At 42.1% G+C, this 70,795-nt stretch overlaps 5 protein-coding genes across 8 annotated transcripts in view; all 5 read left to right on the forward strand.

Moving 5' to 3' along the window:
• Positions 1-11,141: 11,141 nt before the first annotated feature.
• Positions 11,142-18,040, forward strand: capns1a (calpain, small subunit 1 a). Its single transcript, XM_030746061.1, has 11 exons — positions 11,142-11,279; positions 12,064-12,120; positions 12,216-12,252; positions 12,360-12,452; positions 13,126-13,183; positions 13,317-13,381; positions 14,290-14,358; positions 14,755-14,833; positions 15,722-15,838; positions 15,937-15,995; positions 16,116-18,040. The coding sequence occupies exons 2-11, from the start codon at positions 12,074-12,076 to the stop codon at positions 16,140-16,142; spliced, it is 651 nt and encodes a 216-aa protein (XP_030601921.1). The 5' UTR covers positions 11,142-11,279; positions 12,064-12,073; the 3' UTR covers positions 16,143-18,040.
• Positions 18,041-20,623: 2,583 nt separating this feature from the next.
• Positions 20,624-23,768, forward strand: LOC115792161 (nuclear apoptosis-inducing factor 1). Of its 4 annotated transcripts, none has more exons than XM_030746590.1 (5): positions 20,624-20,713; positions 21,540-21,755; positions 22,036-22,473; positions 22,603-22,656; positions 22,739-23,768. In XM_030746590.1, the coding sequence occupies exons 2-5, from the start codon at positions 21,629-21,631 to the stop codon at positions 23,179-23,181; spliced, it is 1,062 nt and encodes a 353-aa protein (XP_030602450.1). In that variant the 5' UTR covers positions 20,624-20,713; positions 21,540-21,628; the 3' UTR covers positions 23,182-23,768. The 4 variants fall into 4 exon arrangements, with proteins under 4 accessions (XP_030602450.1, XP_030602449.1, XP_030602448.1 ...); XM_030746589.1 differs by lacking the exon at positions 20,624-20,713 and adding an exon at positions 20,735-20,956; XM_030746587.1 differs by lacking the exon at positions 20,624-20,713 and adding an exon at positions 20,736-20,904 and having other exon boundaries at positions 22,739-23,767.
• A 12,209-nt stretch (positions 23,769-35,977) lies between these two features.
• dlb (deltaB) lies at positions 35,978-40,958 on the forward strand. The gene is made up of 7 exons (XM_030746431.1): positions 35,978-36,216; positions 36,311-36,550; positions 36,700-36,757; positions 36,846-37,103; positions 38,142-38,503; positions 39,029-39,245; positions 39,461-40,958. The coding sequence occupies exons 1-7, from the start codon at positions 36,166-36,168 to the stop codon at positions 40,159-40,161; spliced, it is 1,887 nt and encodes a 628-aa protein (XP_030602291.1). The 5' UTR covers positions 35,978-36,165; the 3' UTR covers positions 40,162-40,958.
• A 1,800-nt stretch (positions 40,959-42,758) lies between these two features.
• On the forward strand, positions 42,759-49,529 carry ppp1r14aa (protein phosphatase 1, regulatory (inhibitor) subunit 14Aa). The gene is made up of 5 exons (XM_030746067.1): positions 42,759-42,802; positions 43,196-43,516; positions 46,207-46,287; positions 46,523-46,555; positions 49,218-49,529. Exons 2-5 carry the CDS (start codon positions 43,316-43,318, stop codon positions 49,398-49,400), a joined length of 498 nt encoding a protein of 165 aa, XP_030601927.1. The 5' UTR covers positions 42,759-42,802; positions 43,196-43,315; the 3' UTR covers positions 49,401-49,529.
• A 5,753-nt stretch (positions 49,530-55,282) lies between these two features.
• LOC115791549 (tumor necrosis factor alpha-induced protein 2) overlaps positions 55,283-70,795 on the forward strand; it is a 16,216-nt gene continuing 703 nt past the window's right edge. The window contains 14 exon segments of the mRNA XM_075074421.1: positions 55,283-55,439; positions 57,765-58,333; positions 60,508-60,731; positions 61,140-61,887; positions 61,972-62,086; positions 62,168-62,278; positions 62,358-62,445; positions 62,737-62,875; positions 62,967-63,102; positions 64,676-64,697; positions 64,700-64,797; positions 64,895-65,050; positions 67,740-67,861; positions 69,767-70,795. The exon segment at positions 69,767-70,795 is cut by the window's right edge and continues 703 nt beyond it. Coding sequence (XP_074930522.1) covers positions 57,789-58,333; positions 60,508-60,731; positions 61,140-61,887; positions 61,972-62,086; positions 62,168-62,278; positions 62,358-62,445; positions 62,737-62,875; positions 62,967-63,102; positions 64,676-64,697; positions 64,700-64,797; positions 64,895-65,050; positions 67,740-67,861; positions 69,767-70,082 — 2,820 coding nt within the window. The 5' untranslated portion in view covers positions 55,283-55,439; positions 57,765-57,788 and the 3' untranslated portion in view covers positions 70,083-70,795.

A 70,795-nucleotide genomic window follows, 5' to 3' on the forward strand; every position in this document is an offset into this window, starting at 1 on the left:
TCAAGACCATAAAGAAGAGGATGGATTTGGATTCTGCCTCTCTGCACTGACACGACTCAGGACAATATGGAGGATTTACCTTATATACTGAAGTTTTTAAGTGGGATTGTGGGATACATCTGTGCCACTGACACATTAGAGGTATTCTGATCTGATCATACAGTAGACAAAGCTAGATTTCTTAACAAATGAATCATTGTTTTATGTATTTTTAAAGTAATTACACAGAATCCATTCATCAGCACAAGGCAGTTAGCCACACTGGATTCAGGATTCATTGTTATTACGTTGTAATTATATTTTTGTTACAAGAATATATTTTTCTGGTAAGAGTTTGTCACATTTTTGCAGACCCACACTTTATCAAGCAAACCTCTCAAGTAAGCTTGTGCTTGTGTATCTGTTTGCTAGCTGTTAAAGCTGAGCATTAGTGGTAACCACTGGATCCTTTCAGGGGGACAGTGGTGGCGGCAAGGTTAGGGACATCGTGCACTGCCTTTGCCCAGCTGCTTGTAGGTTTACCATCTCAGGGAAAAACCCCCAACCCCCATCGTGGATCTCCTTGCAGACAGTAATGACTACAATGAGGAGGATGTCCTAGCAGCTCCATCGGTGGAGAAACTTAGCCCTGTGCTTCTCCTCACAAGGTTGATCTTCAAGAGATTTATAAGCATGCAGCATCCATTAACTGGCATGCTGTGCAGTATGACAAGGGGGAGGAGAGGATCCACCAAGCAGCTCATGCCTGCTGTCCCAGCATGTACAAAGTAGATGAGGTGTTACTGGGATAAACCCTTTCACCAGAGAGTACCCATCAAGGTTTACTCTGGCCTCGAGGTTGCCAACAATTAGGTTTTGGGCTTGCCAAATCCCCGGTCATACAACACTTGGTGGCCTATCCACCCAAACTGACGTTCCACACTCATGTCCACTAGGCCAGACCTCCTACAATGGAGCCTTTCACAGCCTCCATGTGTCAAAGGGTTTACAAGTTGACACCTCAGTCCATAAAGAACCTTCCTGTGGTCTCCCTGCTCTCAGCATCGTAGGCTGAGCTGTTTCAGGACAGAACGAGCCTGCGTTCCCACCACGTTTCTGTGAACTGCTCCTTTACGTATGAGTGTGGGCGGGTCCTCGTCTGGACACGGAAGCCGAAGCGCACAAACGTGGGAGAACACGCTCCCATTTCTCGTGCAGCAAATATGTTTTAGGGTCCAAACCAAACTACTGCAGCATCTGTGTGCAGCACAGAGGGAAACACAGACAGAGATTAGAGCAAGACGACAAGAACGCACTTTGTGTCCTTTTATCTGTGATATGAACTGATACAAAGCAGCAAGTTCAGCCTTAGAGCCCAACCTAATTCACAGCCGTGAAACTCTCATTGCTTTTCTCATGTAATACACACCATGCAGTGAAGTAGCAGTAGAATACTTTATGTTGAGATGGCAGAGTCACGCCTTTCTGCCACTTTCGTAACTTGTTCTTGGTTCCAGACCAGCTAGCTTGCGGGGCCGGAGTTGAACCCATTTTTCAGCCGAGCACCGAGTGCGTTCGCAGTGGGAAAAACGCTGAATGGTTCAAATACTGGCACTGGCACTCTGTTGGTGGAAAAATGGCCTAAGGGTACAGTGCAGGGCTGTGGCTGCATCATGGGCCCGGCTGTGGCAGTGACTCAGCCTCTCCAGTCTGCTAGACCAGCATAAGTAGGTCATTATGGATTCCCTATACAAGCCATCATGGGCTAGGGCAGGGATCCTCAAATCCAGGTCTCAAGGTCCGGTGTCCTGCAGGTTTTAGATGTGTCCCTGATCCAACACACCTGAATGTAATGGCTGAATTACCTCCTCAGTATGCAGTCAAGTTCTCCAGAGTCCTGCTAATGACTTCTATATTTGAATCAGGTGTTTTGGATCAGGGACACATCTAAAACCTGCAGGACACCGGACCTTGAGGCCTGGATTTGAGGATCCCTGGGCTAAGGGGTTGTTTGGGGACCTCTATACAGGTTAAGGTTTTTGACCTCTGCCTTCCTTGCAAAGTCACGTCATACCAGCCATTGCTGGGCCACCTGGGCTTTGTGGCTATGGTGGCCCACTGGCATGGTCCACAGAAACAAAATAATTAAAAGTCTTTTGCCACTGTTGCTGCTGCCTCTGCTGTTGCATGGAGCCGTGCGGCCTGCCCTCCAGAGGGAAAGAAGCAGAAGTTGAGTTTGGAATTGTGGAGGCTGCCGGAGGCTCAGCACTTGCAGAGAGCCCTACCATGAGCAATTCAGGGACTTAATCAGTGTTCCCTTCCTCCAAGACAGGGAGAGAGGAAGATGTTTCCCTGAATTCCACTCTGAGTTGTGTAATGCAATGTTATCCCCGTTCACAGTCAAGGAGGAGCACAAGTTCCCTCAATGCTCCCCAATTTATGCACCCTCCCTCACCACTTTGTCAGGTCAGTTCAGAGAGAGGAAGGTGTAAGGATTTCATATGGTTTCTCAATAAAAAAGCTAGTGTTGCAGCCGGTTACAGACTACAGTTTACAACAAAGCCTCCCAATTTCAGTGGCATGGTGTCTTCAGTGGCTATGGGGAAGCTGCAAGGGCTTTAGAGAGTGAAATTTATTTTCTCTTAAGATGAGGGGCAAAATGAATTGTACCAGAAGAAGAAATTAATCTAGGCTAGGCTTATTCTAGATAACTCCTCATTCTGGAAAAGGGGGATTGTTACGTTCCATACTGGATTTGCATTCCCTCAGTTCCCTCCTCAGGAAATGCTAATTCAGAATGCGGACACAAAAAGTGCTGTTCTGATCTATTCGACCTGTAGATCCATGCTTATTTCCACATAAGCATTTATCCAGCGCACAGAAAATTTTGCAGGTTTGCTTTTCAGGGCATAGCCTACAAATATCAAACCCCCACATTCAGGCTGGCACCCACCCCAAGGTTTTTCACCAAATGTATCGAAGCAGCCCTGAACCCCTCGAGGGTGGCATTCACATATTTTGATGATTTTTTAATATGTGCTTCCAGCAGACAGAACTAAAAGCACCCAGGTGCTGTTATCCTTCCTGCGTGGCCTGGGTTTTCAGCATCAACCATACCTAGGGTGTGCCATCTCCTACTCAAAATATAGAATATCTGAGCCTCAAAATAAACTCTGTTTCTTTCTGGGATTTTTGTTATGAGGTTACATGGAGAAATTTCTCCAGCACCTTGATCTGTTTCACGAGGTTAACGTGGTCTAATTAAGAGCTCATTTGTGCTTGACAGGGCCAATGGCCTCAGTAATCACTGTCATCTCTCAGGGAGTGTTGAGGATACAGGATTTTCCACACTGGGTGTCCTCTCTGCAGTTGAAGGAAAGATGTCATTTCAGTTGTATGATGAGAATTTCCCCCAAATGTCTGCTGGTTATCCATTACTGGAGAGATCCAAAAGTGTTCACTATCAATGTTTCCTTAGGTTCGGTGGTTATGGGGAAAACTCTGATGACAGATGTTGACAGGGTGGTTGGCTGTTTGAACAAGATAAATCAAGATATTATTTATTCTGCCTTACAGAAACCTGGTTACAGCAGGCTGAATATACTAGTTTACATGAATCAACACCCCAGAGTCACACTGCTACTCCTCCTCAGAGCACAGGCCGAGGACGAGTAGCAGCAAACTTCCACCCCAGCTTATTAATTAATTAATGAACCAAAGACCCAGACAGAGTTTTAATTATTTGAAAGCCTGATTCTCAGCCTTGTCCACCCTAATTAGAAAATTCAAAAACCTGTTTTATTAGTTGCTCTTGTCCCCATGCCCCTTACTCAGAGTTTCTCTCTCATTTCTTAGATTTTTTAACCTGATTTAGTGCTCAGTTCAGATAAAATAATTAATGTGGGTGATTTTAACATCCATGTAGATGCTGAAAACAACAGCCTCAACACTGCATTTAATTTATCATTAGACACAAATGGCTTCTCTCAAAATGTAAGTAAGCCCACTCACCACTTTAACTACAATCTGGATCTTGAGTATTCCTTTAACCTTAACTAGTAATGACTCTGAGACAAGATGTTTCTAATTTTAGAAATACTGAGCAAATGCAAAAAAGCAGCAGGCTGCTAGCCAGCAGTTGATCACCATGCACTGTGCAACAACGCTGGGCTGAGAATTTCACAGGTTTGCTATCAGAACTCTTCACTATCACTGCAATCAGCAAGTGGGCGCACACCCCGCGTGCTCCGCCCCATCGCTGGTACCAGACTGATTTGTTTTCTCTCAGTGCAGGCTAGATACCTGCACTATAATATTATCTCACTGCAGTTTGCATTCTACCACCGGGGACGACCAGGTTCATTCACAATGTGCACGTGTGATCTCACGACAGTCCTGTTCATGCTTGAACCAGCATGAAAGCGAGGGGGAAGAAGTGGAAAAGGGGATTACAAATGACGATATCAAGCTTCCTATTAAACATAAATTCCCAGGAGCTCAGTGTTGCCAATTTAGCAACATAGTTGTTAGATTGAGCAAATTTTCACTTTTAGAAGCAGGACATTAGAGGTCATCCAGGCCTTTATGTCTTTAAGACATTCCTGCAGTTTAACTAATCTCATCTGGCTTCATTGATAGGTAAAGCTGAGTATCATCTGCATAACAATGAAAGTTTATCCAATGCTTTCTAATAATACTGCCTAAGGGAAGCATGTATAATGTAAATAAAATTGGTTCTAGCACAGAACCCTGTAGAACTCCATAATTAAGCTTAGTGTGTGAAGAAGACTCCCCATTTACATGAACAAATTGGAGTCTATGAGATAAATATGACTCAAACCACTGCAGTGCAGTACCTTTAATACCTATAGTATGCTCTAATCTCTGTAATAAAATGTTATGGTCAACAGTATCAAAGCTGCACTGAGGTCCAACAGGACAAGCACAGAGATGAGTCCACTGTCAGAGGCTGTGAGAAGATCATTGGTAACCTTCACTAATGCTGTTTCTGTACTGTGATGAATTCTGAAACCTGACTGAAACTCTTCAAATAAACCGTTCCTCTTTCTCTTTCAAGAAATTTTGAGAGAATTTTTGAGAGAAATGGACTCTGCAGTACGCTAGCTGCAGCATTTTGGATCAATTGAAGGCTTTTCAGGGAGTTTTTAGGGCAACCTAATAATAATGAATTGCAATAGTCCACCCTAGAAGTAATAAATACATGAACTATTTTTTCAGCATCACTCTGAGAAAGGATGTTTCTAATTTTAGAAATATTGCGCAAATGCAAAAAAGTGGTCCTACATATTTGTTTAATATGTGCATTGAAGGACATATCCTGGTCAAAAATGACTCCAAGATTTCTCACAGTGTTACTGGAGGCCAAAGTAATGCCATCCAGAGTAAGTATCTGGTTTGACCCCATGTTTGTGAGATTACAATAACCGAGCACAATAACTTCAGTTTTATTTGAATTTAAAAGCCTAAAATTAGAGGTCATCCAGCCCACATTCCTGCAGTTTAACTAATTAGTGTGTGTCATCTGGTTTCATGGATAGATAAAGCTGGCATAGCTGACAAAGCATGACTTATTTAGCTCCCGATGTGGTTGTTGTAGGTGTCACTGGGGTTATAATAGTTTTGGATTTTACATTATAGTTTAGTTTTAGTTCGTTTTTACTTTTTTTTTCTCTAATTCAGTTAGTTTAAGTTAGTTTTCAGAGTGGTTTTGCTCATTTTTATTAGTTTTTATTTTTGGTTTCTTGCTTAGTTTTAGTTTCAGTATTAGTTTTAGTATTTTCATACTTTATCAGGTGCAAGATTCAAGGTGCAAAAGTGACTATTGTGTAATGAAAACTCGACAAAAGATACCCTTTAAAGAAATATATTCAACAAGCAACTGTTCACAGACAGCAGCACTATGTGCTAAATGTGTGTAATATTAAGGACACACATGAACAACAACAGGGAGAAACAAAGAAAATATGAACTCCAAAACTCAATAAACTCTACAATAAACTCTACAATAAAGTTCAGCATCAGTGCAGCAGATTAACAACACCTACATATGGTGTTTGACAAACTCTTTGAAGGAGTCAAAGGTCAAATCAGCTGCATCCTGATGTTCTCACCACCTGATGCTGCTTGTGTTTTGGAGCTGGTTAGATGCTCTAATTAGACTTGCAGGGTCTTTGTACACAATGAAGTGTCCGACCTCATGTCCACATTTATGCTTGTGTAGCTGGATTGTGTGTGTTAATTACCTTGTGGTCCTGTGCAGGTGTTTTATATGCGATGCCAGCTGGGACTTCTTTTGGTCCTCGGTCTTTGTACTCAGTTTTTTGGCTGCAAACATATTTGTCCCTGTTTTTTCACTTTCTTCATTCCCTCACGTCCGTTCCGATAGTTTCAGCAGCTCCGTCCAGGAATTTGCTGACATTTGTGAGTCCTTATATTGATGCTTGATTATTATTCCTGATTGTTATTCTCTAACTGATAAAGTAGCCAGCGAAAAGTAGCCGGAAACGCACAAGAACTAAACAGGTTAATCACAACCTTGCACGCTGCATGGACTCGACGAGTAGTCACGTTTCACGTTTCTCCAGAGGTGCGGGCCAGGTTACCTCGTAGGATCAGAGCGGTTTCCTTGTGTGCGCTTCTCAGCTGGACGTTGATGTTGGTGGTTTTTTCCTGAGAAATGTTCTGCACATTTTTCATCATCCACAACAAGACACTCGCTTCTATCTGTGCTGTCATGGTCAAAGGAACTCCATATGGGACTCTGCTGCTTTCTCAGCAGACCGCTGCCATTACTTTGAGGATCAACGCGAAAGCACGCAGTTGCCTGATGGCGCTCCCAGCTTAAACTCAGAGATCGGAAAAAATTATTTCATTATCAATCCACAAGTCTTTAAAAAAATGACAAAAAAAAAGAGAAATGTTTATCTATAATTTCAGTTAGTTTTAGTTAGCTTTGTAAACTCACAATTCAGTTTTAGTTAGTTATCATTTTTTCCTTTTAATTATAGTTTTTATTTATTTCAGTTAACGACAATGTTTTTTCAATTTCAGTTTTTGTTATTTCGTTCGTTTTTGTTAACTATAATAACCCTGAAACAAACTTAGGAACACAGCAGAAATACAACAAAAAAACAGAAACTCACAGAAAAAACACAAAACACTGGGCAAATGGCCCAGGACCATGACAGATACATACTCTGGATGGCATTACTTTGGCCTCCAGATTGTTTTTCCTCCACCCTGTGAGGAATCTTGAATTATTTTGACCAGGAATGCATATATTAAACAAATATATGGAACTTCTTTGTTGCATCTGAATAATATTTCTAAAATTAGAACCATCCTGTCTAAAAGTGATGCTGAAAAATCAACCCCTATATTTATTACTTCTAGGCTGGACTATTGTAATTCATTATTATCAGGCTGTCCTAAAAGCTCCCTGAAAAGCCTTCAGCTGATCCAAAATGCTGCAGCTACTGACAGGGCAGGGATTTCAAATTGTTTTGGAGTAGCAGGGGGGGGAATGCCAAAGTAGCAGGTACCTTATGACCAAGACCGAAGCCATGACGGCAACAGATGATATGAATAGTCACATGGCAGTCACATGGCAGTCATGAACCAATCAAATGGCTCAGATTGAAAGGGCGTAAATATTGCCACGTGACCATGGCGCTGGGAATGGAGATGGCAGACAGCGCAAAAATTTTTGTATGGAAAATTAAAAAGTCGCCCAGCGCAGAGTGGTGGAGTAGGTGGAAAATGCGCCTGCCGCTGGCTTAGTTTGAAAGCCTTGACAGGGACTAGAAAGAGAGAGCAGATTTCTCCCATATTGGCTTCTCTTCATTGGCTCCCTGTTAAATTTAGAATAGAATTTAAAATTCTTCTCCTCACCTACAAGGTCTTGAATAATCAGGCACCATCTTATCTCAAAGACCTCATAGTACCATATCACCCCAACAGAGCACTTCGCTGTCAGACTGCTGGCTTACTTGTGGTTCCTAGGATACTTAAGAGTAGAATGGGAGGCAGAGCCGGCCCGAGCCTTGAAGGGGCCCTCAGCAAAATTTGATTTGGGGGGCCCCCCTCATACCACTTCATTGTCTCCTGAGCCTAACTGTTAATAATACGGAAAAGTTGATGTTGAGTATAAATTTTTTGGGATGCATCGCTGTTCCAGTCTCAGCCCATTGAAAAACAATGTATTTCAATATGATACACATTGTAAAACAATGTCCATGACATAGTTGAATGCATTCCATATCCGATCTAGAGGGCATAGAGTTTTTAGGAAATATGTAATTTAGGATGTTTGACCTGCTTTTGGACATGTTGGACATGCTCTTTTCATCCAAAAGATGGATATTTGTGCATAACTGTGCAAATGCACCCAATTACAGACTAGCAAATATGCCATTTGTAATATATAAATAATAATTATACAGCATACAGAATTGCCGAGCATCAATAGAATAATATCAAACACAAGTGGTCAACAATTGGGCCCAGTACTGTAAATGTTATTATGCTGCTATACCACAAAATGGCACAGTGGCACTCCAAGTGCACAAATGGGACATAAAAGTGAGGTCCATTAGTCTATCCATGCAACCTGACCACAGTGTGAGAACAACAAAACGCTGTCACCGCAGGAACAGCGAGTAAACCAGGATAAACCACCACAGCTCACAAATGCAGTTCTGTCTGAACATGCATGAATAAAAACAAGGTATGCAAAGCTAGCATGTCCCATCCACTGAACTTTGTAAATACTGAACAGCCCTGACACATAAGAGTCATGATTCTGCAGTGTGGCAGGATAAGGACCCAAACACAGAACTCAGGAGAAAAAAGTTTGAACTCAGAAATACAAAACTTTGTTTCTGGATGCACATCAGGTACAAGAAAACTAGAAAGCTCACCTGGAGCTAATAGGTCAACAACTAGGAATACTCTGGGACACTGAAACAGGAAACACACTACCTGAGTGAGATGATGTGACAAAGAACAGGAGGACGCAGATGATACACACACGAGGTGATCAGGGAGAGAGGACACAGCATGGAGCAGAACAAGGCAAGGGGAGTAAAACTGAATATGATACAAAGTAAAACAGGAAGTAGACATGGAAATAAATACTGACTTGACACAACACAGAGAAGCAGACACACTGAGGGACTACAACACCTACATTAGAGCAACAAGACCATAACTAGACACAATAGAAAGACTTCAACTACAGCACAAGGAACAGAGACAGGACTAAAATCCACTTAACAGGAGAACAAACCAGAAACAATGAAACACCAAACAAAGCTGAGAACAGGGGAAGGCTGAGAACTGAAACAGGATTAAATAGAAAGTGAACAACAGCCAAGAACAGAACTCAAAAAACAAAGAAGCCTGAGGATAGAAACAATGAAACCAAAGAGGAATTAGCAGAAAAAGACAAAAATTCAAAACTGCAACAACACAAACTAGGAATTACACAGTAATATTAACAATATAAATTGAAAAATGAATGCCCTAAAATTATAAACGATGGGTCATAAACCCACGACCATGATGATAAGATCCAAGCAAAAAGTATATTAACTAGTAACAGAGTAAGGACGGTGACACAGGCTGACAGGATGTGATATAAGTACCATACTTAGCCAGCTAGCGATAGCTAAGTACGTTTGTAGCTGGTTACAAACTAAACTATTGTAACTGCCCATGGAAACATACCTTTGTCTTTTTCTTCCTCCAATCTTTTCCTTTCCCTCCTCTCCCTCAGAGGGACAGCTCCTTTCTGTCACATTTCTGTTTCGTAGCTTCATCCACAAATGACCGAAACTGACGGACCATCGGGTCACCTGGAGCACTGCTGATGCGCATGCCTGCCCAAACTACCTGAGTTCACGCTGACACACGCAGTCAGTCAGCAAGTGTCCTACTCACTAAATTAGTGTTTTTACAATTGTTCAAATATGAGGAGGTGGGATAGTTTTTTCTTTCTTTAGGACGCTGGCATGTAAAAAAAGAATAAAGTTTCATCACAAATGTAGGTGAGCTTGGGGGCCCCCTGGTGGTCAAGGGGCCCTATGCAGCCGCATATGTCGCCTATGCCTTGGGCCGGCTCTTCTCGTTCGCTGCAAAGAATCGGCTTTTAGTGCTGGGTCGTTCACAAACGACACATCACTCTTGCACCAGTACATCTGCACCATGATGTCTCATCAAAGCTTTTTAAACAAAACCTTTAAATGATTAAAATTGATTTTTAAAAGTCTGTAGTGGTTGGTAGCAGTATTCTTTAAATAACTTTAATGGTCACGAGATAATTACAATTAAAATATGCTGTTAAAATGTGTTCACGTGGGAACAATGATTCTGCAAAAATGTTTTCGTAGAGACTTTTAGGTTATTGAATGTAACAATCTCTGAGTGTATAATAATTGTTATAACAGTTGTTTGTGTTCCAGGTGTATGGGTTTAGGAGGTCACCGGTCAATGCCAAGCCTCCAAAGTGGGCTGTGCTTGATTAGGAAACTGCAGTTTGGGAACCACATATAGAACAATCTATAGGAAGCCTTTAGAACTGTTCCGTTCAACCAAACTTTAACATGTTTTTACTGGTTTTTCTTTTCTCTTGGTAGAGAATGATGGCAATGACAGTTTTTTATGAGTTTTTATGATAAAACTTTTCCTTTTTCTCATTTTCCTCCGCCTATTCAAGGTGAATTTCCTGTTAGGTGCTTGCCCCACCCACCTGTGCCATGCCGCACCCATGAGGAGGCAAACTCGATCTTCACGTTCTACACACAGAGCTGCAGCTTTGCAGAACATAACAAAATCACTAATACCTACTAATAACTGCCTTAGATTTCATGCTGAATGTGTATGATTTTTGACTGGAAGTCCTTCAACAAGAGTATATAAACATATTTAATACTTGGAAATTGTGTTTGTATGTAACCATGTTTAATTCGTAGCTGTGTAAAATAGAAGCTGAGTGGTATGCTCATGCTCAGTATGTAACTGTGCATGTATAATAGCAGACATAAGTAGACATTTTATCATTTTTATGGTATCATATTGACTGTTGAATCTGGTTTATTGTGTGTGTGTGACCCGGAGCAAAGGCGGAAACAACCCGCGAGCCTTCCTCGTTCCTGTGTATGCGTGCGCAGCCTCGGTTGGGGCGTGTTGACGGACCCTCCCACCAGCTGAGTTTAGTGGAAGTCACGCAAGCTCCCCCAAACGTCCTGCGGTCAACTTTACGAAGCGCAGTTTCCTTACGGGTAAATATACTTTATACGTAACGTTTAAAGAGGAGTAAATACCTGAGAACAGAGCAGGATTAGTGGAAAGTTTTGATGAATATTACGGATGTGTTTACGCTTGTAGCTGAATTAGCTAAGAGAGCTAGGATAGCAAGAGTAAAGTAGTTGCTTCAGCTTATATGCCTGCTGCGGAGCTCGGAGCTTTCACGGTTTACTCGGTATTTCACCGCCTCTGAGCAGCTGCAGGGAAATTAACCCAAGCTAACCTGACACAGGGCTAATCTTGGAGCATAACGCTGTATCTCTTACAGTTATATGTAGCCTGTGTCGTTACTTAACCACTAGCAGGGGACACTTCTCTGACTGTTGGGCTTATAGGACGCGTTCAGATATGTCATAATGGACCTGTGAAGAAGTGATATAACTTATACATCTCATCTGTTTTGCGCAGTCTGGGTGCGACATGGATTTTTTTTTACCTTTAACCAGAAACATTTTAACGCGGGCTTTTGGGTGCGTCATTAATTAATGTGTTCGTGAGGAAAACAAAGGACGTGCCATTGCACATAACACATCCAACCGGTACTACTGTAGTTCACACACTACACACACCAAACTGATCAGCATTACATACACAAAGTCTAATGAAGCGTTACAAACTGTCTGTGAGGACATTCATTGTACCTTGTTGTTTTGCATGCCTGTGATTTATATTTATGTTTCACGATGTTGAGATGTTTGTTCAAGAAAATATTTTGCAATTGTTTCCATTGAACTTATACTTTACATTTCGCACTCACAGTTTAGAGAAGATGTTTCTCTTCAAAGCAGTTCTTGGTGGGATCATTGATGCTGCCAGGTGAGACTCCACAAAAAGCACAAATAAAGCCAGGCAGGCAAAAATGTGATGGTTGGTTTAATATCTGCCTTTTATCTCTGATCCTGTCTTTGTAGCAACATCGACCCAGCCCAGTTTGCATCCTCTGACCCCGTGAGTTTACATCATTTTATGAGCAGCTATATCTGCCCATCACTTCTAATTTCTAATAGTGGATGATGGCAATATTTCTAATATTTCCTGGGGCTTCTGTCCCACAGCCTCCACAACGCGGGCCAATCACACATGCAGCACAGAATGAGAGTGAAGAAGAGAAGCAGTTCCGCAAAGTCTTCCAGCAGCTTGCTGGAGAGGTGAGTGCCATGCCTAGCTGTGCTTCTCTTTAAATCCACAGCAGCTTTTGCAGTAATCTTTCTTTAATGTGGAAACATGTAAGTGTGAATTAGTGCTGAGACGTATGACTGCGGGGGGGCTGGGGCCTGAATAATCTTCTCTTACACTCTGTGGACAAAAAATAAATATGTGGCACAGGGCTGTAGACTCTGTCCTTAAAAGTCTGTTCTTCAGCCAGGAATGAAGCAAAGCTGGAAACCTTCCTGGCAGCAGGCACAGCTCCTCCCTTGGTCACGGGCTGTTTTGGTGCATCTGTGCTCTTTGGTCTTTAATCTGTCTTTACTGCTGTTGAATGTAGCAGCAGATCCCATCCCAATGCTTAACAGACAAATTATAACCATGAGTAAGAAGGATGCGTGGTTAATACAGGTCCTCTCTCAATAGGCTCCGGAGCGTCCTGGTAGTGAATGATGTAATACTTTTATAATATAATACATGTAAACGTGTTGAAATTTTTCAGTGAGTGATTTGTTCGCAAAGTGTCATTTGAAAAATTCCTCTCATTAAAAAATGAAAACCTGTTATCTGGTGTACCTCAGCACTAATATGAATGTTCAGTTTAGCTCTATCATACAGCTGCATCTCTACAGCTTTCTCCTGACTGTTTAATGATACTGAGTGTTTGTCATATAGGATATGGAAGTGAGCCCCAATGAGCTGAAGGACATCCTCAACAGGATCATTTCAAAGCGTAAGATTTGTTTGCTTTTGTCATATTTATTCTAACTCTGCCATGATTCAGTTCTTCAAACTGCATATATATATTTTAGTGTCCCATTTTTTACATATTCAGACTAATAGGTTCTGTTTTTGCTGTATTTTAGATAAAGACCTGAAGACCGACGGCTTCAGCATCGAGTCGTGCAGGAGCATGGTGGCAGTCATGGATGTATCTTTTCCTTCATTAGTTGGCTTTGTGTGTTGTGTAATCTAGGCAACTGTATTAAACTGACAAATAGACAACAAATAGAAACAGGAGGCTGAAGAAAGGGAAATGTTAGCTCAACAAGTCCATGTCAAACCCGCAGCTTAAAGACTGTGGACTGAGAATCAAACCTTAAAGCTGCAGCGGACACAAATCCAGAGAAAACTAAAAGATAAACAGCTCTCCTATGTAGCTTCTGCTCTATAGTTTGTACGTCTGTTAGAGTACGAGTGAGAAATGTCATCATTGGATGGTAAGTTTTCATGTAGCACTGTGTAGGGCAAACCACCCATTCTCCCATAATAGGCGGTTGGGCTGCAACAACAGGAAATGACAAGACAGTGAAATGTATAGGAGGATGAGCACTGGTCTGACCACAGACTATGAACAGACACTCTAAAGTGCTTTGAATCTAAGGATGCATCAACAAAGGGTTTCTACCCCTGAGATGTAAAAAAATCCTGCTACACTGATGTGGACTGGGTAAAGTGTTAGGAATGAAAGGATGACATTTGCTGGAAATGAAAATGATCAACCTACAGAGGCTGAATTCAGAGATGCCCCAAAAATCAAAGTGAAAAAATGTGGCAGGCTGAAACATTTACTGAAATTTCAAAACGGTCCTCAGTAGTTTGTGTGGCTCCCACGTGCTTGTATGCATGCCTGACAATGTCGAGGTCCACAGATTTCGTCCCAGCACCTGATGGCGGTCAGGGTGCCATTGCCTAGCCTGTAGAGGTCTCTGTAGAAATATGTGATATGTGGTGTGTTCTGTGACACGTGTGGAAACACGTTGTGTAAATGCTGTACAGGTACAACTGCAGCTGGTTAAATAGAGAAGCTGTTGTCTTTTGTCCTTAATACTTTTTCAGAGTGACAGCACTGGAAAACTCGGCTTTGATGAATTCAGATATCTCTGGGACCACATAAAAAAATGGCAGGCAAGTACAGCAGTTTGATTTTATTATCCTGTTCATGTGTTTCTCTGTTGCACAGTTTAAGGCATTCCTGTGGGAGGGTTAACCAGCCACAGCGAGGGGGAGCCGAGAAGAGCTTCCAGCTCAGAGATCGTACAGTATCAGCTGTGTAAGCAGGCTGATTTGGATACACAGTGTGCCAGACTTCTCCCTAATTTGATTAGCTGGCATGTTTTTACAGAAATGTGATGTTTGCTGAAGGACATACGAGTGGTGGGGACTGAAATAAGCCTGCTTTGTTTGGGAGTTTGGAGAGCAGCTGTTTTAGTTTTTCCTTTTACTCTTTTTCGGTTGTTAGTGAACTGATCAGGAAATTTGGTTGCCACAGACTTTTTAAGAGCTGCTGTTGTTCCTGTTTAGGCGGTGTACAAGAGCTACGACAGAGATCACTCCGGTTCCATTGATGCCAGCGAGCTGCCCGGTGCTTTCAAAGCTGCTGGTGAGCGCTTTTCCTGCTCTCCTGTGTTGTTCTCTTTAGTTTAATAAGCCACAAACACTGTGAGGTCAAGTTTGATTTAATAATCATTTACAACCCCAACAACGCAAAATTTGGGATGTTGAATAAAATGTAAATAAAAACAGAATATGATGATTTGCTAATCTCATAAGCCCATAGTTTTCACAATAGAACATAGAAACATGGCATAAAAAAAAAAAAGCCTTCTGGACGGGAGTGTGCGTCACTCTGAAACCTGTAAATATCTTTCAGCATTGGTGGTGTCTTTCCAGATGTGCAAGTTGCCAATTCCCTGGGCACTAATGCACCCCCATATTATCAGAGATGCAGGCTTTTGAGAACAATCCAGATGTTTCCTCTCCTCTTGGGTCCAGAATTTAAAATTTCGATTAATCTGACCACAGAACAGTTTTTCAGTTTGTTTCGGTCCGTCTTAAACGAGCTTCGGCTCAGAGCAGTCGACGGATGCACAAGTGTATGCCTCAGCTGTTCAGTCATTTCTGGAAGTGTTCCTGAGTCTATGGATTGATTTCCATGATTTCCAATCGTGCCTGTTTGTTTTTTAATGCAGCTCCAATCCAGTAATGATATTTGGCCTTCTCCTGCTGAGAGCTAATATTTTTCTTCAAATGCAGACTTTTCTGAGTTGAAACATTTGATATGTTTTCTGTGTTCTATTGTGACTGATGTATGAGTTCATGCACATCTGTTTTACTGACATTTAACAACTTCTTTGGAATTGGGGTTCCATGACCATGCGGGCCTGTGAGTACTGAATATCAGGCTACTTGTGTGGATGTCTCATCAGGCCCAGCATTATGTACACGTACCTGTTTAGTGGTAACAGACAGCTGCACATCTCCTCTTTAGGCTTCAATCTCAATGACCAGCTGTTCCAGATGATCATTCGCAGATACTGCGATGAAAGTGGCAACATGGACTTTGACAACTACATCGGGTGCCTCGTGAGGCTGGATGCTATGTGCCGTAAGTTTCATTTCAAAGGCCGCTCAGTAAATTGATTCTTTATGGTTTCGTGTGACAGGGATGATTGATGAGGAAGTTTAATATCTGTTCTGATTCAGGTGCCTTCAAAACCCTGGATAAGGATAACAACGGGACCATCAAAGTCAATATTAAGGAGGTAAAGTAATCTCCACTTATTGTTCCTATCAGTGGAGTTTGACTTGATTTCAGATCATCTTAAAGTATTTGACTGTTTTGTACCTAAAGGCATGTTTTTTGTGCTCTCGTCTCTTTTCAGTGGCTCCAGCTGACCATGTACTCTTGATCTGGATCATGTTTCTCCAGCTTCTTTTATGCAACCACTTTGTTTATATACAAAATACAAGATATTTTAATCATCATCCCAACAAATTACTCAGCAAATCCCTTGTGTGTGTGCAGGTTTATTTTGAATGTTAATATAATCTGTGGGATTCGTCACAGCTCTTTAAAACTTGCATGAAAAATCTGAGAACACTGTCACCAACTAAGAAAAGCTGCATGCAGAATTTTTGCTGAGGACGATCAAAGGTAAATGCTCCTCGGTGCTCTGCACAGGTATGAAACCATCATGACTCAGGTGTGTAACAATGGTAGTGTGTTAAGTTGGTGGCATTTGCTTTTGATCTGCCTCACGCCCCAAAGGCAAAATGGCACCAAAATATCCTCCTTCTGACAGCCTGTGAAAAATCTAATGTGAACGTAGTCAAATCACATTTTTACTCTTCGGTTGTTTTCATTCTTAAACTGTCAGCCAGCTTAAAAAAACTTCTTTTTTTCCCCCATTTAACACCAAACTTCATCTGGAACACACCTGCTGGCAGCACAAGTGCCACCTGTGGGTAAAGATGCCAAAAACCTTCTTCAGTCAACGCTTTATATGAACATGAGTGAACAGCGGTTAACTGTGACGTGGTAGTCCAGGAACCACACAAACATTTCCAGGTATTCTACTCCATTAGAGCCCTCTAGGAATTAGATGGGTGTGTGTGCACTGCTTTGTTGACATCTTTGTCTCTGCTGTTAGTTTCGTTACCTGTTGGGGCAGGTAGGTTATTTCTTTAGCAAACATGTAGGTCCTTGACATTGCATAATTTCTCAGGACTGTCGCACCCAGCTTCATCCTGAGCACATGACTAACTGTAGTTGCAGCCACACAAAAAGACAAAGGCAGCTATAAGGAAATGCATTTGCACACTGTGCTGAATGGGGAATCGCTTTGAATATTGCGGCCAGAAGAAATTATGTAGAGCCATAATTTTTAAGAAATAAAGACCTTTCTTTAGCTTCTAGAAAATTTGACCTGTTCTTATCCTGGCTGCCACTGATGCAGCTAAACCAGTAGGTGTTTTTAGGTGTTGTGGCTGAAGGCGAGAGAGCCCATTTAGAGAAATGTGGCCACATCTTGTGTAGTCATGAGTCATCGGTGTGTGACCAAGCAAACGGGTGCAACAGGATTAACAGGCCATCAGTCTGTGCACACCCATGCAGCTCAGAGAAAGATGTTTAAGTTTGTATGTGCACCGTACCCCTGCAGAGACTCTATCATGATAGAAACAACTGCTGTAAAGCTTTAAGAGCTTCAGTCATGTCTCTGTGAAACAGCTCCACTTCCTCTGACTGCAGATGAAAAAGTGTTGGCTCACAGATTCTGGTTATTGGTTAAATTAAAATGAGGCAGATGTATGAATTATAGTAGGCGTGTGGTTTAATGATTTCTACACTCATTCTCTTGGACTGTTACTGCAGATGTGTCACTGTAAGGAGTACCTTCTACAGCCACTAGATGGCTCTGTACTTTCTAAATATCTCAATCCTGGTCTTTCTGTAAAGGTGCCTGCTCTTAATGCAAACACCCAGCATACCTAGCTCTATATCCCATCTATAATAATAATGTGCAGTAATGTCTGAAGAGAGTGAGTTTTGCTTGGAAGGCTCATGTTGTGCCATTTAATGTTCTTTGCTTGAAGTGAAACTCAGCCATAGCATTGCATGTGTCTCAGCTTCCTGATCACTTAGCACTGTTTACTTTTTGAAAATGCCTCCACTAGTGTGTGTGCTGTACAGCTGATGTGTGTGCCACTAATGCATGCAGCCCATCGTGAAGACGCCATAGTTAAAGCCACAGCCATGAAACTGTTAAATACCTGTGCTATATTGGGAATAAAAACATTGTTAAATGTGTCTTAGTCTTATTGTTGGCGTACTCCTGACAAATCCCTTTGTTACAGAAATAGTTGAAAGTAAACATTTTGTTTGTGCGTGACCCGTCCAGGGTGTACCCTGTCCTTCATTTCTATAGACTGGATCTTGTCTTCTGGTTTGTAGTGTAGGCACACCTTGGTCCATTATTCTATAATTATATGGGAACAAAGATGTTTTGTTTTGTTGTTGTTGTTAGGAAAAAGTGTTTAATGGCATGGTCTAACAACAAAAACCCCCAACGTGTTCTTTGGGTTGGTATTTTCTGATTTATGAACATAGGTTTTATCTTTAATTCTTACCAAAATGTATTCATGTGCTGTGGACCCAAGAAAACAACATATTGATTTGAGAAGCCAGGTACCTGCTGAGCCAGATCCACCCTAATTGGATTTTTGTAATGTCAATAATTGTGGTGCTGAGAAACAGGAAAGCTGTTTTGTGTGAATTCACAATATGTGGTCAAAGGAGCTCTTTACGTGAGTGAAACTGACCATCCTTAGGCTGCAGAATCAAAACTATCTGATGAGAGACAGCAGGACCCCTGGGAACAACAGTCCAGAACATTATGGGGAAAACTAACACTGGTTTTTGGCAACAAAAAAAAATTGCTGACATCCTTGAAGATTGATTGTAGGATCCTCATACATGTCCTGCGCCACCCTCACATACTTCTCTGCCACTCCTGACTTCCTGTGCAGTGCAGCAGTTCTCAGCATGTGATCATCTGCTTTCTCTGGATCCACAACTGGTGAAATTATTTGTCAACTATTTTCCTCAAGTTTTGTGCTAGTGTTACCAATTACCTTTGAGCAGAGGTGGGAAGTAATGAAGTAGAAATACTTTGTTACTGTACTTAAGTAGATTTTTCAGGTATCTGTACTTATTTTTCTGAGTACTTTTACGCCCTACATTTTTACACAAGTATCTGTACTTTTTACTTATATTTTCATACAGACTCATTACTTTAGGTTTAACACGTCTGAGAGAAGTTTGCATTTCCGGTCAGTGGGCTGTCAGACATCAAACGATCTGAGCATAAATGGAGGAACAATAACACATAAGAGACAATCGTACTGGCGTATCGTCCATTCCCGGGGCTTATCGCGTAAAAAGAGATTAAAGAGGCAAAACCATATAATTATGTAACATTTATAGTTCCATAATCAGGGGTTACAGTGAAAAGAAATAAGTTCACTCAGATGGAGAAAGATGTTAGAAAGAGGACAGGAGAGGAAGAAGAGAGGTTAGATTTAAAGGGAAGGACTGCAACACAAACTGAAGTATGCTGACTTTGTGTAATTCAAAGATTGTATGAAAATACTGCAGTTCAGTGTGTAATAAAGAGGTCAGTTTGTTGTACTGTATTTACAGTAAAGCTCTGTGTTGGTGCACAGAGGCTGTGTTGATGGTCAGAGTTACAGGTTACATCAGTGCAGCAGAGATGAGTCTGAATCAAAGCTGCTGATGCTGAGATTCATTCACTGAATCCAACATTTCTACAGCCTGTATGCTGTCAGTGTAGGGGATGGAGATCAGCTCAGAGAGCTGTGAAATACTGGGTTACATCTTTGTGAGTTCACTTCATCCACACAGAGCAGTAAACCTCAGAGCAGCAGCAGCAGGTCAGCTGATCACAGCCTGCACACCAACATCATTTACTGCAGCTCACAGTAGAAAGCTGTGATTCTTCTCCCCATGCAGAGCCACTACAGCTGATCTTAGGGTTCCTCCACCTTCTGAATCCCACTGTAACCCCTGAGTATCCTCATGTTGGTGTTTAGGTGGAGGCACAGTCACCCTCTACTATGGAGGACACAGAGAACAGAGCTGTGTATAAATTCACTTTCACAGTTTGTGTCCTACATAACAGTTTCAAGCTGAGTGCATTCATTAGGATTAAAATTTAGATTGGAATAATGTTTGTATTCTCATGTATTATTTTATATTATTACAATAATATATAATGAGGTTCGGTTAGCTTTACAGAAAAATAGCAGGTAGAAACGTCCTCCAAAGAACTACTTTTACTTTGTTACTTTGAGTACATTTCAGAGCCTGTACTTTTTTACTTTTACTTGAGTAAAAAAGTTGAACCAGTACTTCAACTTTTCCCATAATAGTTTTTAGCACAAGTACTTGTACTTAAGTACAGAATATATTTTTGCCACCTCTGCCTTTGAGTACTCTTGATTTAAAGCCTGTATGTCTGCACTTCAATAGCATCTAGATTGTTTAATTTCTAATTTACTGTAATGCACACAAAAACAAAATTATGAAAATAACGTCACCATTGACATTTTTCTGATATCTTGAAGCCTAACAAGCTGTATTAAAATTAACGGCCTTTACTGATTCTGCAAAGCCCAGAATATACACCTGGCGTCATGGGAAGTTTAGCAATAACGCCCCCTGAGAGCTTTATGACTGAGAGGAAGCCCCAGGCTACACTTGTGTTCTTGGACGGACATCCATGTTTCCTCCGTGTTTAAGTCAAGTTAACACACGATACCGGAACTCCGCATGATCCTTCAAAATAAAAGCTGTTCAGACCTAAAAGAAAGAACAAAACAAAAACAAAAGGAAGCTTATTGGTAAAATCGGCAGATGAATCGTTGTTATGGCCATATGTTAGATCGGAACCTAACACTATAGGTAAAACTGAATTGCCAGTTTAATGCCACCATCTTCGTCAACAAGATTTAGTTAGCGATGTAGCTAACGTTAACCGGACACAAATTGTGAAGTGATAGCATCACAGTAGCAAACTTGATAATTGCTATCTTGGCGATAAGGAAGTTTATCTTCACGTTTCCGGACTAAATCACAATTTATTTAATTCGCGGGTATGTTCATAATCTCATTAGCTATTTCTGCTATCGGCATGTACCTCTTGAGGTGAGGTTGTATTTTAATAACGCGTTTTGTTAGCCATTTCTCAGCGCAGCGTTAGCTAACGTTGCTTTGCTGCATATAGCTAGCACACTGGATATTGTTGTGGGATTGCTAGCTAAGTAGACGTCGTACTTTATCAGGGAAATGACAGAGCTATCACTCGGTAAAATAACGAGTGATATGTAAAGGTGTCTGCTTGCAAATATCTCCGAGTGGCTTCTGAATGTAACAACCTAACTATGCTATCGCATGTGTCAAGTGACCACAGCATCCTCCATTGTTCATTCACTCTCCCGGGACTGACAGTGTAGTGCTATGCCCGAGCTGTTTCCCTGTTTACCCGTGAAAGTTGGCTATGTAGCTACTTAAATGTTAATATGAATTAATTTATCAGCTTATTAATTGATAACTAACTGGACCTCCAGAGGTGGACATTGCTCTGTTAATCCTGCAGGAGAATATCAGATTATGAATACTACTGTCCTGACCTTTCCTCGTGTCAGTTGTTTTTGTTTAGTTCTTAATATTACATTTTACATCAGAGACACAAGACACGATTTACCGTCCACACTTTGTTGTTAATCAGACTGTGGAGCCTCCTCTCAGACACCCGGAGGAGCTGAAACACAGCAGATCCGTGAGAGCAGCTGGATACCTGCTGACACTGTGTGGAGAATGTCTTCACCGATATACTACAACCAAGACAGTGTCACACGCTTCAAGAAAAGAAAGGCTCGTTTCTCTTTCAGTGAAGTCCACATACTGCTGGATGAAGTGAGGAAGCACCGTATGGTGGTTGTGGGTATGTGTTGGCTCATCACTTGCTTACAGCATTTGGGACTTTTTAAAATTCCACCTCTGTGTTAAGAGATCATGTCCTGAGGTTTAGTTTCTGGATTTTTGGGAATGGATAAGTGATTGTGTAGCAAATGGTAATAAAAAAAAAAAGCCTTTCAAATAAGCAAAGGGAAATTGAAGTGTGCAAGGAATGAGAGGTTATTAATGAACTATTACTTATTACTTGGATCTGGTCACTGACAGTGACATGATTTTTAAAATTGATTTATGTTTCTGTCCCAAAGGCAAATTCAATCGTGGCGTGCCAACAGACATGAAAAAGCGCACATGGGCAGAGATTACCGCACGGGTCAATGAGATCGGGGAGTGCCAGCGTGAGGTCATAGAGGTCATCAAGAAGTGGTCTGACCTGAAGTGTGACACAAAGCGGAAAGTGGCTGCTATGCGGTCAGGGACAGTGCCCAACAGAGGACTCAACTCGCGCCTTTCCCGGGACCTTAATCAGACAGAGAAAATAGTCCTCCAGATTCTGGAGATGGACGAGGAAGAGCAGAGCACCGGTGACTTCGGCCCGTTGGGGGAAGACGATGATGTGCCAGAGGAGGAAGAAGAGTTGGAAGAGGAAGATATGATTGGATTGCAGAGCTCTCCCAATGGCGGGTTGGACATGTTGCCTATGCCTCCACCTTCTTCATACAACATAAGTGGACTTGCGCAGTCAGGTAGCAAAGAGGGTCACATATTGCCCTTATTTCAGTCTACACATGAGTGCAAACACACCTTATAAATTATTGTGTGCAACATCTTTGTTCACATTCTTGCAGGATTAATGTGAACTGTTAATGTTGCAGGGGACTCGTCTCAGCCCGCTTTTGATGTGCAATATGAGGTTCCTCCTGCAGAAGGTGAGTTGTCAACATTTTTTAAGGAATGGCCTTTTTCTAAGTAATTTTAGTGCTAAGAAAGCTGATGTTTTGTTTTTCTCAGATACTGAAAATGCATTTGGAGACTCAGACGATGAACAAAGAGATGATGTGTTAACTTCAACTCAGGCAGCAAAACCAAAAGACGATCACCAAGCCAACAACGGCACCCAGAAACAAGGACAACCTCAGACGTCTGCCGGACTGTCAGCATCAGCGGCCACTCTTCCCGTGCCAGGTCACCCCTCACAGAGCACGAGGGACAGCATGCTGCACAATGCGTCGCTGAGCCTTCAGGAGCAGCACGCCACCAACATCCTGCTGGAGACTGTTTCACGCTCCCTGGAGCTTCTGTCAGAGTCAGTGCAGCAGCTGGCAGAGACTCAGCAGGAGTTTGTGCGCGAGTCGCTGCAGCTCCAGCGGGAGACGGTGCAGGTGCTCAGAGACTTCACAGGTGGAGCCATCGCGCTCATGCATGATAAACTGAATGGACGGCCAGCGTTATAACAGCAGTGACACGTGCGGATGAGGATATCTCACTGACTTCATGGGCTTCAGGTGCAGGAACTTCTCGGTTCTTTTGGACTTCACTCATGGTTCTTTTTTTTTAATCAACAGATTTTCTGTGGTTTTATTTTAAAACTATTGGTAGAATTATTGTATTGATGGAATTACTGTTCGTGTGGTTACATGAATGTGGATTGCAAAAATAACCTATATTAGCCATAAAGAAAGAAGATGGAGGTTTTTTTTTTGCTACTGAAAGTGAGACTCCACCACATGCATTTTCTATTAAGAAAACAACTTGTTTAAAGCCTTTGAAAAGTTCTCAGAATGCATTTGTGTGTCTTTATGTTGTACTTTCCCCCTTTGCATTATGTCTGGAGATTATCATGCGTACTGTAACGGTGAGTGGATGTCTGCACTTGACCATTATATGGTCCTTATGTGTGAGAGTTAGCTATGGTGTGTTAGATACTTTGAAAATACAAGTAAGTATATTATTTGTGATTGATTTTGTTTTTTACATTACAAACATGAACACTTGAATATGAAAATTTCACTAAGTTCTTTTAAATATATAATAAACTTGTGTAAGTCAGCTTCTTAGCTGTGAGTCAGTAAAGTGTCAGTGTGCGCCCTTTAACACTGGCTGCAGTTTTCAGTGTCCACTTGGACAGCAGCTCAGTGCTTCCAGTGCTGCTGCAGTCTTTATATCACTGCCTCAGAGTCCCATTATGGTCGTTTGCACATCTGAGATGCTAGGAGGATCTCCCACTGTGTCAAAAAGGGAATCTCATATTGTGTTTGATTTTGAGGAAGAGGTCGAAGTCAAAGGGAGGCGAGTTGGGCCGGTTCAGAAAACGCTGGTGTGGTTGGAAAACAGCTGGAATGCAGATCGAGTCCTTTCTGCTGAATGTTCTCCCCTCAGATACCTCGAAACGTTACAGCACAGTTCTGCACTGACCTGCTCAAACGCTGGGATGCACAGCCCCATCTTTAAATAATAAAGGGACACACACTTTGGGTTGTATTTCGGGTCCCAGCTCTCTTCTCCAATAATGATTCCTGATAGGAAAGTTGTGCAAACGTCACTGATGAAAGTGCAGCGTAAATAATCTCTGCTCTGAATGGTAAATGGACTAGCTCTTATATAGCGCTTTTCTACTCAGTCTGAGCACTCAAAGCGCTTATACAGCATGTTTACATTCACCCATGCACTCCCATTCATACAAGCACTTCCATGTTTACTAAGCTAAGTGCTTTTAATTAGCTAACATTCACACACATTCACACTCCGACGGGACGGAGAGCAACTTGGGGTTAAGTATCTTGCCCAAGGATACATTGGCATGTAGCCTGGAGTAGCCAGGAATCGAACCGCTGACCTTCCGATCAGTAGGTGACCTGCTCTACCTACTGAGCTACAGCTCAGTAGGTAGAGCCTTGTTTGATGGCCTTTGATTTATCATTTCATGATGTGCCGAATCCTTTGAGTTGATGGAAGGTCTGGACTGCAGCAGGCCAGTCCAGCTCCTGCACCCCTCTGCCACACAGACGTGCCGTTTAGGCCTTGTTTTGCTTCCAAGGTGTTCCCCGAAAAGGACGTGTGGATGGGAGAACATGCTGCCTGTATATGCTTACCAGCATTAACGGTCCATTTCCACGTGTGCAACGCTGCCAGTTCCAGAGGCACTAATGTACCTCCATACCATCAGCTTTTGAACTGAGCACTGATATCAAGCCTGATGGTCCCTCTCATCTTTATTCCACAGGGTCCCTGTTTTCCAAAAAGAATTTCAAATTTCAATTCATCTGACCACAGAACAGTTTTCCACTTTGCCTCAGTCAAGCTTTCTAGATGTTCACATTTACATGGCAGAGCTTTAACCTGGATTTAGGATGGCTCGGTGAGCCGTGCCCACAGACAGTGATTTCTGGAAGTGTTCCTGAGCCCATGCAGTGAATTCTGTGACAGAATCATACCTGCTTTTAATGCAGCACTGCCAGAGAGCCTGGAGATCACGGGCATCCAGTATTCATTTTTCATCTTGATTTTATTGTAGGGTCTTTACCCGCAATACAAAGCGCCTTGAGGCGACTGTTTGTTGTGATTTGGCCCTATATAAATAAAATTGAATTGAATTGAATTGAATTTTTCCTGATTCTCAGAATCTTGATTTTATGCACTGTTGATGATACATTCAGCCATTATTTTGAAATTGTTCCCTAATATGTGGATGCTGTTTTTTTGCAGTGATGAACCTCTGCCCATGTTTACTCTGCCTCTCCGAGATGCTCTTTAAACCCACTCATGTCACTGACCTGTTGCCAGTTAAGCTAATTAGTTGCAAAAAGTTTCTCCAGCTCTTTCTTTTCAGTTCCACTGAGTATTACTCAGAATGCATAAAGATGCAGACATTCTGCATCTTTTTCAATGTCGCGAATCATGAATAGATCTGAACTACATTAGAGCCCCACTGTTGTACACGGTAGCTTAAGTGTATTAGAATGAAATGAGATTCATCCTTTGTGTATGATCTTTTATAAACACACATCCTGACAGCAGTGTTGTAGGAGTGCAGGTGTGTCAGCAGGGGGCTCTGCTGCACAGGCGGTCTGATGGGATGGACCGTGTTTGGGGGCTGAATCACTACAGTCTGCTTTATTATAAGAGCAGAGCAAGGAGATTTAAAAGCAAGAAATTAAGAGCATTAAAAATCAAAAACAGATAAATTACTTTTATAAACTTCCTGATAAAATTTGTCTTTAAGAACCAATCAGACCTCAGGGAAATTGTTCCAAAGAAATGATGTCCTCTCAGAAATAAAGTCTTAAAATTGGTTGAAGACATAAAGCTGCTTGGTATTACTGCTGGTAAAGTGATCGCATGTTTACAAGTCAGTATTTATGTGATCATCAAGGTTTTGGGCCAATGCTCGTCTAAATACGGTGTGGGGAAAAAAAACAGGCTAAAAGTCAGGATTTAAACACCAAACTACTACAAACAGGAGATCCATCACATCACTGCTCTCTGCTGTTTACAATAAACTAAAAGACATTAGCTGACTTTCCATTTGTCCACTGACAAATTTAGTGAGTGTAATGAGATCTTTTGCCATAAATACACAGCTTAGCATGGTCAGATGTTGGGGTGGTGGCCTAATCTATGGAGCCCCTCTCCTAATTAAATGCAGTGACAGATACTGACACACACACACACACACACACGCACACACACACAGAGGTAAGTCAAACTGCATTGTCCTCCTGCAGCTCCTTCTGTCTCCGTTGGTTAAACAGCTGCCAGATTTGGGGCGGCGTGCCGCAGCAGGGAGGGGAGGAGGGCAGGATCCAGCAGGAGTTCAACAATCTGGTGGCGTTTCTTCCATAGCTGAGGGGAAGGGGGCAGCATTATTGTGTCTGGCCAGGGGGCTGGGGTCCTCAATAGGCAGCTGTATTCACATTGTGAGCGGGTCTTTCACCTTCAGCTCTTTACGGAGCCCTTAAAACTGAGACTTAAGCCTTTCTGAAAAGACATCATTCACTTTGAGTGCCTATAAAACTGTATTCTGCTTGGCTCCAACCCCTTCTTCTTTTCTGAGAATAAAGTATGACTTATTGGAGGGTACACTAAATCTACTCGGGTCCATTCTGTTGTTAAATACCTTCATAGGCTGCATGTCTCTGTACTGTTCCACATGACACTGTGTTTGAATGCACTGCCACAGCAGAAGAAATAAACACAATAATAATAAAGTAGATTCCAACAAACAAGTTGAAATCAAATAATTTACTTGACTCTATATTTTTAATATATCAAAACTATCTCTGAACAGTACAGTCGTTAAAATCAATCTTTATATTTTGACCCAAATTGAGTCTTTTTGCAGGTATAGTTGAAAATGTTCACATTTCTACAGAGTTGGTCACCATTTGGCAAAAAGACAGATTTCAACAGACACAATGAAAAGGGTAAAAAAATCTATCCATCGATCTGTCCCTCTGCAAGACTATATGCAAGTTTCCTCCCCCTTTCTAATGCTCCAGTTGACCCCATTGGCCTTTGCTTCTCTTCAGTTTTCACCAACACCTGTTTTCATTCCCTCGTTCCACCAGCTCCCCCTTTCATCTCCCATCTGCCACTGAGCTGCTGCAGGGCCGAGCGTGGAAAGGTAGGACCAAAGGAAGGCAGAGCTGCTGCTCAGCTTGGACGGGATTAGATAATTATCGTGGCTTCTTTTGTACCCTAACAAAAGCATAATTATGCATCTGCCACGAAGCCAAAGAGTTCACTTTTATTTACCTCATCACGTATGTCGTTGTTTTGGGGGAGAGTTTGTGACACTCACTGATTCAGAGACACTGATTTTTTCCTTTTTCTTTCTTTCTAACATATGAATGAATGATTATGAAGACATTAGAGAAGTTAACAGAAGTCCTCCTGGGTGGCTACAGCTCAGAAGGTAGAGCAGGTCACCTATTAATCAGACGGTTGGTGGTTCAATCCCTGGGTGCTCCAGTCTGCATGCCAAAGTGTCCTTGGGCAAGATAATGAACCCTGAGTTGCTCTTGATGTGCTCATCTGAGTGTGTGTGAATGTTAGATATAAGCACTCGGACATAGAAAAAGTGGATGAATTAACCATGTTGTCTAAAGTATATTGAGACTCGAGTAGAAAAGTACTATATAAGTACCATTCCTGTGTGATGTTACTTAAATGTCAAATAATTTAAAATGACATCACCTTGTAGGAACTGCATTTTTGGATGAAACTGTTTGGTTTTACTATCGTCTTATATCAGCTGCTCCTTTTAGGGGTCGCCACAGCAGATCATCTGCCTCCCTGGCGCCCTCCTCTGTGACACTCTGCATGTCCTCCTTCACTACATCCATACATGGATACATGGTCTTCCTCTTTTCTTCCTGCCTGACAGATCCATCTTTGTCCGGTGCATCCACTCTCCCTTCCCTGCACTTGTCCAGACCCTCTCAACTTTGCCTCAACTTTGTCTCCAAACTGCTCAACCTGAGCTCATTATTGTACAATATACAATATGAAGCACCTTGAGGCAACTGATGCTGTGATTTGGCGCTATATAAATAGAACTGAACTGAACTGAATTGACTCTTCTGTGCTCTGTCCATTGCTTTGGATGGTTGACTCCAGGTATTTAGTCTTCCACCTTCATTGGCTCTACTCTTTGCAGCTTCACTGTTACACCTGCCTCCTTCTCAAAATTGGTTTCTATCAAACCATCTCTTTAGTTTAGTCATTTTTTCTGTGCTAACCTCCAAAAGCTGCTGTAAATCCTCTCCATCACAAAACATATTTGTATCATCCACAAATAAAATAAAGCCCAATAAATCTGATGCTCTGTATATATCATTTATATACAAGATGAAGGGGTCCGATACTGACCCCTGTGGTACTCCACAAGTAATGTTCAAACATTTTGACTGAAGTTCTTCCATTCTCATAATTTATCACCTGTTGGTTAAATAACTTTTTCACCCAGTCCAGTGCATCCTTTTAATACCATACCATTCCAATTTATTAATTAATTTCTGATGGTCAGTTTTGTTAAAAGCTTTTTTCAAGTCAATTAAAAACTCCAGTCACATACTTATGTCTGTTAATATTTTAAGCAAGTAAAATGTATTTATATAGCACCTTTCTAGATAAAAATCACAAAGTGCTTCACAACATTCAAAGGAAAAGTGATACACAGTAAAACACACACAGACCACTATTTAAAAGCAAGCATGAACAAATGAGTCCTGAGCTGTTCTTTAAAAGATTCAGTAGAGTCCGCAGATCTCAGGTGAGCTGGTAGTGCATTCCACAGTTTAGGCGCTGCAACCTCAAACCTCCCTTAGTTTTTAGTCTAGAGCGAGGAGCCACCAACAGATTTTGGTCAGAAGACCTCAGCGGTCTGTGCGTCACATGTGGGTGTAAGAGCTCACTAATGTATTCAGGCGTTTGACCATGCAGAGGTCTGAAAGTGATCACCAAGATCTTAAACTGGAATCTGAACTTTCTGGGGAGCCAGTGCAGAGATGACAAGATAGGTGTCACATGAGACCACTTAGGGGATCCTTTAAGTAGCCTCGCAGCAGCATTTTGGACCAACTGCAGGCGATCCAAAGATGATTTACTGAGACTGATGTACAGCGAGTTACAGTAGTCCAATCAATAGGAGACAAAAGCATGAATAATAATTTCCAGTTCAAAGTTGGACACATTTGATTGAGGTGGGCAATATTTTGTAAATGAAAAAAGCAGGATCGCACAAGGCTATTAACATGATTTTCAAAGCTAAGAGCTTGGTCAAATGTAACACTGAACCACTGATGATAAAACCCAACATTATTAATCACAGTGGGAACACAGTGGGCACAAACAAGAACTTCAGTTTTCCCAGTGTGAAGTGAAAGGTAGTTAGCAGCCATCCAGTTCTTTATAGCCTCAACACATTTCTGAAGAATAGTTTTATTACAGTCTGCGGAGAAAAGGAAATATACAGCTGAATATCATCTGTCTAACAATGATAGAAGGCCTCTTTAAATGTGCCCAAAATGTCTCTGAGAGGTCATAAATACAAAATAGGTCCTAAAACAGAACCTTGGGGCACACCGCAGGACAAAGTGGCAGATGAGGATACAAAACTATCAGCAGCATCTGAGAAGCTTCTGTCTGAGAGGTAAGAGCAAAACCAATTTAAGGCTGGCCCAGAGATGCCCATCCATGTCCTTAACCTGTCAATTAAAATGCTTTGATCTACTGCTGTTAAGCCCATGAGTACGAGAACAGAGTATTCACCTGCATCTCTTTTCATTAAAATATTGTTAGGCACTCTAAGAAGAGCAGTTTCATCAGCGTGCAGGAGATGAATTTATGGAGTGTGTTATATTTAGCTAAAATAACATTTAGCTGTTTGGCCACAACTTTTTCAAAGATTTTTGACAACTTTGAAATTATCTACAATTCTGAGTGTTTTGTTATAAATTTATCTAACAGTGAAGCTTTTTTCCAGGATTCTGTAGGATTGTGAGAGCAGAGAAACAGGCCTGTAATTTCTCTCCAAGGTAAGACTTGGTTTGGAAATCCGCCCCCTCGTACTAACAGATTGCAGATATGTGTTAGAGGTTTTGTAACCACTTCAAATACTTTTTAACAGGATTCATATCAATGTTGTTCCAGTTTGCTGAGATTTTGTTCTAACTTTTCCCTGGAACATCAAATATTACAGAGACTTTAGATTTTCTCTTAGCTCCTCTGCTCTTTCTCTCAAAGCAGTAATTTTATCAAACTGATCTGCTCCAACATTTACAAAGAATTTATTAAAACTATCAAAACCAAATCCATGTTATCAATATTCTGTTCATTAAGAGTGAAATACTGAGGGTGGTTAAATAAACTAGAACTATTTCTAATAATACTATTGAACATGTTCTATGCCTCTTTAATGTTATTTTTTATTAATAACTAATAATTTAATGTAGTATTTCTTTTCCGACAACCTCATTATAGTCATTAACTGATACTTTTTATATCTGGTTTCTACTTCTTTAGTTCTATATTTTATAAATTCTCTGCATATGGTATTTTTCTTTTTACAGGCATTGTGTAATCCCTATATATTTTTACTATATTGTTTTATTGGACAATGTCTATACTGTAACATATAAAATGTACCCAGGAATGCATCATATGTTCTGTCAGTGTCTTTCTCTTCATAAATCATGTCCCAGTTTTGCATTAATAAATCATTTCTGACAGCACTCACTGACTCTTCCATTATCACTCGTTTGTAGAAGCTTTTTGTTCTGCTTTTCCTTCCTGTAATTACTGTCATATACAGTATGTCACAAAAGAGTGCACCCCCCCCCCCCCCCCCCCCCCCCCCACATTTCTGCAAATAGAAATAGAAATAAAATAATAGAAATGAAACTTGGATGTAATTTAGAGCAGTCAGTGTGCAGCTTGTATAGCGGTATAGATCTACTGTCTTCTGAAAATAACTCAGCACACAGTCATTAATGTCCAAATAGCATCCCAGGTGAGTACACCTCACAGTGAACATGTCCAAATTGTGCCCATAGTGTCAATATTTTGTGTGACCACCGTTATTATCTAGCACAGTCAACAAATTGTGTGAATCGAGTCAGGCGGGAGCAGAGAGAAACATGGCTGAAGTCTCCTGAAATTATAACGAGTGCCTCTGGATGTTTAGTCTGTATCCTAGCAACAGTTTCATGGAGGACCTCACGTGGCTCTTCGGCCGTTGCCTCCGGTGGAACGTACACAAGTATTGTTATGGCTGAATTCTCTGGGTACATAATACGGTCGCAGACCAACTGCCAGTAATTTAATATCAGGACAACACATCCTCACCTTGACAGTGACATGTGCAGGATTACACCATCACAAACAAAGCCAGACCTCCACCTTTTTTCTTGCCACTGGCTGCAGCATCTCTGAGGGTGAAACCACACAGATCCACATTAGAGTCTGAGATGTTTGGATTCAGCCATGTTTCAGTAAAACACATGAGACTGACTCACTGCTCTTCACCAATATCTGCAGCTCATCACTGCTGTTGGGCAGAGAGTTGACATTTCCATGATGACTGTTGGCAGGAAGGGCTTATCTCCATGTCCAAGCCTTCACCTTTGCACCACCACGGCAACCCTGAAAACACCCCTTTATCTCAGCTGGAATGAGGTGGGATCTTCCAGATTTGCTCCATTTCAATTACAAAGCTCTTCTCTAGAGTAAAATCTTCTCCCCACAGAAGTAACCATCAGTACTTGAGAAAAACAAACAGAAAAAAATCAATAAAAATGCAAGAAAAATAAAATTTGAGTAAAGATCATAACTTCCAAACTTTGCTGTGAAGTGAAGACATTCAAAATAATCCCAAGAACAATCTGTGCTACCAATATCCATCTGTCTTCTTTTCATATTCTTTAGCAAAGCTAAAACTGTAGTTTTGTGCAGTAAAGAATACTGATTTTTGCCATGGAGGGTAATGTTACGCAATATCTTCCACACTGTCCACACTTTCCACACAGAAACTCTTATCACTCCCTAAAATTATTACAAGCTTTCACAGCCTGGAGGGAGAACGTGGACACAGATGTCCTGAGCAAATGAGACATAAATCTCCTAAAAAACACACTTTTGTAACCTGTGGCTTGAAGCACTAAGCATTCTAAGATACTGCATATCTGCTAGTTTTATTCTCAGCCAGTGATTTGCCTCATAATGCACTCCCAGCCATCTCATACCTCTTTGACTGGACTCGTAAATTTATTCAGTGGGGAGGTGGTGGGGCTGTTCTGGTACCCAGCAGTGCATCCAGCATCTTAATGAGATAAACCAATAAGCCAAATGGCATGCATAAAATTTGAGGCCGCATGTGCGTGCACACACAAACAGAACATCACAACCCACTGGACACCCACTCCACACCTCCCATTGTCGCGGACTCAGACAGCAGGACGGGACTGCAGAAGCAGCCGCAACCGGCTGACTTCCCCCTGAGGGCCTGCGTGAGTCAGATCTGCAGCAGCTACCCCCTTCAAGTCCTCAGGGAGAAGTATCTCCAAGCTGCTGTGCGGCCATACATGAGGCAGATGCCGAGCACTCAAACTAATGGGAGGTCTGTGGTGGTGGCGTTGAGGGGTGGGGTGGGGGGGCTGCCATAACTCTTCTTAGGTTCCCATGCCCTGTGGCACGCTCAAGTCACACCCCTACAAGTCATACAGATGACAACAGCAGTGAGGGTGCACCGTCCATCTGCTCCCCACACAATGACACAGGCATCCTCCTGCAGATACCGTACAAACTCCTCTGTTTCACCCAGAGGAGCCACAGAGGATGTGCAGGACGTGTCTGTGTGACATCAGGGTTGGAGGATGGACACGTGATCCGATGGGAATGCACATACAACATCACACAGGTAACATGTACACAAAGATAAAGAGTGAAGCTACGATATTTAAATTACTTATGGACTGTAACTGCTATCACGTGTCAAAAAAATGATGGTTGGGTACTGTCTAAACTTTTTGGGGCGTGAAGCTCTGATCTGTTTCTCATCTGCCATGATGTCATAGTTCCACTTCAAAATCATTGTGGTCAAAATAATAATAATATAATGGTGACATCAGGGGGAGATTTGAATAAAAATATCAATAATGATAACAGTCACATTGACCTCTGACTTTATTATCTTGCATTTTTTGACAGATTAATTGAATCTAAAATATGAGTTCACAGAGGCGTCAAAAGCACAATTAATCTGCAAGTTTTGATCCGCTCTACGTACCACTTTAGATTCTTAGACGATGAACAATGATCCCTTTGGAATTACGATGCATTATTTTGCTGAACCAGATGTTATGAAGGCTAATAAATGAACCAAATTGTATGCAAAAAGTCTGTCAGCATGTTAATAATGCGTCTGGTGATTGATGTGATTCTCATTTCACAGAATCGAGTGGCCCCTTCTCACCTCTGATTTAAGATATTATCATATGCATAAAACTTACCAGGGCTTGGTAACATTTTAAATAACATGGTTATCAGTAATGCATTGTTTTGCACCCCCCCAAATTCTCACATAAATTCATCTTTTGTTTTCTTGTGAGATTTAGGATTTGCTGTTTGTAGATGAGGAAAACGGCCATAAATCCAAACTTTTAGCTACAAACTGCTGAAAAGTTTGTAATAAAATGATAGCTGACAATCAGGACCAAGACAGCAGGGCACATCTTAAAAATACCACAGATTACAAAAATGATGAACTCACCTCCTCCTCATGGAGCAGAATTAAGCTTCAACAAAAGAGCTTGAAAAGACTCAAAACTCAAATTTGGTGATCCAGCATCTTCAGAAATGAATTTGTTATATCGCATAAATGAGACATATTTTATCATCATGGAGAATAAAAAAAAGCAGATGAAACAGTTGTTGTTGTTGTTGTACTTCAGCATCTTTAAATCAAATGTAAAATGAAGATGAGTTTGTTAAGTTGTTGATTGAAAAAGACACAAGAACACATGTTGTTGTCAGTTTCCTGAATCAGGACGCTGTGAACGCGATTTAAGGTATCATGTATCCTAAAAGGCATACATTTATGGGTTTACAATAATCAAATCAAATATGGACTTGACTGTGTTTGAACACATGTTTTTTAGCCGTTACTCTCTCCATGAATGACTCTCCTTTTGTAAGACAGCGCAGCAAAATCAAGGCTGTCCTCATTTTAAAAGGGGACCTTTAGGAGCTCTGCTCTGCACTTTGTCAGCTCGAAGTCTGAAGAACAGCCAAGATGCTCAGACATCTGACAAAGCACAATGTAGATGTTTCCTCTCCGTATTGTCCTTGTTTATCTGCAGAGAAGTGTGCCATTCAGGGGGCCACTTCAGGCACGCGCTCCCTTTTCTCATTTTAATATCAATAGGCATTCACCCCCTGGCCAGCTCCTGTCACAACACACATATACCAGCTCACATGTCGGTAAATTGAAAAGTGAATGCAGATACCATTATGAAATCGTCGACCTCTTGTGTCTTTTGTGACTCGCTGCATCTCAGTTCAGGTTAAATCCATCCGCTGTGGTAATTTTGGCGTTGAGATACTGGGATAAAGAATCGGTTAACTGACCTCCAAACAAGTATTCATATTCATGTACCGTCAAGTTATCATTTTTTTGCTTTGAGGCACTCTGCAGCTTCACCAACACTAACATTACCTTCGAGCCTGCTTGTTGTTCGAGGCTACTAAAATAGATAATAACGGTCGGGGCAAAGGTGGGATAAGTTTTGATCCACAGCTCCCAGTTTAGGTGTGTTTAGCCTCCAGCGACAGGTGCAAAACCCAACAACGGACCAGACCAGAGTTTTTTTTCTTAAATCAATAAGGGCTTCTTGGTCTGTGCACTCCCGCGCAGTGGGGGTAGACGCTTTGAGGAGACAATAGCCCGCCGTGCGGGGTTTGGAGCCGCGCACGGCGGATCATGTGCCGCTGATTATCATACAGCTGTTCGCATGAGGTCCAGACAAAGGCAACATGATAGTCTCAAGGACCCCCTCGTCTCTCTCTCTCTCTCACACACACACACACACACACACACACACACACACACACACACACACACACACACACACACACACACACACACACACAGAGCTCCTCTCCTGAATGGCACACACAATACGCGCTTATCCGGAACCTGCCCACTCTTTGTCAACTCGCACGCGCCAGAGCAATTATAATGTTGAATGCTTTTCTTTTCTTCCTTCTGATCTTTAGTGTGCGTATGAAACACTTTCTAAACAATGACATACAAGGAGTCCATAATCATGATTGATGCAGGAGGCCTTGAATTCTACAGAACGCATGTAACAAAAACTGCAACAGAAGTTTAAAAGTTGTTTTTTTTTGGGAGAGATAATCTGTTCTGAAGGAACGAACTCCAATCACTCAGAAAGCTTCATTAAAAGTTGGATCATTTGTTATCAATTCAGTCTCACTGCCTGCATCAGTTTGCAGTTTTCTGGCTGGTCCAGAATCGTGCAGAAAGGTATCCTCCTGCACCAGCTTCTGCATATGCCAAAGAACTTTGTCCAGATGTAATGAGTGTTGTCTAAATCCCCAGGCAGGCCCCTTGTGTTTAGATGCAAAGTACGGTCCCTTGAGGTCTGCCACGGCTCCACCTCTTTGCCTGTGACGCGTAGATCAGTGGGTATAAAACTGCTCTGCGCCTTTACGCACCAGAACCCAAACAAGCCGAGTGTCAGTAACGTGACGAAAGGAAAGACTACCAAGAGGATTGAGGAGGATCACAGTTTACAGCGTGATGAAAAGATTTTGAGAGATTATTTTCCCTTCACTGCGAGAGTATCTTCTTGTGAGCTATTTTTCAGCGAATGAGGAACTCCACTTAAAATTGGAAAGCAAACTTCAGGGGGAAAAAAATGGCACATCTGCACCTGAGATACCTGCTGGTTTTGGCCTTAGTGCACGCAGTAAGCTGGCGTCCGTTCATGTAGAAATAACACGCTGAAGATGTCTTTACGCATTGATATCTGATTTTATTTGAATATTTTTTGGTCATTACAGGTTCTGTCCTCTGGTGTGTTTGAGCTGAAGATTCATTCCTTCCACACGGCGCAGCGGATCTGCAGAAGACACAGAGACTGTCATATTTTTTTCAGAATTTGCCTGAAACACCCAGAGGATGTGATCTCCGCGGAGCCGCCCTGCACCTTTGGTACCGGGCACACCAACGTCATCAGGGCCGACCACACCTCGATCTCCAGCAGCGCTCCCATCAGGGTGCCTTTTCACTTCAAGTGGCCGGTAAATGAAAATAAATAAGTAAATCATTCACACAAATAATAACAGCGCTGCTGGAGTCCACGTACCATTTAAAACATTAATAGTTGAAGTGCGTGTGGCTGGTCTTGCGCTTGCCGCGCACTGATGCGCGGATTTCTTTCTGTTTTTAGGGAACATTTTCGTTGATCATTGAAGCCTGGAACGCTGAATCTCCCACAGAATACACCGGTAGGTTGTTGTAAATAAGGGGACCCAGCGTGGAGCCAACACAACGTGTCTTGTTTGACTGTTTGTTTGAAAACTTTTACCTCTGCAGACAATCAGAACAACCTCGTGAGCCGCCTGGCGACCAGGAGGAGACTTGCCATCGGGGAAGACTGGTCCCAGGACGTGCACTTCGGCGAGCAGAGCGAGCTGCGGTACTCCTACCACGTCTTCTGCGACGAGTACTACTTTGGAGACGGCTGCGCTGACTACTGCAGGCCGAGGGATGACACGCTGGGCCACTACACCTGCGACGAAGAGGGCAACCGCATCTGCCTGGAGGGCTGGAAAGGAAACTACTGCTCTGAACGTAAGTGTGGATTATTGATGTCTTTGAGTAAAGCTCTTGAATTTGGCCTACTCTCTGGTGGTGGCTTTATTACAGTGTATAACAAATATGTCAGATCTTTACTTAAGTTAGTTCATCTATTTATATAGTAGAGCACCTTACAAAACAAACTTACAATGCTCTTACAGTGGAAATACAAAGTTTCTCATTTTGATCAAAAATGTTAAAGAAATGTAGCTAAACATTCAAATAAAAAGTGTTTAAAAAACAAAACAATTGATTAAATTATTTTTTTTCTGTATGTTTTTTATAAAGTAGTCTGGCCTCAGACACTCCTTCATAATTCAAAACACCATGCAGTCACACAATTCATGAAGAAATATAAAGAATTTGGGAATGTTTGATAACCAAAGACATTTATACTCAGTGATCACAAAAGTCGAAGATTATGCAAATCAATATCTGAAAGAAAAATGTTTTCTTTGTTGAAAAATCCGATTTGACTGGGTTTTGTAAAGAAATGGTTAAAAATCTATTTGATTTACTGCACAGACACCCTGCATAGTATTTCTTTAATCTTAGTAGATATCCTGCAGTTTGTTTTGTGTGTGTGTGTGTGTGTGTGTGTGTGTGTGTGTGTGTGTGTGTGTGTGTGTGTGTGTGTGTGTATCTCTGTGTGTGGTGTTCTTTCTACCTTTTGTTGTGTTACAGTGAGAGAAAGCGCTGCGGCCCCTGTTAGACACACACATTTTTCAGGGTGATCTGGCAGTGTGTGACAGAGGGACTGTGTGTGTGTGTGTGTGTGTGTGTGTGTGTGTGTGTGTGTGTGTGTGTGTGTGTGTGTGTGTGTGTGTGTGTGTCTGAGTAATGAGGAAGAGATAAAAGAAAGCATTTTCCTCCGGCAGTGTGCCTACCAGCTGCTTGGCTTAATACTTAACCAATAGTGAAGTCTGGAGCAGGGCTGGGGTCAGACATGGGGCCCTGTATGTGTTTGTGTGTGAGATGTATGAGCAGGCGTGCCCATTGTAATCACACACCCTCCCCTCCCCTCCTCTCCAGCCATCTGCTCGGCGGAATGCAGTGAGAGGCATGGCTACTGTGAGGCCCCAGGGGGCTGTACGTGCCGCATGGGCTGGCAGGGCCCTTCCTGCAATGAATGCGTCCGCTACCCAGGCTGCCTCCACGGGACATGCAGCCAGCCGTGGCAGTGTAACTGTCAGGAGGGCTGGGGGGGCCTCTTCTGCGACCAGGACTTGAACTACTGCACCAACCACAAACCATGCGCTAATGGTGCAACCTGCACCAACACGGGCCAGGGCAGTTACACTTGCAACTGCCGGCCCGGCTTTGGAGGTACAAACTGTGAGCTGGAAACCAACGAGTGTGACAGCAACCCCTGCAAGAATGGAGGCAGCTGCAACGTGAGTGAACAATCAGATTGAATCTGTTCATTTTAAAGGTGCACTGAGAACAAGATAAGATAACTGATTACATGCAGGGACATCACATTTTATGACAACAGGAGATGAGAACAGGGGGATGAAAAGAGCCCAAGTATGGCAAGATACTGCAAACAGCAGAAGAAAATGGAAGGGTGAATGGATGGCTGGATTATAAATTGAATTGAGTCCAAGAAAGAAAGAAAGAAAAAGAGAGAAAGAAAGAAAGAAAGAAAGAAAGAAAGAAAGAAAGAAAGAAAGAAAGAAAAAGAAAGAAAGAAAGAAAGAAAGAAAGAAAGAAAGAAAGAAAGAAAGAAAGAAAGGCAAAGACAAGTCTAAATAAAAAGTCAAAATTGCACTTGAGGGAGTGGAAATGGATGATTTCCCTCTGCTGGTCCACACAAGATTTACACAATGCATACTGAATGCAGGTATAGACTGGTTACTTGTAATCCTATATTCTAGATCTTTCCTCCTTAAGCTGAAGGTTTTCTCTCATCCCCACAGGATCTGGAGAACGACTACTCCTGCACCTGCCCTCAGGGATTCTATGGTAAGAACTGTGAGATCATTGCCATGACGTGCGCAGATGGTCCCTGCTTCAATGGAGGCACCTGTGTGGAGACAGTGACCGGAGGCTACACCTGCCGCTGCCCTCCCAGCTACACCGGCTCCAACTGTGAGAAGAAGCTGGACCGTTGCAGCAACAGGCCCTGTCTAAATGGTGAGTGTGCAGGGAAGGCCTCTCCTCTAGCGACATCTTGTGGCTGAAATAGAAAGCAGCCATCCTTGGCTCTTCTTCAGTGGCGAGGTGTTACTCTCAGCACTTCTGCACGAGCGCACTTGTAGCAAACACAATCCAATTAACACTCTTTCTTTAAATGACTGGCCACCTTCTGATTTAATGGATGCTGAACAGAGCGTTTCTCTCTTCTGCAGGCGGTGAGTGTCTGGACCTCGGCCAGAGCATCTTGTGCCGCTGTCAGGCAGGCTTCACAGGTGCCAACTGCCAGGTCAACATTGATGACTGTGCCTCGAGCCCCTGCCAGAATGCTGGAACCTGCCAAGATGGTGTAAACGACTACACCTGTTCCTGCACTCTGGGATACACTGGCAAGAACTGCAGCGTGCGCTCGGACGCCTGCGGAGCCCATCCCTGCCAGAACGGTGGCACTTGCTTCACCCACTTCACTGGGCCTGTGTGCCAATGCCCTATGGGCTTTATGGGTCCCAGTTGTGAGTTCACGCTTCAGCCCAGTTTCAAGCCAGCTTTGCGCCAAACCTCCCAACCCTCCTCTACTACCCTCACCCTCTCCTGTGCTCTGGCTATCCTGGTACTGGTTCTGGTTGCTGGGATCCTCTTCTTGAGGCGGAGGAGGAGGAGAATGCAGGGAAGGAAGCAGCTAAGAGACACTGCAGTTTATAATGACTTGGAGACGGTCAACAACCTGGGAGGCAGCGAAAGAGATGCCTTCCTTGGCCCCAACGGCCTCTTCAAGATCAGCAACAGCACAGCCCGCCTCAGCCTCTCCCTGTGCCCGGACAGCAGACCAGGGTACAGGCACAACCCTGTGGAGAACAGCCTCTCCAGAGGGGAACGTCAGGACTTCATGTGGAGGGATGAGGCAGGGCTGAGATGAAAAAATAAAAAAGCATGGCTGTTGAAACAGGAAAAGAAACATGTTAGCACTTGTTGCTCTTCTTTCTTTATGTACAGTGAGGGAAGGAGCAAATCCATGAGATGGAAACCTTTCATGCTCATAAACCAATATGCCATTTTAAAAAGCAACATTGTGACAAATGAACTGTTCTGATGAAGATGATTGAGAAGGTACATGGGGCAAAGCTCTTCCATGCATAAGACCCAAAGAGACAAATAATATGATTCACTGTTCATAGGACCTACAACACAAACCAAATACAGGAAGATACAAATATTCTGACCACCTTTGGAAAACTGGCCCGGATGTGTTTTACTGGGTTATTCTTTTTAATATGTTCACTGTTTCTTTTTTTTTAAAAAAACACTGAATTTTTCTTTTGCTTTTCAATCTTCCTTTTGCCATTATTTCCTTATTGTGTGTACCATCATTTTTTTTAATTCTTTATATTATTATTTATTTATTTGAAAACTTGTGTTTATGGCTTCACTTTGTCGCAGATGTAGAGATATATATTTATATGATGCTGAATGAAGATCGATGCGTAATGCTGGATCTGGATGTTTTGTGGGCCGTGTGAGATATCCCAAAGATATGATGGGCAGGGATATAAAGAGAATGTGCTTTATCACATAAAGTCAGCCATCACTGTAATTTATATAAATATACAAAATAATATAGTACTGATGTTCATGTGCCATTTTATGTTCATGCCAAAGTTTGTGTTATGTTACAGCTATCCATTCATATTATTTAAGTTTATTATGTCATGTTGTGATGTGAAATAAAAGATTTGCTTTAATGCAATTCAGCTTTGAAGTCTTTGTTCCACAGACTTGAACCCCCAATAATCATATTTTATATGGTGTAGGTGATGTATAGCCTGGGTGCTGCAGTAGGCAATAACCTTCCATTCATTCTCTTCCACTTTGGGGTGGGGGTGGGGCCTAACCCAGCTGCCATAGAGAGAGAGGCAGGGTACACCCTGTGAGACAGACAACCATTCACACCTATGGGGAAATTTAGACTCACCAGTTAACCAGTAACTGCACATCTTTGGACTGTGGGAGGAAGCTGGAGTACCCGGAGGAAACCCACACAAACACGGGGAGAACATGCAAACTCCACACAGAGAGGCCCAGGCCAAGGTGGATTCAAACCCTGGACCTTCTTGCTGTGAGGCAACAGTGCTAACCACCATGCCACCATCATTTGCAAAATAATTATTTAATAATTCTCTCTAAAAAAAAAAAGTCTAGATGCTGAAAAATGCACCTTCATTGGCCACCACCACTCACATATTGATGACGTTTTGAAACAATAATTTACAATTTGGATTCACTGATCCATGATCAGTTGCCACTGATTTTCAGTTCAGTTTGTTGTGTAATTCAGCAGACCTCAGGTTTCCTCTCTGTTTCCTGCCTTAAGGATGGCTTGTTGACACCCACCCGTCCACTGACACCATCTCTGATGTGGCTTCAGCAGACAGTAGATTGATCAGTTGAAAGGTCAAATGTCAGGTCTTTGCTGTTTTCTTTTTTTTTTTTATTTCTGAAGGAGTTCCACAGGGTTCTGTGTAAGGACCAATTCTATTTACATTTACAACTTTATTTGTACTGGAATACAATACGACACATATCACTTTCATTCATCCATCTCATGATGTACATGTAAGCATGATTAAGGCTTCTGTCCTTATTTCCTGATGTTAGACGTGAGCGTGGAACAAGCTGACAGTTCAGTCTAACATCAGGCTACTAAATGTGTTTATGGTGGCAGTAAACTGATTAAATGTAGTGATGTGTCTTTGCGTGTAGAGGCTTTGAAGGGTGTGTTGAGCACTGCATGAAGATTTTTTGTGAAGCGCGTATCGAGGCCTCGCAGCCGGCCGTACCACGTGACTGATTCAGGAACTACTTCGCGGGTTTGGCGTGCGAGTGGAAACGCAATTAGGTAATAATTAAAAAACACATTGACGTCACAGCCCTCTCCCCAGTTTGTTTCCACTTTCCCTTTGAGAAGACAGCACATTAATGAGTTCAGAATGTATGTATTGGCATCACAAACATAATTTGTTCAGAGCTTCACCCACCAGAGCCACGGTGTCGTCATAATCACTCTGCCCGTGTTACATTTACTGTCCACACGATGGCGCAGTAGAGCAAATGAAGCACCATGAAGCTGTGTGCACCATCCTGATGAAAAGCTTCAGCGCTTCATGACGTTTCACCTCACCATCACTTATTAAATGTGCACACCACCTGCTAACAAACACATTTGTTCTGATTAATAAACCGCTGGACTTTCATATTCAAATCTTTCTGTACTTTCAAAACATGTTGGGATGATTTTTAGAAATCACATACACCTCAGCTGTGTTACCGAGGCGGACTGGAAACAAAATATTTCCTTATGAAGAGTAAGCAGACAATCAAAAATACTGTTAAACTTATATTTCTTGAGTAAACTTTAGCAATGGTCATAATATTGAACCTGTTCTCCCTCCCTTTTCTTTGTGGATTTCCCACGATTATAAAGCTGGTTGAACACGCACAAAGTCAGAGCAGAGAAGACTGTGCTGCTGACTGCATCACAGCTGCGTGTGGAAGTGTACCGCGTGGGTAATTAACTTTAAACTGTAATTCACATCTAGATTTTAGGAGTAAAACAAGACCAGCCTTGCTAAATGCCTGTTCTAATATTGAGGAGGGGGTACGTGTGCTCTGTGCCCCCCCCCCGAACCTTAACAGGTTGAACCTGTGACATCATGAGTGATGCGATTGGTTAACCAGCCACACCTGTGTAATTAGAAAGTGAAAACATGTTTGTTCTGATTTAGAAACCACAAGAAGAAGAAGTTCTGACTTAGTTTGCTTGTTGTCATTAAAGTTTTTTTTTTTTTTACAGTAACCTGTTTTATGTATATGTTATAGAAAGTTCAGACAGCAGAAATCAAGACAGAAATGTGCTCTGGGTAAAATCTAAACGGTATTTGTATGATACCCTGCAGATAATCATCTCAAGAGGAACAAGGAAAAAAAAATCTGAGTCGTGGTCGCCTCCCAGCGCTCCGCTCACGTCCTCAGGCTTTAAAAAGGCGAGAAACTGGTCGGATCAGTCCACTAGAGAAATGGCAGCCGAGCGGATCGGGATCACGGTCAAAGAAGATGAAGAAGACGACGAGGAGGAGGAGGAGGAGGAGGAGTACAGGTGTAGTATCCCGAAGAGACATGCTCGGGTTACGGTGAAGTACAACAGGAAGGAGCTACAGCGGCGCCTCGACGTGGAGAAGTGGATCGACGAGAACCTGGACCGGCTGTACGCGGGTCAGGTGGGTCAAAGCGCTGCTTTTAATATACCGCACAGTGTCATCAGGCAGCAGCCTGTCAAACACGTTTAAAAGTTCTGCATTAGGCTTTATAATATATTAATATTATATTTCTAATATAAAGAGCGGTGCTGCTGTCCTTAAAATAAATGCTGAAGTTGAGGCAGAAAAGTTGAACTATGAAGTGGAAAACGTTCAAATGCTGTGTGAAGACACTGAGACTCATCTTCAGGCCTCTGTTGATCTACGAGGTGTTTAGGCGATGAGAGGTGGGGCAGCATGTTGTCCTTACAAGGCCAAACATCCTGTAGATGTGAGATCTGCTGTTGGCCCCTCTCACAGCTGGATTCGTGTTGGGGCTTTCTGCCTTACATGGGCAGCAAAAGGAAGAGTGGGTAGGAGGGCGACTGCTGCTGTGGGTCCCAGGAGGAGGTGCATCTGTCAGGCAGCTGACAAGAGGTTAGAAGTTGTGGGGAAAGTTTATGGTTTATGGCCTAATGTGCTGTAATGAAAGTCGAGTTTGTTGATTATAAGAATGCTGATGAGTAAACGATAAGGCTTCTCTGCAAGTAAACAGGACCAAACACACCCATTTTCTCACCATCCCCACATCCAGCTCTCTGTAACGCAAATGCTTATTTTGATCAGTCTGGTGTCTGTAAAATAGTCCCTCATAGTGAACTAACTTTATTCAGACACATACGATTATGATTATGTCACACTCAAAAACAGTGTGACATTTTCTTTACTTGGAAAAATAAAAACAAAACAACACAAGCATACATAAAAGGAGTTCCTGTCATAGGGGTTGCAGTCCTGGAAGTGCCAGGGCCCCGATCACAAAGGCAGTGCAGTGCACTGGTGTGCATGGGTGGGTGGACTGGCCCTTCGCTCGGCTTGTACAATGACCGTTTGTTCACACAGAACAGGCCACTGTTACTGTAGCCTGTTACAGGAACATTGTTACTATGTGGTCCCCACAGCCTAAACATGCAGTTAATTTTTGTAGGCTGAATCTAAAAATTCCAGCTGCTATTAAAGCTTAAAGTACTATTTGGAGACACAGGTTAAATGTTTCAGGAAGACTTGTTTAACTTGCCCGACTCTTTCTGGTCCCTTTCTGTCTCATTTATCAGCTGCCTATAGCTCAACAATTATGATTCCCTCTGGATGGTAGGGAAGAGTTCCCAGATGACTGGGAAAGTACCGCCTACTGTAAGTAGTGAGGTATTTAGTGTATCCTCAGGACAGGAAAGAAGATAAGGAGACTTGGTGGTAGAATGAGCAAATACAGGAAAGTATTCCAAGGAAGAGGTTAATGAAGAAAATGCAGGATAGGCAGGGAGATGAAGAAAGTGGAGAGGAGTACGAGGCGTACAGCAAAGAGAGGTGTAGAAATAAGTAAAGGCTTGTTCTTGATTTTCAAGAACAAAGGTGATGTGCAGAACTGTAACTACAGAGCTGATGATGGACAGGTTAAGGTCAGGCAGGAGTCTCTGTGGACTCTGATGTTTGCACACTACACTGTAGAGAGCAGATGGAAGAGAACCTGGACAGGTGGAGGTATGCTCTGGGGAGAAGAGGACTCAAAATCAATGGAAGCAAAACAGAATGTGTGTGAATGAGAGAGACCGGTGTAGCAGTGATGAGTGTCGGACACACACCAAGGATATACCTGTTCAGTCTGCTGAGAAACTGAAACCGTTTCCACGTCTGCTTCATCAGAGCGTAACCTTACATGTTTGAAACTTTAAAGTTTTAAAGTGCAGCACAGCATGCAGCGCTTCCTTCCAGGCAGGAGGAAAAGAGGAAGACCACAGAAGTTTCATGGATGAAGGAGGACATGCTGAGGGTGGGTGTGACAGAGGAGGATGCTGAGAGGTGGAGACAGATGATTAACCATGGCAACCCCTAAAGGGAGCGCTTTATACAACACATTTGCGTTTACCCACATTCATACGGCTGCATCAGAGAGCAACTCAGTATCTTGCCCAAGGCTATTTTGGCATGTAGACTGAAGCAACCAGGAATTGAACCACCAACCTTCCAATTAGAAGATGACCTGCTCTGCCTCCTGAGCCACAGCCACCCTATAATGGAATGATGAAGCTTCATCAGTGGTTTGGCTGCAACTATGTTGGTTTTGTGGATCCAGAAATGACCTTAATCTGGAAGTGCGAAGTTATCAGCAAGGTTATTATAGTTAACTAAAATTAAAGATTTAACTCAAATAAAAATACAAACGAGACTAAAAGAATTTTGTGAACTTGGAAAACAAACTAAAATAAAACTTAGTTTGAGTACCTGTTAGTTTGCCTGATGAGGCATTGCTGTGTGTGAGCTTGATTTTAAAGTGATGATAAAGCCGTGCAGGGCCGTCGGGCTCGTTCTGCAGCTTCACTTCTGTCCTACCGGTTTCACATTTTTCTGTGACATGCTCTGTGAGCTGTTAACAATGGACCGAACAGAGTCGTTTATATTTAAAGGAGTTCAAGTCTTAAAGGATTTGGTTTTAATTGTAAAGCTCTGATATTATTAAGTAAGTGTAAGAAAACTGAGTTTACAGGTTTTTAGTTAGTTTTGGGCCTGTTTGGAACCGTGTGACTAACAAGCGCTCAGTGTGCATTTTTTCTATGGCGACTCACTGACTTTGTGCATGCATGTGTTCATTACTTGTGTGTCCTTGGCTTCAGGAGCGCGACATGCCAGACGAGGTTAACATTGACGATTTGCTCGACCTTCCAAATGATGAGCAGAGAGTCAAAAATTTGCAGGTAATATGACCTGTTATATTCATCGTTCATCTTTTAGTCCATTTCTGCACAAGATGGACACATGTTGGAGCTTTTATAACTCGCACTATTATACATGCCTGGTGTGGAACTGATTTCTGGTGTATTATTGCATGTTTCATGGCCTGGAGGCAAACCTGTGATTAACCTGTGGTTTTGTTGTAACACCATCTCCTTTTTTTTTTTTTTTTTTTTTTTTTTTTTTTTTTTTAAACAGGAGCTTCTTCAAAAGTGCAGGAGTCACACAGAGGTATGTTGAATTTAAGTGTTTCAGATTGATTGACAGGTCACGTACAAATGTGTACCTGAGCTAAACTAAAGCTGCAGCATCTCTTCTCATCCTGCAGTCCCTCCACATTCCTCAACAATGGCTCTTTCTTTCCAGTTCAGCGCTGAAACAATGACTCTCTCTGGAGCAGGGGCCTGACCAGAAAATGCAAACAGGGAGGGTCAGCGTAGGAGCTGCTGAAAACAACCAGGCTTAGGTTATTAGACTCTAATATGGAGAATCATTGGAGTAAATTCACCTTTTTCCACACTCCAGTTCATGAATGAATTCCAAAGTTTATCTTAAATAAACACGAGCAGTCTGAAGGTCTGTGAATGGATGGCAGACAGAGTTGGTAGTTGAGATATTGTTTTTGCACTGCTGACTGACTGGAGCAACTTTTTTTTTTTTTTTTTTTTTTTTTTTTAAATGGAAATGAACATTTTGAACCCATCTCTAATATTCACCTGCAGTAAAGATACAGCATCGTGTTACCTGTGCTATAAAAAGCTAGAACAAAACAAAGGATTAAGGTACGCAGACTTTTCAGTGCTTGCTCTTCATAGATTTGGTCCTGGCAGTTCTCCATGTCCTGGTACAATTCATTTCATACTTTTCTGTATAGAAATGAGTATAGAGCTATGGTGCTTGTGATGGATGTGTATAAAATAAGAGGATGGAGTATTTAGAAGTGGTCCTGTGCTCATATCTGTGCACTGCAGTTCTCATCAAACTCTAAGAGCTCAGATTTCATCACAGTAGACAAAAACGCAGCAAAAGAGCTCAAATGTAATAAAATTATGTTGAAAGCATCAAGATCACATGCTGCTGCCTTAGGCTGCATACCCCTGAACACGAAATGTTTAAACTGAGTTATTTTAATGCATTTAAGCGTTCATCCACACACACGTGGTTTTAGTTTGTCAGTGTGTTTAGAAAGCACCATCCAGGGAGCTCTGTAGGTGGAGACAGGGGAAAGTGAGTCTCTGGTTTTAGACTGTGGGAGCTTCTGATTTGCCACCATGGCTACATCATCAGGCCTTGTTGGTTTAACAGCCCTTCAGTTCTGAGCGTTTCCATGTGGACCCGTTTTGACGTAAGGAGGAAGCAGCTCTGTTCAAACCTGTGTTCATGTGGACTAGACCTTGGTTTGAGCATCCTGACTGACTTTTCTAACTCCACATGATGCAGCTGCTCATGAGCACGACCTTTACGCCACATCACAAAAAAGGGGGAGGGGTTAGACTTCCCTCGTGGCAGCCTTGAGGTCATTCTCCCTGGACCCCGCTGCTCTTAAACACACGCTTCCATCTATGGTCATATGAATGCTGAAAACACTCAAACATGGGGCATTTATCTGCCTCTGCTTCCACTGCACAACACTTAATTTATCATCTAACAAGCAGCAGTTTGTTTTTATTCTATATAAGGGCGGCGTGATGGTAATAGTGGATTCAGACTCTTCCACATAGTTCCACATATTCAGTATCTTACAACTGAAACAGCTAAGGTCTCCGTAGCTTTACACTCTTGTCCTGCTTGTGCTTTATGTCATGGATTCTCTGTAATATGTGGAAAAACCCTTAAAGCCAGCCCCCACCTTACATGCATCTTTCCTTTTTAATGTACTGCCAATCTCATGTATCTAACCAGGGTTATGACTGAGTATGTCAGTACTCATGAGTAATTTATAAATTGGTCATAGGTGTGAATGGTTTTCTGTCTCTCTGTCTTGGCCCTGTGACAGGCTGGGACCTGTCCAGGGTGTACCCTGCCTCTCGCCCTATGACAGCTGGGATAGGCTCCAGCCCTCCTGTGACCCTGAATTGAATAAGTGGAAGAAAACGGATGGACCACATACTTTGTGGTCCATAAAAATCAAAACTTGTACTTGAGTTAAATATGGTCACTCTTCCCTTTTTGGGGGTAGTCTCCTATCCATTTCCAGCCCAATGGCCATTTCCAGTCCAGTTCTGTCCTCTTGTGCATTATAAAGACCAAAGCACATGAACCTTCTCCACTGTGTTAAAACAGTGATCCTAAATGCAGTTTTCATGACTGAAAAGGTGAAGTTGCAGAGAAGGGAGCCTGGTGGCTGGGCTTTGGAGTGAGACTGTTAATGTGGCCTAGAAGCTCATGCAGTTTCAATATGCTGTGTGACGACATTACAACAGAGCTCTGCACTCTGTACAGTCTGAGCGTGTGGGATGAATCTACAGCACACGGCCCCAGAACTGTTTGTGGGATTTAGGCAGGGTCTGAGGGTAGAGCATGTCCCTGATGGACCGTCTTCAGGTTTGGACACTTTGAGCTCTTCAAGTGAAGACTGCTGTTTGTCACTGAATTGTACATAGACCTACCTCTGAAGGCAGTTTACACTAAAGCTAATATTTATCCTTTGTGCATGTTGGAGGGCCATGTTGAAAATACTTTGACAAGTACAAGTGGCTGTTCCTGGAAGTCCTGTTCCAATCTAAAAGCAGCGCACACAAGATGACCTCAGTGTTCTTTGAATTCCTTTTCTTTCTTTCTTACTTTCAATTTTTATCCCTTGTATGCTATGGATAGAAATGTTTTTAAATGAACTTGTTCTGACTAAATGTGGAAGATTTCTTAACTGGTAAAACTTCTGTTTAACCCTCAGACCTTCATCAGAGAGCTGGTGGCCAAGCTAGAGGGACTTCACAAGCAAGAAGAGCTGCAGAGCAAAGGAATCGAGCATCCGGTCATCTGCCATGGCCACTACCGCCACGAGCCTTATCACTTCAACAACCCACACCACCACCACCCCTATCCCCATACCCAAGGGCAGAATCACAGCCTCTGATGACCCTATAAACACACACACACACAGTTGTGACCGTCATCCTGGATTACAGAAGGCAATGTCAGTGAACCAGGTGTTTACATGTATTCTTTAAAAATGCATTAAAAGTAATTTGTTGAAGTGCTATGATATCACACTCCATTGTGAAACTCCAGGCAGAAGGTATAAATGCACAAGTGGGAGATGGCCACAGTGACCCACCAGCACCTCCTGAGCTCGCTCACTATGCTAAATGTCCACTGACAACCCCAGGGTGGTAACGCATGGTCAGAGCAGTTTGTACACATCCATATTTGCATGGATTCAAAAAGATCTCATGTGTGGGATAGTTAGTTACCACTGGGCAGAAGAAACCTGGCTGTGCTCCCCGTTTCTGCTCTTTAAGGTCAGTTAAGCCAAATCTAAGGTGCTGTGAGACAGCAATGACACATGACCCTGAATCTGATACTGTTCCTAAAGTAGAGCTAACGCTGTTGGCCTCAGACACTTGGTGAATAAACAACGTAAGAATGTAATCAAGCTGTTTATCAGAGGGGATTTTCTTTTGTTTTTAGAATACTCAAGCCTGCCATTAGCTGGCATAATGTTAGCTCATAACCAGCTGCTGCTTGGCTGACTCATTGTCACTGTCCAGAGACGGGAGGGTCACATGTTGCTGACAGTATCAGGACTAAATAAGCATGTTCATGCACGTTTTCATGCGCTCGAGGCCTGACTTCAGGTGAGGATGAGGTGGAGATGAGGGAGCGGTGGTGGAGACATTTCAATTCAATTTTATTTATATAGTGCCAAATTGGAACAACAGTGGCCGTAAAGTGCTTTATACTGTAAACTAAATACACCACAAAAATGAAGAGGGACCCAACAATCAGCTGACCCCCGATGAACCAGCACTTCATGAGAATATACACGTACAAATGGTCATATACAGTTTGAAAGAGCTTTAAATGGAAAGTAACTTATAAGGCATGCTACCTGGCTGGTCTCTTGCCATATATATAAAACATAATTATGCAGAACAGCATCTATATTCAAGATGGCGGCTTCCACAAACTGCTGCCCGCTCCTATGTATTATGACAATACTTCAGTTTGTTGGAAGACATAATTACACACTCATCAATGTATATCTGAGTACAACATTCTTTTGTTTCTATTAAATATCTTCAAAAAAATACTTACTGTAAGTTTAATAACACCAGAACATGTGACTCTTAGTTTTACTTGACTGGAATAAAATGGTCACTGCTTAACTTTAGTCTTTGCGTTGCTCTGCTACATAAATGTAGTCAGCTGTAACAGTTTCTGCTCGATCAAACGCACATACCTGTGTGACTTATTTAACACCTGGTGAATTTCAGTGGTTATTTATTGTCATGATTAGAGGAACAGGACAAGGGTCTGATGTACTGGTGTGATGTAACACTGTTGCATTGCTTACACACTGTAGCTTTTTAATATTTCTCTGGTATTCATACTGGGTTTGTGATTTGGTGTTGTTACATTTTGAGTTATGTCAGTATGATCACTAAATTGTGGTTGTGCAGAATGACGTCGCCTCTGCAGAAATTTCTAATAAAGTCATTTTGTTCGGTGATGTTTGTCTTCAGGAGGGCAGACGTGCACAGCTGTTCATCATTTCAGAGGTGGATCAAGAACCTCAAAAAAGAGCCTGAACTGGATCCACGATCCTCTGCGTTTTGGTTCATTGATCTGTTATGGAGCCTATGAACAAATCTCAATCTATGAACACCCCCCCCCTACACACACACACACACACAAACCCCCCCCACACACTGCAGCTGTATTTAAAAAGTCACTTTATACACATTTAGTTCAGTTTTGAAGTCTTCAAATCATTTCAGCCTCATCTTCACTCAAACATTCACATCATCTCAACATCCAGACATTTTTCCACCAGTGACCTTTGACAACACGTCAAATGATCAATTATTGATCACTGATCATTGATCACAGTTCTGTCTAAAGCTTTGTACAGATCAGTGGGATTTAAACAGTGGTGTACAGTAACTCCAGTAGCATCACTGTCTCCGGCTGTAAAAAGGCTCATGCCAAATATAAAAAATTACAAACTAATGTCTAACTGGGATTTGCAGCCCTGAGCAGATGACCTGAGAGTCCTGCTGGTGACGTTTGGCTGCAAAGGTTTGCTAATGTAGGTGGGTGCTTCGCCATGCTGGGAGAAATAAAGGCATGAATAAAAATCTCCATCTCAGATTTAGATAAAATAGGATGAAATTATTTCTTAGCTAATGAAACCAAGAAGAAACCAGACCATTAACAAGCTAATCCAAGGACAGGTGCTATCACAAGTCAGTCCCAGGTCTCTAATAGATGTGTTAACATAACAGGAGTGCACACTCCGATTTCTAATGACCTGGGGGAGTGGGCTGGCAGGGGCGCAAACAAGGATCTGTTTTATTCTCAGGATCCAGGACTGGATGCAAGTCAAGCTATTCTGTACAATTAAAACATTACAGACAGCATGGCTGATTGCTTGATTTTATACACCCGAGGCAAAATCATAATCATATTACTGATGCATAATGTTTTCAAAGTCATGTTAAATTAAGCAATGCAGTTTTTTTATAGTTTATTTAATAATTCATTGTGTTGTAAAATAGCTGCGACATAAAAATAGTGGAGTAAAAAGTTTAAAGTCGGCCTACATGAATACCACACACACACACGTCTGCGTACTAAAACAAGGACTATCATTCATCTGCCCACAGCTCAGTCAGCCAGTATCAGACTGCTGAGGGTTCAGTATTATTCCATACAGCTTCATTCACATCCTGTTATAATAAATATATTTTTTTCATATTTATGTTTTCTGCTTTGTCAAAAAGAAGTTACAAAATGATTCACTTTGAGTTCTTACAGATTCACCAGAAATATACTGTAATGTTAATGCACACACTAACATGTGCCCTAATGCGCCCAGCAGCGATGTGCAGAGAACATCCTGGCCTTTCCCCTGAGCTCTCCTTTGTGCGAATGTCTTCATCACAGCACGAATTCTGCCTCAAAGTCAGAGCCTGCTCGCTCTGTTTGTAGATTTAATACACTTCAGGAAACAGACATTTAAATTGTATTGACCTTTTAACCTTCTAATTGTTCCAACGATTCCAGCTGATTACATTCATTTTATTATTACGAAGCATAAAGACACAATCTACACAGACATACCCACTAAAACAGTATTTGGTGAAGCTGTTAACAACTTTCAGACACCTGAAATGTGTGAATGTGTATACAGTGACTCACAGATGAAGCAGCTGCTCTAATCTTATACAAGCTGTTTTATTAGTAATTAAATCAAAGGGATTCTTAATGCTGGATTAAAAAAAAATGCTGATTTTTGACATGTTTACATGCTTATGAGAGTTTCTTTGGAACATCAGATATTGATATCAGAATTGCCCTGCATGCTCAGAAATGGGAAAGTATGTATTTGTATAATTTCTTGTAGATTTTTAGTTTTAGCACTGCTTATGAGGAGACAATTTGTACGTATTGGGCCAAATGCAAAGACAGATTAGGTAACATATATCTCCTTTTGCTGTTGCATCATTATACCCAAACATTTCTTTTCTGTTCTTGACAGAATCTGAACATTTTTTATTGTTAATTTGAGTTATTCAACAGATTTTAAATCATCATAAAATAAAATGAATGTAGCTGCTGCTGATTCCTGATGGAGACATTCGCACTGTGGCTGGCTGCAGCTACCAATCCTGGTTAATGTTGGACGACATCTGTGGCTGAGTGACGCTCAGCCATGAAGGATGTAAGTGGACTGGTTCTAACACAGTGCTTTTCTGCCTGCACACTTAAAGCACTTTATACAACATGCCTCATTCAAACAATAACTTTTTAACTATGTGCTTTCTATCTAACATTCACATACAGACGGGTAGTTTTAAATTCTTGCCGGAACTATGACAAAAACATTATATATATATATGGATAAGGCAGAAAGTAGAATCACTTGACAATGTGAAAAATATTTTTGTTGTTAAGGAACTAAGATGTTTGCTCACGCTGTACACTTAACACAACTGATGACCACCTCCGTCCATTCTGGCTCTCTCGACCAATACAAAACTTCTGGACAGAAATAACCACCAAACTTTCTCAAACCTCAGTCCTCTTGGCATCCACCGTGTTTTGGAGGTGAACGCGCTCTCGTGCAGTGTAAATGAAATCTCTGATCATAAGCAGTGTTTTTGAGCTGTGCTGTATTGTTGAAATTGAGCAGAATAACATGAAACACAATTAGTTCATCTCTCTTTGCTTTTAATTGGGATATTTTGTAACAAGCAAACCGACATTAAACGTAGCGGTGAACGTTTTAACCTGTTAACTGGCTGAACCAAAATCACCTGAAAAAACTAAGCCCTCTGGTTATTGTTGGCTCTGGAAAACCCCTGTATGTAGTGCATTTTATATGGAAGGCTAGACCCTCCCTTTTTGATTGACACCTCATTTTGTCAATCACATTAAGAAATGGGTTTTCCAGAGCCAATAATAACCAGGGAGTGTCACATAGCTTTTCTGTTGAGTTTGGTGTAGCAAGTTACATGATTGGCTGAATGAGGCGTCAATCAAAACAGGAGGGTCTAGCCTGTCATGTACAATGCTCTACATCCGTCCCGCTTATGGGACGTGGCTGTCCGTTGAAGAAATCCTCGATCTCTGAGGGGAGAGAAGCTAGAGAACTGAGGCTCCAGCATAGCACGAACAGTTCAGAAACAATTTGAAATGAGAGGAAAAAAAAGCAATTTATTAACTGATTAATTCGTGTTTTAGACTGCTTATTGCTAACGGATCTATTCTGATCCAAAATACAGCCGTGACCGGTTCTGAATGACGGCTTTACAGCAGACAGCCGCTTGAACTCTTACCGGTACTGCGTACCGGTGCAGAATCTTTTAGTGGTACGCAGTACCGGACCGTACCGGCTTACTTTCACCCCTGCATACAGATAAACACACTGGTAGCAACTCAGGATTCAATACCTTGCCTAAGGATATTTTGGCATGCAGACTGGAGACCCCAGGAATCAAACCACCAACCTTCTGATTATTAGATCATCTGCTCTACCTCCTGAGCCACAGACTCCCCAACTGTGAGACCCTCATAATGGCAAACACTGGTAAAAATGAGCTAAGAGACTGCTTGGTGCAAATCCAATCAGCCATTGTGTCTGAAGTGGTCCAGAGGCAGAACACCACCCTCTGTGCTGCACCACTGTGCACACTGGGTGGCAGGAGGGAGCCACAGTGGGTAAAAGCACTTCGTGTCTTACAGCATGTCTTGTGTCTCGTTGACATGTTCTTTTTTTACTGCACAATGCTTTGAGTCATCCACATGCACACACTCCTCACACTGACTGCATTCATTCTTGAATTGTTTTGTCCTGCATTAGACTCTGTCTCTAGACTCTGGGCTATGATGACCTTGACGGTTTGCAGTAACGGAAAGACAATCGAGCAGGAGCAGAAATGATTCAGATCAGTCAAATTTAAAGTCTTCCTCAGAGGAAAAACCTGCAGATGGTGCAAGAATGGGATGTTTATTACTGGCTGCTGACGCTGAATAATCCTCAGTTTCTGTTTTCACACAAACTCAGAGAGCGAGTGAGAGCTGATCAAACTGCAGAACACAACATGGGGATGTGCTGTCCTCCTTCACCTTATGGTTAACACAATTAGAAGGGTCCCCAAGGCGCGGGGGCTGATCGGGACAGGGTGGTGGTGGTGGTGGGATGGAGGGTTGGTGGTGTAGGGGGGGAGAGAAAGGACGGGACGGGCCTTTCCTCAGGAAAACATATCACCTTTTACCACAATAGAGCCGTCAGGAAACCACAGGCAGCCACATTGCTCTCTTGAGTCACTGAAGACTTTCAGACACACTCTCACACTCATCACAGACACATTCTACAGCCTGGCAGCTCACACACACTCCAGGATGACATTGTACTGAAACACAGCAAAGGCATCATCATAATCATCAGGTAAGTCTGATCCTCTGCACTCATTTATTCTCCAATTTTCATTTTCATTCATTTTGTTCTTTCATGTTGACTGTAACCCTGAAGATACACAGTTCAGATTGTTTTAATGGAGGAGTTATTGTGTTTTTTTCATTTCTGTCTTTTTTACTCATGGACTAAAGGTTTGGCAGCTGTTTTTAGTGTTTTAAAAAACAAACAGGTTCATTGTTCCTCCTCCATCATTTACTGCTGTGAGATATGAAAAAACAGCTGAGAAAAATAAACAAAAAATATCAAGGAAAAAAATTAATAGATTGAATAATCTATTAATTTAATCTAATATAATCTATTTGATTAAAGCACCAGTTTCCAAATGTAATATAATGCTGCTATGTAGCCTTTGAGTTCAAAGTTCTTCTTAAATAAAGACACACTGTTTACTGTATGAACATTCACTGCTTCGTCCTCCATGCAGACACCAAAGGGGCACGATAACAACCACCTCAACCACAGCCATTGTTCTGAGTTTTTACAAACAAGCTCCTGTACAGAACAATTATTATCACTGTCCAGAGTGATGCTGCTCAGCTGGCAGAAACAAAGGAGCCTTTCTAGCTGCACACACATTACTGCAGTGCATAGAGAGAAGACTCTGTAACACAAATGGATGGTGGAGGTGGTGGGGACTCATTCCACTCCTCCTATTCGCTGTACCCGAAGGCATGGTTCATATTTGGAGATCTCATTATTTAAAACTAAAGTCTAGAAATAAAAACTGTAATTGAAATGAGCTTTGTGTGAAAATGTACAAGCTTTGAGTACTACTAAAGTATATAAAGTAGGTCTTACAGCAGAACATGCAGAATGGAACTGAAACAGTTTTCTGTTCTTGTTCATTGTGCTCATAAAGCAGTACCATCATGGTCACAGGGGTTAAAGGTCAATCAGAAAATTTATCCCCAGCTCCTGCCCATGTGTCACAGTATAAGATGCCAAACCTCGAGTTGCCCGATGTATCCATCAGTGTGTGTGCGTGTGTGTGTGTGTGTGTGTGTGTGTGTGTGTGTGTGCGTGTGGGGTTAGGTATAGACAGCATTGTTTCTGAGTGTGTGATTGGGTGAATGTAGTAGAAAGCACTGAGTGCTTAATTGAGTAGAAAGGCACTATACAAGTCCCCTCCATTTACCACTGTGTTGGGATCTGGTTGGGTTACTATGAATAACATGAAATAATGTCCTCATGCCCTATTGTGGCTTTGTCTTACTGTCACTCCCACCAGGACAGAAATGCTTTATCAAAGGATAAAGGTGAACACTTAGAACATTTTGTACTGATGTGCAGTCACCATTCCCTTTAAGGGGACGAGTGGCTCCTGAGTTCTGTTAAAAACACCCCCTCCTACACAGAGTCGCCAGATCCCATCATTGTAGGGGTCAAGAGTTCAGGCTTTTCCTTTAATTCGTCACATATTTGTATATTTGAAACTGAAGTGACACTGAATTGGAAAAGCAGAATAAAATGGATGGATGGAGGGACGGATGGACGGATGGATGGATGGATGAATGGATGGATGGACGGATGGATGGATGACACTAGCAGTGTTTTCAGCATGAAACTGACTGTTTGTGTTTCCCTGAAGAGTGTTTCCTCACTAAGATGTATTCAGTCTCATCACCACATATTAGATTTGGCAAAACTTCACAAAACGGCTCTTAAAGTAAATTGAAGTAAAATTTAAATTAAAGTAAAATTTGAATTAAAAGTTAGTTACCTTAAAATTAGTTTAAGTTTCAGTGTAAAATTAGTTTGCTTAGAAATAGTTTGAAGTTAAAGCTCAGGTCCAGGACTGTCACTGAATTTGATATGAAATCACAGTATTTTGATTATAACCAGGGCATGCTCGGTGTGTCCTGGTTACAATCAGCCAACTGCAAGTCAAACTTTCTCAACCTTGTCAACATAAATATTTCTCACTCCATAGCTTAGCACGTTAATGCAGCAATATTTTGAATATGTATTTCCTGTTCACTTAATGAAGGGCATTGCATAACCCGCACGTGAGAGGATGTTTTTTTAACTTCAGTTACATAAACTGTCTGATGGCTGATGGACGATCAGAAAAAACAGCTGGCAGCATTTCACTGGTTCAGTTTTCAAGATATTGCAGTTATTCACTTATAGATAAATGTTGGCACATCTCTGCGAGCTGTGTTTTACCCCAGTTATCCCATCCTGAGTGTTTGAGTAAAATAAAAAAGAATGTATTCAAAGGTTCTCAGTACTTTGTAAAGCTGTCGTTTGGCTGAAAAGCTTTCCTACATCTTACACATTATCTTTGTTTTGCAGTCAGTTAAAGTATCAGTTGCAGTCATGCCCATTCTGAAGAAGCTCCCAGGAAGATCCAAGAGCTGCCATGAGTTCCCCAGAGTGAACGGTGAACTGATTCTGCCCCGCCTGGACTTAGACATCAGGGACTTGAATGAGCTCAAGGACCTGAAGGAGCTTAATGAACTGAAGGATCTGAACAAGAACCTGAACCCCTTTGAGGATGTGGACCTGGATGATGATGAGAGGAACAGAGGTGACATGGGCCTCATCATGGGGGAGGTGAGGGGCAACCTCCAGCTCAAGTCCTCCTGTGATGGTGAAGAGGAGGAGAACGAGGTCAATGCTGAGAGACACGGGGCGGGAAATCCTAAAGGGAAGCCACTGCGGGGGACCCTGGAGCGGATCTGTGGAGTGTCCCCCCTTAAAACCCTTGGAAAATTGGGGAAGGGGCTCCGTATATCAGGACGCAATGTGTGGGGCAACAACACGCCCCACTACAACCCTGGAGACTCGCATACACTCCCAGCAGAGAGAGAGAAAAAAAAAGGACTACGCAGGAGCTCAGAGGGAATAATGACCCTGCTTCGGTGAGGAGGGATTTGAAGGAGAACGAGGGCAGCATTAAACCGTCTAACCTGTTGTATAGTTGTGGTCTGAAGTTTACATACACTCATCATGGGCGTGAATGTCATGGTAATTTTGAGCTTTTAATGATGTCTTTGAACTGTTTTGTTCCAGGCTGGAAAGATTGTACAGAATACATCTTTACTGACTTTAAAAAACAAGAACTGGGCCACATGGCTGAATTTATTTTGGATTTTTCTGATCCACACAGGGTCAAAAGTATATATATATATATATATATATATATATATATATATATATATATATATATATATATATATATATATATAAAATCTTCTAATAAGTGGTGCTGAAGGTTCTACAGTGTCTCTTAACTTGACAAGGCCAAAGCCCATTAACTTCTCGTTAGTAATCATTATTGACTGCATTTGGTAGTTTCTCTTTGCCAGCATATAAAGGACTTGTCTGACAGCACTCACTGGATTAATCACTACTCAGAACAATGGGAATGTCCAAGGAACTCAGTGAAGATCTAAGAAGGAGAATTATAGATCTATAAAGTTCAGAAGGTCTCTTGGAGCCATTTCTAAACAACTGCAGATTCCAAGATCATCAGTTCAAACAATTGTACATAAGTACAAGTTATTCAGATGTGTCACCATGTTGCCAAGGTCTGGAAGAAGACCCAAACTGTCACTCTCAGATGAGAGGAAATTGGTTTGGATGTTCAGGAACAGCCCAGACATAAAGCCTGCCACGAACTGGAAACTGCTGGAACACCAGCGCAGTGAAGCCAGTTTTACATCACTATGGGCTGAGAGAGTGCTGACCAAGAAAGAAGCCCAAATGCCTTCAGGACAAAAGTTCTATGGTCAGACAAAAATTGAGGTATTTAGCCACAAGAACAAGATGTATCTTTGGAGCAATGAAGGTGAGGCTTTCAAACCTAAGAACACTGCACCAACTGTGTAGCCTTAGCATCATGCTCTGGGCCTGTTTTGCTGCCAGTAGCACTGGTACGCTGCACAAAGTGAGTGGAATAATAAAGAAGGAGGAATACCTTACAATTCTTCAGTTTCACCTCAGATCAACAGCTAGATGGCTGAAACCTGGACACAGTTGGGTGTTCCAACAGGACAATGAGCCCAAACACACGTCAGCACTAGTTTTGGAATGGATGAAGCAGGCTAACATTAAGCTTCAGGAATGGCCTTCCCAAAGCCCTGACCTCAACCTACTGAAAATTTGTGAAATATGCTTAAAAGCCAGATCTGTGCCAGGAAACTAACTAATTTCAGTGAACTCTACCAATTCTGCCAAGAAGCGAGGTCAAATATCCAACCAGAAACATGTCAGAAGCTTTTAACCAATAGCATCTGGTCAAGGTGCAACTTGCTAAGGCACATTTAACCAAATATTAGTAGGGGTGTATGTATATATTTGAGCCTGTATGTATACTGTATGGATTAGAGAAAATCCAAAATCAATTCAAACTTGTACGCCCAATTCTTGCTTTTTAAAAGCCATTAAAGGTGTAAGCAGTACAATCATTCCAGCCTGGAAAAAGAGCAGTTCAAAGACATGATAACCAGGACATTCATGTGTATGTAAACTTCTGACCACAACTGTATGCCACTTAAGTGTGAAGAAACTTTATGTCTCATATGACACCTTTGATTGCATAAGCATCATGGCATAGTATATGCTGCATAAACCAAGAATACCAGAGATTTTAAATTAGGCACTATCAAGAAAGCATTTCATTACACTGCATTTGGTGTGTGTGTTTTTGGGGTGGGGGTGGGGTGTGGGGGGTGGTAAATAAAGATAAAAACATTTCTCAGCAGCTGAGAATGGAAAGTCCCATTTACTGGTCAGTTATAGAACAGCCTATACTGTGCTTATTTCCTAAGGGCTTATGTAATTTGCGACAGTAACTTGTTGATCTGAGGAACCTCTTTTGTTTTTCAGTGGCTTGTTGTGTACTTGCTGTCCTCACTGAATGGGACTATTTTTAGCTGAGGTAGCCACACTGTGTGAATGTGTGGCATTCCAAGCATAGCTGCTACTAGGCATTCTATACAATACAATACAAACCTCATGCACTCATCCAAAGTCCTTGCATCATTTAGAGTCATAATTTATGTTCTTTCTTGCTGCTGTGGATGCTGTGCAGCTTCACAGGTCGACGGAAGGAGGAACGCAGAGAAAGTCTGCCCTGTGGAGACCTGAGCACAGGCAGCGAGGAAGAGGCTTCCAGGCGACCATCCTTCCTCAGGATGGTCAGTCTGGGCAAGCTAAAGAGAGAATCCATGTCAGACAAGGCATCCCAAGAGACGGAGGAGGAAACAGAGAAGGAGGTAGAGGACCCAGTGATCAAAACCAGAGAGCCCCTCTCAGGTAATAATTAAGAGGTCAAAAAAATAATTTACTTGTCAAATGACCCTAAAGATTTTAGCAATGAATTTATGTTACTTTAGATAACTTTTTTTGGTCAAGCTTTAATAGTATAGTTCTTGAAACCTACACAACCCTCTGTGGAAGTTAAAACTCCCCGGATGGCAGAGTCACTGGGTTCACTCACTAGCAGACTGAAAAGGAGAGGAAGTTCCTCTAGATAGTTCAGCTACTGTTTGCAGACTCCAGCAGGGAACCTTAGCAGGAACAGAGGAATGTGCAGGCAAACATGCAAAAAACAGCAGAGTTTTTCATGCACTGCTGCTGAATAACCATAAAAACAGTCTGTTAACCTATTTGTTTCTAAACCTATTACCTCTAACCTCACGTTTCTCTTCTGGCTCTCCACAGTTCTGGAGATCTTACAGCTGGTCAATCACAGGGACCTTCTCCTGGCTGACACACACATTCAGGAGCTGGAGCGAGAAAGTGAGCTCCTATCTCTCCTGCCAAACGCGACTCCTCCTACCCTCACTCCTACCCAGAGTCCCAGTACCCCACCCAGCATGTTGCCTTTGTCCTCATCCTTAGATGAGTCCCTCAGCTCTAATGCAACTCTGGACTCAAGCCGGAGAAAAGCTAAGGATGTCGAGCTCCTGTATGAAGCCCTGCAAAAAGAGATGTGGGATGTGGTGCGAGAGTCCCTCCGCCAGCCTAGTGCTGGCCCCAACCTTGGTCTGGTGGTGCTGGTAATCCAACAAGAAGAGCATGCTGATGCTGCCTGGGCTCTGAGAGAGGAGACCAAGCCAGAGCAAGAGGTGCCCCGCATCCAGCCCAGCCAACGTCCCCGACGACTGAAGATGAAGTGGAAGCAGGCTGTAGCGGAGGCTGCAGACTGGAGCCTGCCACATCAGGTAGACACCCAAGCAGGCCAGCTGGCCTCATACCTGGAGCGTCTGAAGTGTCGAATGGTGGATGATCTGGATGCAGCACGGAGGAATGCTATATCCATTTACCCAGAGGAGTTTGCAGCCTTCCAGGTGTATGTGGAAAGTTACCATCGGGCTGTGGCCAAACGTCTTCGTACCATTACTAGTGGCCCACTGCAGATCACAGATGTATACTCACTACTGGACTGGTTCTACAACATCTACAACAGGTTGGTAATGATTGAATACTCCAGTAATAACACAGCAAGCCAATATTACTAGATATATTTACTTCATTTATCCTTTCCCAACAGGGATGTCCTAGGAACTATTGGAACCAGCACACCCATCAACTACGCCGCACTGGATGCCATTCTGGCTCAAGAGACAGTGGACAGGCTGGAACAAGATTGCATCAGCGTAGTCAGGGTGAGAAAAGAGTGTTTGCACATCTGTTACTGGGAAAATCTGGATAAGAGAAGCATTTAAATTCCCTGCTGCAATTTTCAGGATAAGGTGACAACAGAGCTGATCCACGTTCTGGATGAAGAGGAGAGGCGATGGGCCCAGACTCTGCACATAGAGGAGTATCAATCACACCTGGCATGCTCAGTGATCCAGGTACAAAGCCCACCATTTCAGTGAATTTGTTCTTGAATGATATCTGTGCCTTATCACTCATTGTCCTTCACAATTTCAGAGGCTGAAGGTGGATTTGGACAGATCTACATCTGTGAACCAGTTTCTAGGAGCAAGAGTGGCTCGCTGCAGTCTCATTGGATTAGTGAGTTTATTTATAGGTGAGTGCATGGACAGGTCACTAGTCCAGTGTCATGTCTGTTACAGGTGTTTGTATCACTGTGATAAATGACATGAGCAAATGGAACAGTCATGAAAGCAGTTCAGACAACTCTATCTATCTATCTATCTATCTATCTATCTATCTATCTATCTATCTATCTATTATCTATCTATCTATCTATCTATCTATCTATCTATCTATCTATCTATTATCTATCTTCATTAAGTAATTAAGTAATGATTGTTCTATAGATTATAGATTACATTAGAATTCAAAGGGTTCTCATGAAACCTCGATGCATTCAGTTTCCAGAGGAAGGTGGAGATGTTTCATGACTCTCGGGCAGAATTTGGGGATCGAGGAGATGGATATGTTTCAAGGACCATAGCTCTGGTTAACTGCTGCCCTCCTTTCAGGTAGGAAACAAAACAGTGACATTGTATATATCTGAACATTTTCTAAAGTGGAAAACAAAGAGAAAGTTTATATTTCTTGTGTGATGTGCAGATCCTTCGTGGAGCGCTGCAGGCAGTGTGACCCACAGGGCAGTGAGGAGTCTGCGCAGAAAGCCAACTCGTCATTGGACAGGATCATCAACCAGTCAGTGAGGGTGTTAACTGACAGACTGTTTGACCACATCAGGGTGAGCAGGGCGGTGGCAGGTTCCCATTAACAAAGATTCCATCATAACCCAGATGAACAGTGCTTAACAAATTTATCAGACCACCCAGTGTTTAGCTGCACTAAAATAAAAGTACTGATAAATAACTTTTAATGATTCTGTAATTTCAGTGAATTCAATAATTTTTAGTTTTAAAAAAGTTTTAGACAGATTTCTGAAATATTTGTGTTTTCTTGTTTTATAACAGGTGGTCTAATAAACTTGTTAAGAACTGTTTGATTCTGTTTTCCATGTTATTGGAAACAGAACGCAGACACCACTGATCATTACTGTAACTACGGTGCTGCAGTGAATCATTAGATGCTCGTGTCTTTATTTATTTATCCATCCATTCGCTTCCGCTTATCCTGTTCAGGGTCGCGGGGGGGCTGGAGCCTATCCCAGCTGTCATAGGGCGAGAGGCAGGGTACACCCTGAACAGGTCGCCAGCCTGTCACAGGGCCAACACACTCACATTCACACCTATGGGCAATTTAGATTAGCCAATTAACCTAACCCCAGTAAGTGCATGTCTTTGGAATGTGGGAGGAAACCGGAGTACCCGGAGGAAACCCACGCAAGCACGGGGAGAACATGCAAAACTCCACACAGAGAGAGGGAGAGGCCTGGGCCAAGGTGGAATCGAACCCAGGCCTTCCAGATGGTATTCTAACTGTGAGGCAGCAGTGCTAACCACTGTACCACTGTGCTGCCCTTTATTTATTTATGATTTCATAATGTATCATTAAAATATATTATTTTCACAATATGTATTTATTATTTTCATTCATTCAATCAAAACTTTGTCCAGTTTTCCCTTATAATGAGCAATTCTTTTTGCCGTTGTATTTGTTGGCATATCACACGGTACACGTCGCGTATCAATGGTGGAGGAAGCGTTCAGGTCTTTGATTTAAATCTGGATAAAATCTTTTAGCACAGCAGTGACAAAATTGAACCCAGCACATTCAATTCAATTCAATTCAATTTTATTTATATAGCGCCAAATCACAACAAACTGTCGCCTCAAGGCGCTTTGTATTATGGGTAAAGACCCTACAATAATACAGAGAAAACCCATCAGTCAAAACGACCCCCCCTATGAGCAGCACTTGGCGACAGTGGGAAGGGAAAAACTCCCTTTTAACAGGAAGAAACCTCCAGCATTCAGGCAGCTAATATATAGTATACAAGTACAGATTTCAGGTACTTCCTCCACCTCTAGGTATAAGAAAAGGCTTATATAAGTAAAATATTCTCGAAGTATAAAAGACTTACTCATTGAGGTGGGGTACAGATAACTGGGCCTACTTTGTATATCATGTCTTACCAGCTCCTTTTATTAATATTGAAAATGACAGTATGTGTATAGTCTTAGATTATAAACAGCTGGCAATTAAATGATAGACAAATAATAATAATAAATAGTAATAATGAGTATAAAGTACAATATTTACCTCTAGTGTGGATATTTTCAGTAATTAAAACATTCACATATATTATTTCAGTTAAATTTGTGTGTTCTTGATCTGATGGTGGTTTGTTGTCTTTCCAGCCTTTCTTTGACAAACTGATGAAGAGAAGTGGCTGAACAACACAGAGGCCTTCGAATCTATTGAAGCCAGTATTAAACAGCACTTCAAGAAATTCAGAAGGATGGACTCTCCACCATATCAGGTCAGAATGTTTGACCTGGTACTAATAATATGTTTAAGGACCCTGCAATAACTTGTTTAAAGCATAGCTAATCTGTACTTACTGTTATGACTGACAGACGCTGTGGGGTGAGGTGCACCGGCGGGTTCTGGTGGAATATGTCCGAGCCATTATGCGGGGACGGCTCATCTGCACATCCTCTAAGATGAGGAAGAGGATGGCTTTTCCGCCTGCAAGATGAGGCCAAGCAGCTGAAAGGACTTTTAAGGATCTGGTAAGCCTGGTCTACAGACACAAAACATGAGCTTTTCAGTTAGGCCTGAGAGATAAATATCTCTGAGTGTGATAAAGGTGCCCGAGTATGGAGAAAAACACAAGTAATGTTTTATGTTTCAATTCAATTCAATTCAATTCAATTTATTTATATAGCACCAAATCACAACAAACAGTCACCTTAAGGCGCTTTGTATTGTGGGTAAAAACCTACAATAATACAGAGAAAACCCAACAGTCAAAACGACCCCCTATGAGCAGCACTTGGTGACAGTGGGAAGGAAAAACTCCCCTTTAACAGGAAGAAGAAACCTCCAGCAGAACCAGGCTCAGGGAGGGGGGGGTCATCTGCTGAGGGGGGGAGAGCCAGAGATTAATAATAACTAATGATTAAATGCAGAGTGGAGTATAAACAGAGTGAAAAAGGTGAATGAAAAGAAACACTCAGTGCATCACAGGAACCCCCCAGCATCCTAGGCCTATAGCAGCATAACTAAAGGCTGGTTCAGGATCACCTGATCCAGCCCTAACTATAAGCTTGATCATAAAGGAAAGTTTTAAGCCTAATCTTAAAAATAGAGAGGGTGTCTGTCTCCTGAATCCAATCTGGGAGCTGGTTCCACAGAAGAGGGGCCTGAAAGCTGAAGGCTCTGCCTCCCATTCTACTCTTAAGTATCCTAGGAACCACAAGTAAGCCAGCAGTCTGAGAGCGAAGTGCTCTATTGGGGTGATATGGTACTATGAGGTCTTTGAGATAAGATGGGCCTGATTATTCAAGACCTTGTAGTGAGGAGAAGGATTTTAAATTCTATTCTAGATTTAACAGGGAGCCAATGAAGAGAAGCCAATATGGGAGAAATCTGCTCTCTCTTTCTAGTCCCTGTCAGTACTCTAGCTGCAGCATTTTGGATCAGCTGAAGGCTTTTCAGGGAGCTTTTAGGACAGCCTGATAATAATGAATTACAATAGTCCACCTAGAAGTAATAAATGCATGAATGAGCTTTTCAGCATCACTCTGAGAAAGGATGTTTCTAATTTTAGAAATATTGCACAAATGCAAAAAGCGGTCCTACATATTTGTTTAATATGTGCATTGAAGGACATATCCTGGTCAAAAATGACTCCAAGATTTCTCTCAGTGTTACTGGAGGCCAAAGTAATGCCATCCAGAGTAAGTATCTGCTTTGACACCATGTTTCTAAGATTTGTGGGGTACAAGAGTACAAGAACTTCAGTTTGATCTGAATTTAGAAGCAGGAAATTAGAGGTCATCCAGGCCTTAATGTCTTTAAGACATGGAACCCAAACAGCTCTAAAGTCCTGATTCTTAACCGTAGAACACTAATGTGAGTTTTGTAACATTGTCTTTCTCACTTTCATGTGGGTGAAAATTGCCTGATGTTAGTGTTCGAGGGTTCGAAACATCGAAGGAGGAGAGGGAAATGCAGAGTGTGGTGGCTGCAAATGGAGTCTGACCCTGGAACTTCCAGGGTCAGGAATAACTCAGACAGTGTTGATACAGGACTGAGCTCTGAAAAGTGGCTGCCGTCAGTGAGATGGTGATGGATGAAGTGGGCTTACGTTAGCACTTGCCCAAGTGGGGAAGAGGGAGTAAAACAACTACGCCTGACAGCATGGCATTTGCCCCCTTTCTGTGTGCGAGTTCAAACAAGTGCCCGTCACCTCAGCTGACAACAGGAAGCTGCTGTGTTCGGAGGGAACTTCCTGTTCCTGTCAGCTGGCCCACTTTGATGTGGCTCTGGGATGGCCTTGATGGCCTTTTTCGCTGAGGAGCGGGATGAAGTTTCTGTGGAAACTGGGAACTTGGGAGCATGGGGGGGAGGATGGGCTTTTAATGACCGCCAAAAAAAGACGTTGTTATTTTTAGTGAATGCCAAGCCACCTTTCTTTTTCCTGAGTGTTCCTGAGAAAAAAACAAGAACTAGGAAAGCAGAGGTTGAGGTTTGTTATTCACTAATTGAATACCTAAATGTTTGGCCTCTAGAGGCATTAACCTGTGTTTTCTTTGTGGGTTTCATTGTTCACTGGACCACTTGTCACTTCTTGTCTGAAAAACACATTAAGTCTTATAAAGAGGACATTTGGAGGGACAGTGATAACAAATAACAAGTGAACTTTTCATCTTCTTAATAATCAAAAGATTTTTTTGTCTGTCTGGCTGTCTCTTCTTCGCCCATCTCGACCCACAGCTGTGCTCTCTTCACTCTGTCCACGTCTCTCTTTATCATTTTCTTTGGTTCGCTGCTTTTTTTTTCTTTCACAGCAAACTTTTGCACATGCAAGTGCATCTGTGACCCTGCAAGATCCCCAGTCTCTGCAGAATCTCGTATGACTGAAATGCGACCGGTCGGGGCTGAAGTGTAGTTTTGAGGAGCGGTTGTTAAGAAAGCTTCAACCCACTATCTGCCTATTCTGAACAAGCACAATCACACGCACACACATTCACTGAGGATATCCTTATGGCTGTCATCGTTCCAAAACAGCACATTAATGACTGGCTGCAGATGAACATTGAGAGGATGTCTGCAAATTGTTGCTACAAAAACATTTGTTACCTCTTCTAAACAGTTACAATGATTTAGTAAAATGCAATGATCAGTTTTTCTGGTAATAAGTATTTATGCTGGTTTATGCAATGACAATGAATTGCTGTCTCCTCTCTGCCTCAGGAATCAAACTCCTCCTGGTTGGACAGCATCATCTGCCACCTAGCTGACATCATCCTCCTGGAGGACACGCCCTCCATCCAAATGGAGGTAGCTGTTCTGGTGAAAGAGTTCCCAGATATACGGTAAGAATTTTTTCAACAAAATTAACAGTCCTGAAATATTACTGCTACAAACAGGAAGCATCTATAAAAACAGATGCTCTCTGCACGGGTCCCTCCCAGAGGTCCTATATTCTTTTATGCTTACTGCTACACATTCACTGTGTTGTTTTTGGCACTGAGCTAAAACAAGAAAATGTAAGGCTACATATGTTTTTTATTTTTTTGTCGCAAAGGATCAAAACAAGGAAAAGGAGCGCGGAAATATATCTACATTAACTTTGCTATTTTTGGAAAGCGGTGCGGCTCTGTTTTGAGAATGGATGAGGCAGACAAGCCTCAGGGGGGGAGTTCCAGCCTGTTTGTGCACAGATTAAGACTCACATTTGTGATGGTTGTCAACCCAACGCATGTGACGCATAACCCTCCGAGGAACAGACAGGAAGCTGCTGCCGAGCACTTCCTGTTCCTGCCACCCTGCAGGAGACAGACTGGTGCCACACTTTGAATCAGAGAGGGAAAGGTGTGGAAGAGGAGAAAAATGTAGTAGTTCAGACCTAGAAACACATTTTTGTTTGTGCCTTATGGCAGACCTGCAGGTATTTGAGGACATCAAATGCTGCAGGCCTTCCTTGAGTTTTCTGGCTGTTTCATTTAACTGCAGTAATCAGTTCATGCACATATGGCTGGGCCTACACATCAGACCTCCTAACCTGGATGATTATTATGCATGTGGTATCAAAAAATGCAAACATAAATAAAGACTACAGTGCTTAACAGATTTATTAGTCCACCAGTATTGGTAATTACCAAAGTCATTTTTCTTATATTTCTGTAATGTCAATCCACCAGTATGCGCAATCTCTTTCATTAAATTATATTTTAATGCTAAAATATAATTATTGGTATTATCCATGAATTTTTAAATTTACTGTTTTACAAAAAAAGCTGAAAAAATAGAAAAGTACACTATAATTTTTTGATAAAGATGCAGTATTTACTTGCATTCCTGAGCAGAACAATTACTTTCAGAGGTCGAACGTTACGCTCGATTAATGTCTGACTTCTTTGAGAAGTTCAGTGAGCAGGACTCAAATTTGGGTATAAAGCATGAATTCATTCAGTGAATTCAGTAATTTTTAGTTTTAAACAGGTTTTTGACAGATTTCTTAAATATTTGTGTTTTCTTATTTTATGCCAGATTGACTTACAGTTTTTAAGCACTCTGTATAGATGAAAAATAAGGTATAAATTTAATGCAAGTTCACATACACGTTTCTTATTATTGACTTATTCAGTTCTCACGTGCAACATTTTAGACCAGTGGTTCCCAAAGTATGACCCGCAAAGGTACTGCAGGGGCCCCGGTAATAACTGAAATTTACTTTGAAATTACAAGTATGCATGGTTACATATTTGTCTAAATGAATTTATTTATATAAAAGGTGCCTTAAACTGGTAATAGGAGGTGGTTAGTTTGTGATATTGGTCATTACTTTGACCTAAATTTGTGTCCCAGTGGCAAGTGAGTCACATAGCAGTTACCAATTTGTAGCCAGCAGCCTGTGTTGGTGATGCTTTTGAATCATATTTTCAAAGAAATACATCACGTTCTCTTGCATTTTGATGACAGTGAAGTCAGGCTTCTAGCCAGGAAAATTTCACAGATCCACGCAATTGGACGACCGGGAATGGGGGGGGGGGGGTGGGGTATTGGATTTTCTGGTTTTCAAGTGGGACTCAGCACTCTTGACTTTGGGAACCACTGTTTTAGACAGTCATACCAAATTTTCTGTCCTTCCCAGAAACTGACTCAGAGAAAATGACCGTTAATCAGCGTCATGGCATATTTTGAAGGCATCAGACTGCTCTAATTTCCCATTAACACCCGTCTGCCCTCCATCCTCCCTGTATCCTTCCTCTCTGCAGGAAGAAGCATGTCTCCACCCTGTTGAATGTCAGAGGGATGATGCGGCAGGCAGAGCGACAGGAGATCCTCAATGTCGTCAAAGACTTTGAATGTAGCAGCGTCCTCATGTGCCGGGACCACGCCCTCTTTTCTGACATTCCCATCACTTCAGAGGTGCACTGCATCAGCCTGGGCTTCCTCCGCCTCGCCATGACTGTCTCCAACTGGTTCTCAGAGCACCGGCCGAGGCGGAGAGGCAGGATAAGTGTCAGGAACACAGCACCTCAACCTGCTGAGAATAAGGAAGATGCAAGCAAACTTCACAGAGAAGACTAGCTGTTGGTGTTTGTGTTGGGAGAGTAGTCACAGGCATACTGCGAAAATGAGATGTACATGCACCTTGACCAAAACTTTGTCACCAGCCACTTAAAAACAAACCGTAACCTCAGGTACTGCACATACTGAACATGCTCAATGGCAATTCTCCATTTCCTCATGTGCATTTTTGAGGGGATTGTGAAACAAACTGTGTATTTTAATAGCTCACCATGATTTACAGTACTTTGATGTTTATTTACACCTCTACAGAAGTAAGCAAAAAACAATATATCCTCTGAATGTAACGTGTTCATTTGTTTTTCAGCTTTTATTTCTCCACAGCATTGCACAAACAACTTCGATATGATCTACAATGTCTATTGTTGAGCATATATTTACCCAATTATATATACCCTTTCTCTGGTATATAGAGCATATGTGTGGACAGTACTGTGCAAAAGTTAAAGACACTTTAGCCATTTAGATTGTTATGCAGACAACCATACAATCAAGGATGCATTTGATCTGTTCCACATTCATTCTGCTTCATGACGACAGGCCAGAGCCTAATGTCACGCTGCCTTCAGTGGTAAGAACAAAGGGTCCTTGAACATTTGGACCTGATCTGGGCTAATTTTAGCACCTACCATTATAGCACTGGCAAATATTGTGGGAGCCAGCTGTGGCACAAATGTGACCACACACCTGACATATTTAACTGATATTAGGTG

Source organism: Archocentrus centrarchus, chromosome 14, assembly GCF_007364275.1.
Source record: "Archocentrus centrarchus isolate MPI-CPG fArcCen1 chromosome 14, fArcCen1, whole genome shotgun sequence".
In the NCBI taxonomy this organism is placed as follows: Eukaryota; Metazoa; Chordata; class Actinopteri; order Cichliformes; family Cichlidae; genus Archocentrus; species Archocentrus centrarchus.

Bases quoted from the DNA above. Each gene is read 5' to 3' on its own strand.
- LOC115792161 (XM_030746590.1), top strand. From the start codon at position 21,629: ATGTCTTCACCGATATACTACAACCAAGACAGTGTCACACGCTTCAAG. The intron at 21,756-22,035 runs GTATGTGTTGGC...TCTGTCCCAAAG, and splicing joins GCACCGTATGGTGGTTGTGG to GCAAATTCAATCGTGGCGTG. The intron at 22,474-22,602 runs GTAGCAAAGAGG...TTAATGTTGCAG, and splicing joins AAGTGGACTTGCGCAGTCAG to GGGACTCGTCTCAGCCCGCT.
- capns1a (XM_030746061.1), top strand. From the start codon at position 12,074: ATGTTTCTCTTCAAAGCAGTTCTTGGTGGGATCATTGATGCTGCCAG. The intron at 15,839-15,936 runs GTAAGTTTCATT...GTTCTGATTCAG, and splicing joins GAGGCTGGATGCTATGTGCC to GTGCCTTCAAAACCCTGGAT. The intron at 15,996-16,115 runs GTAAAGTAATCT...GTCTCTTTTCAG, and splicing joins TCAAAGTCAATATTAAGGAG to TGGCTCCAGCTGACCATGTA.
- dlb (XM_030746431.1), top strand. From the start codon at position 36,166: ATGGCACATCTGCACCTGAGATACCTGCTGGTTTTGGCCTTAGTGCAC. The intron at 37,104-38,141 runs GTAAGTGTGGAT...CCTCCTCTCCAG, and splicing joins AGGAAACTACTGCTCTGAAC to CCATCTGCTCGGCGGAATGC. The intron at 39,246-39,460 runs GTGAGTGTGCAG...TCTCTTCTGCAG, and splicing joins CAACAGGCCCTGTCTAAATG to GCGGTGAGTGTCTGGACCTC.
- ppp1r14aa (XM_030746067.1), top strand. From the start codon at position 43,316: ATGGCAGCCGAGCGGATCGGGATCACGGTCAAAGAAGATGAAGAAGAC. The intron at 43,517-46,206 runs GTGGGTCAAAGC...CCTTGGCTTCAG, and splicing joins ACCGGCTGTACGCGGGTCAG to GAGCGCGACATGCCAGACGA. The intron at 46,556-49,217 runs GTATGTTGAATT...TTTAACCCTCAG, and splicing joins AGTGCAGGAGTCACACAGAG to ACCTTCATCAGAGAGCTGGT.